The sequence below is a fragment of the Poecilia mexicana genome, unplaced genomic scaffold (genome assembly GCF_051168715.1).
Source record: "Poecilia mexicana isolate PSO_F unplaced genomic scaffold, ASM5116871v1 scaffold_4, whole genome shotgun sequence".
Lineage (NCBI taxonomy): Eukaryota > Metazoa > Chordata > Actinopteri > Cyprinodontiformes > Poeciliidae > Poecilia > Poecilia mexicana.
In genome coordinates this window covers 10,982,421-11,043,368 of record NW_028263373.1, presented here as the reverse complement: position 1 = coordinate 11,043,368, position 60,948 = coordinate 10,982,421, and the positions used below count along the sequence as shown (strand labels likewise).

At 39.2% G+C, this 60,948-nt stretch overlaps 6 protein-coding genes and 1 non-coding gene across 9 annotated transcripts; 4 read left to right on the top strand and 3 right to left on the bottom strand.

Annotated features, from left to right (window-relative positions):
• The first annotated feature begins 501 nt into the window (after positions 1 to 501).
• On the top strand, positions 502 to 14,231 carry LOC106916800 (uncharacterized). Of its 2 annotated transcripts, XM_014985336.2 has the most exons (22): positions 504 to 682; positions 1,650 to 1,787; positions 2,323 to 2,389; positions 2,895 to 3,065; positions 3,393 to 3,512; positions 3,725 to 3,865; positions 4,045 to 4,170; positions 4,478 to 4,600; positions 4,813 to 4,935; positions 5,043 to 5,165; positions 6,961 to 7,083; positions 7,425 to 7,547; positions 8,997 to 9,122; positions 9,586 to 9,714; positions 9,800 to 9,892; positions 10,639 to 10,734; positions 10,914 to 11,009; positions 11,181 to 11,276; positions 11,836 to 11,937; positions 12,362 to 12,467; positions 13,554 to 13,670; positions 13,901 to 14,231. In XM_014985336.2, exons 2-22 carry the CDS (start codon positions 1,653 to 1,655, stop codon positions 13,977 to 13,979), a joined length of 2,415 nt encoding a protein of 804 aa, XP_014840822.2. In that variant the 5' UTR covers positions 504 to 682; positions 1,650 to 1,652; the 3' UTR covers positions 13,980 to 14,231. The 2 variants fall into 2 exon arrangements, with proteins under 2 accessions (XP_087861076.1, XP_014840822.2); XM_088004950.1 differs by having other exon boundaries at positions 502 to 682; positions 13,554 to 14,231.
• Positions 14,232 to 15,986: 1,755 nt separating this feature from the next.
• Positions 15,987 to 21,802, bottom strand: LOC106904840 (ubiquitin carboxyl-terminal hydrolase 12-like). The gene is made up of 17 exons (XM_088004949.1): positions 21,628 to 21,802; positions 21,413 to 21,468; positions 21,143 to 21,203; positions 20,978 to 21,048; positions 20,749 to 20,880; positions 20,471 to 20,575; positions 18,940 to 19,027; positions 18,552 to 18,763; positions 18,287 to 18,418; positions 17,517 to 17,640; positions 17,263 to 17,414; positions 17,066 to 17,165; positions 16,906 to 16,982; positions 16,648 to 16,771; positions 16,484 to 16,544; positions 16,237 to 16,394; positions 15,987 to 16,088 (listed from the first exon to the last, which is right to left on the bottom strand). Exons 1-17 carry the CDS (start codon positions 21,655 to 21,657, stop codon positions 16,062 to 16,064), a joined length of 1,710 nt encoding a protein of 569 aa, XP_087861075.1. The 5' UTR covers positions 21,658 to 21,802; the 3' UTR covers positions 15,987 to 16,061.
• A 1,269-nt stretch (positions 21,803 to 23,071) lies between these two features.
• On the bottom strand, positions 23,072 to 27,009 carry LOC106904842 (cytochrome P450 2J6-like). The gene is made up of 9 exons (XM_014969331.2): positions 26,701 to 27,009; positions 26,462 to 26,624; positions 26,051 to 26,200; positions 25,809 to 25,969; positions 25,335 to 25,511; positions 24,965 to 25,106; positions 24,651 to 24,838; positions 24,431 to 24,572; positions 23,072 to 23,776 (listed from the first exon to the last, which is right to left on the bottom strand). Exons 1-9 carry the CDS (start codon positions 26,902 to 26,904, stop codon positions 23,601 to 23,603), a joined length of 1,503 nt encoding a protein of 500 aa, XP_014824817.1. The 5' UTR covers positions 26,905 to 27,009; the 3' UTR covers positions 23,072 to 23,600.
• A 795-nt stretch (positions 27,010 to 27,804) lies between these two features.
• On the top strand, positions 27,805 to 29,978 carry uqcrh (ubiquinol-cytochrome c reductase hinge protein). Its single transcript, XM_014969332.2, has 4 exons — positions 27,805 to 27,953; positions 28,261 to 28,281; positions 29,223 to 29,384; positions 29,752 to 29,978. Exons 1-4 carry the CDS (start codon positions 27,909 to 27,911, stop codon positions 29,782 to 29,784), a joined length of 261 nt encoding a protein of 86 aa, XP_014824818.1. The 5' UTR covers positions 27,805 to 27,908; the 3' UTR covers positions 29,785 to 29,978.
• Positions 29,979 to 31,325: 1,347 nt separating this feature from the next.
• Positions 31,326 to 42,218, top strand: faah (fatty acid amide hydrolase). Its single transcript, XM_088004948.1, has 14 exons — positions 31,326 to 31,734; positions 33,360 to 33,473; positions 34,928 to 35,068; positions 35,202 to 35,335; positions 36,349 to 36,555; positions 36,629 to 36,669; positions 36,766 to 36,890; positions 37,437 to 37,562; positions 37,674 to 37,771; positions 39,951 to 40,050; positions 40,130 to 40,173; positions 40,281 to 40,429; positions 40,792 to 40,937; positions 41,384 to 42,218. The coding sequence occupies exons 1-14, from the start codon at positions 31,519 to 31,521 to the stop codon at positions 41,504 to 41,506; spliced, it is 1,764 nt and encodes a 587-aa protein (XP_087861074.1). The 5' UTR covers positions 31,326 to 31,518; the 3' UTR covers positions 41,507 to 42,218.
• Positions 42,219 to 51,640: 9,422 nt separating this feature from the next.
• LOC106904844 (diencephalon/mesencephalon homeobox protein 1-A-like) lies at positions 51,641 to 53,669 on the bottom strand. 2 transcript variants are annotated; one of them, XM_014969335.2, is made up of 4 exons: positions 53,200 to 53,669; positions 52,839 to 53,017; positions 52,310 to 52,760; positions 51,641 to 52,211 (listed from the first exon to the last, which is right to left on the bottom strand). In XM_014969335.2, the coding sequence occupies exons 1-4, from the start codon at positions 53,351 to 53,353 to the stop codon at positions 51,793 to 51,795; spliced, it is 1,203 nt and encodes a 400-aa protein (XP_014824821.1). In that variant the 5' UTR covers positions 53,354 to 53,669; the 3' UTR covers positions 51,641 to 51,792. The 2 variants fall into 2 exon arrangements, with proteins under 2 accessions (XP_014824821.1, XP_087861381.1); XM_088005255.1 differs by having other exon boundaries at positions 52,839 to 53,034; positions 53,202 to 53,669.
• A 3,748-nt stretch (positions 53,670 to 57,417) lies between these two features.
• trnae-cuc (transfer RNA glutamic acid (anticodon CUC)) lies at positions 57,418 to 57,489 on the top strand. The gene has a single exon. It is a non-coding gene; the product is annotated as a tRNA-Glu (tRNA).
• Positions 57,490 to 60,948: the final 3,459 nt, after the last annotated feature.

The window sequence follows — 60,948 nt, the reverse complement described above, 5'->3', positions numbered from 1 at the left end:
TTCAACATGCTTGATTAAAAATGTGTTTATTTTCTGTAAATATTTAAAATATAGACATTTGTTGCTACTGGGTACTACAGATGGGTAAATATTTTACCAGATGTGAAATCTGGTAAAATAATTACTCAGCTGTGAGATGCAGCAGATAGATAGATAGATAGATAGATAGATAGATAGATAGATAGATAGATAGATAGATAGATAGATAGATAGATAGATGGTTATCCAGTCCATATCTTCCAATATGTTGTCTGACTGAAAGTAATAAGTAATGCCTTGACTTGAATCTGACCACTGGTCGTTTCCCATGGCTGTCGCTATTTCCAGTTAAATGTGATCAAAAATCATCATTGTATTATACTTTGAGAGATTGCTATCATATTCCCTAACATAAATCTGACTAGGGAACAAAATTGTGTGCTTACTGTAGGAGAAGAGCCCGCAGACCTCTTTTTGTTTCTGGCTCGTTGTTTGCGGTGTTTGGGGGATTAGTGGAATGGGAAATGCGGAGCTCCGACACAGGATGTGGAGTCACTGCTGGATTGCATCGCCTCTCCCCTCTTTTTATGATTCCGACATAGAGAGAGAAGCCTGGCTTGCAGCTGAAGAGATCGAAGTAAGCTACGGATCGCGCATTTTTCGGCGTCTTTAGTTTGGGGAAACATATAATCCGGGTATAACGGTGAGTTTGGTTGAAGATCTCTGCCTCGCATCGCATCAACACGTTTGTTTATTCCCAGTTAACATGTTTATGCTGTTTTTGTGGCGTAACTTTTCACCTAGACCGTAAAATGTAACGCACAGTTTCAACTCACAATATAAGTTGAAGAGCTTTACATTTTTTTTAAAAAGTGAAAAACAAACAAACAAACATTTAATTTGACTAATTATGTAAAGACATAAACCTCTTACAAAGCTCCAGAGTCATTTAGGAGCTATTTGTTAATTGTGTTTGTGTCCACATTAAATGCTACTGTAATTATGTTGGTTTTGCTAGGAGAGTTGCAAACTTCAAATCAAAAGTTTTAAGAATTTTGACCTTAAAATGTCAACAGTGGCATAATATAATCAATGCTTTCTATTTAAAAACTAGTCATCAGGGAACTGAGAACCTAATATCCATTGTGAAAATAACCAAGTGAAGGTGGACAAAGCATCCATGTGGTGCTTTCTTCAAGCTCTGATATTTCTGAATACATAAGTTTACATCGACTAATTGTCTCATCAAACAACCTCTAAATGTCTCAACTGTGAGGTTGACAATTCAGTTACACACAAAGATTTGACTTAAATGATCCGTATTACGGTTTGATGTTATTTGTCTCTAACTTTTTCTAAAGGTTTTTCAGTTTTGCAGAGATTAATGTGCTTCAGTGGCAACCAGGGGTGGGAAAAAAAAAACCCTGTATCAGACAGTAATCATTTCAAAGTGGCTGCAGCTCAAGCATATGTGGTACTAATAGCTTTCCTATGCTTTGTGCAGCCTCAGAAGGAGAGGTGGGGGGTAATGACAGGCTGCTTAAATCCCCCACATCATGCCTTTCGTGCCTAAACATGCATTAAACAGACTGTGTTTCTCTGTTGTCTGACTTACTGGAAACAGTCATTTGCAGCTCTATAAACGATCCGATTTCCTGATGCCGTTTCAGGCGATGACCCACGTCTGGACCCTTGTGTCAGCGTTGCTGCTGCTGCTGCTTTTGCTAGTGACTGGAGTTGTGAGCAACCATGAAGAAAATGACAACGAAGTCCTCAAACAACTGGAGACCAAACTCAACAGGAGCCAGGTCAGTCAGATGTGTGGAGCTTTTTTGTTTTGTTTGCTTGATCTATAAAAAGTGAAGGGATGGGAGGGAACATTATGTAAAATTGACTTTTTTTGAGCTTTATATCATAATCCCTTGTCAAAAACATTCTTGTACTGTTGCCTTGATTTTTTCGTTTATGTTTGAGGAATCCATTATTCTCCGATGGCAGCCATTCGGGGGTGCCTAAACGCTTGCCCCTACAAGCACCTCCTATTTCTACAAAGCTCCTCCTCAGAGCTGAAGTCTCCAAGCTGAAAGAGCTCTCCTCCTCTACGCCTTCCTCACTCAGCTCCTCCAGACTAGTGGCAGCAACAATGAGAAATTTATCTGTATTTGTTTTGTTTTTTTTTTTATCTTTATTTCACTTTTTTTGTCCTTCTTGTTTTCAACTTTTCAATCACCTTGGTCAACAATTTGTCTTGGTAGAGAAAGAAGACTTAAACAGCAAAATGGATCTCTTTTAGGCTTAAAGCTATGAATAAACCTTGTATATTTTTGCATTTTTGTGTTTCAGAATCCAGAAATTGAGAATGCAATCAGAAATATCACAGAAGTGATGGAGAGTCGTACAGCAACCACATGTAGGTTTTCTATGTCTTCAGTGGATTGTGCTGTTTTCCTTTTTTGTTTGTTTTGTAATACAATTGAAAATAAATGTAAAACCTTGAGCTTTTTCCAATTTAGTTACTGAACAACAGCAACCCTCAATATGTTTTGTCATAAAAAAAGAGAAATATGACGTTTACATTTCACTCCATCCTTCCACCTACAATTGAGCAACCTTAAGTTAACTATTTAATATGAATTCAGTTCTATTGGGCTACATTTCATTGAGATATGAGTGTAAAAGGTTGCCGAGTACAAATACACACTCCTTTCTCAGCATTTTTGAAAAAAAAAAAACATTTACTGGTTTTTGCTGCCATGTCACAGTTCTGTACTACTTGGCTTGCTTCTGATCTGTCAGATAAAATCCCGATAAAACGCATCGAAGATTCCAGTTGCAACATGACAAATTGAGGAAAAAGTTCAAGGATTATTAATACTTTTACAAGTCACTGTGTTGCTTTCTTTCTACATAAACAGCTCCAACGATTATGACGTCTCGGCCGAGCCCCACCCGTGCTCGGCGTCCAGGAAACCAGGTGACGCAGGGGGGCAGCACTGCTTGCGGCTGTCCGTCCGGGACAGTGCAGAGTGGCGACAGCTGTACTTGCCCTGTAGGATTTGCTCTGCACGGAGCAGCCGAGTGTAAAGGTGAGACTTGCAAGCACAGAGCGATGATTTAAGATGATGTTTGTGGTTCTGGAAATCCAGGGGAATCTCTGTGGATGTTGTGAAATTGTCCTCAAGTTTAGAACTGTAGGCAGGTTGGCGCAAACAATGGAGGAATTTGTCATGGAAAAAACGACAAATTCTCAAAAAGTGGAGCTATTTTAAGGAAGTAGCAGAATCAATCTTCCACCTGACTCTGTTAGACTCTATGTTTTTGTATTTTTTTTTATATAAATTTATGCTCTTAGCTCTTCCACATCATGTCACATTTGATCTTGTATCTTCCCCTCATCTGTCTCCATTCACCAGATGTTAATGAGTGTGAAGGACCCGGGCCATGTGGTCCCCATGCCAGCTGCACTAATACCCCCGGCTCATACTCATGTTCCTGTCTCCGTGGCTACCTGATGGGTTCTGGAGGGTGCCAGGGTTTGTCTGCCTCCATAAATGTGTGTGTGTGTGTGTGTGTGTGTGTGTGTGTGTGTGTGTGTGTGTGTGTGTGTGTGTGTGTGTGTGTGTGTGTGTGTGTGTGTGTGTGTGTGCACGCATGTGCGGCATAGAGAAAGATATGTATATTTTAATAAAGCTAGAGCTTGTGTGTCATGGTTATAAAGAATATCTCCTTTGGATTTTTTTTACAGACATAGATGAATGTGCTCTGGCTGCGGTCACGGGCTTGCAGGCCTGTCAGGAAGGGGCTGAATGCACAAACACCCCTGGTTCCTTCATCTGCTCGTGCCCAGTGGGATATGTAAGGGCTTTGAATGGACAAGGCTGTGTAGGTAAAGTGCATTTTGGGATGTGATACGAACACTGCCTTCGTGATGAAAAAAATAAAATAAAATAAACGTGAAAGATTCCTGCGTAGCGGGGCCCTGAATGACTGAATAATCATGAATAACCCTCTTGATCTTGGCCCTCCACCCTGACTTGGACAGCTGTTGATTTTCGTCCTGTGTAGATGTGGATGAGTGCAGCTTTGAGGAGCTGTGTCGCCGTGAACTGGGAAACGTGTGTGTGAACACTCCCGGCAGCTTTCTGTGCCAGTGCCAGCGGGGCTTTAGAGCCGAGGCCCCTGCCTGTGTTGGTAAGTCTTTTATTAAATATCACTGGAACAGACTCATATTTAGATCTGAGTCGATGCTTTCAGTATCTAGGTATAATTCTCCTGAAAGTGAGGAGTATTCTAGTGACAGATTTACAACCACTTAAGCTTAATCAGAGCCCTGACTGAGGTAAAGTGGGTTTCAACACAATTTGTAATGTGACTTTTTTTGTGTAAATAACACATATTTTAACTTAGCTGTAAAATATTTAAGAGAAAATCTGATCCGCAGTGAATAAAAAGAAGAAGAAGAAAAAAACTATTGTATGTCACTCTGCTCCTGTCCCAGATGTGGATGAGTGCATGGAGAGTCCCGAGTTGTGCGAAGGTCAGGGTGTGTGTGAGAACACGCTCGGGAGCTACAAGTGTATTTGTCGACCCGGTTACCAGGGAAACGGCACACACTGCGAAGGTAAGCAATTAGTGCTGACGTCTCTCTGTGGAAAACTCTGTTTCCCGACGACGGGGTCAGCTTCCTTGTGTGCGCGGGTTTTAATGCCTGCTGTTATGCCTTCCATTAAAATTATCCTGGGCGGCAGAATGGCTATGGAACAGAAATGAACTGAATTTTAGATACTGCTTTGCCAAAAAAAAATAAATAAATAAAATAAAATCTCTTCCTAGATGAGAACGAGTGCACATCAGGCATCCACAGGTGTGACACCAACGCTCGGTGTGGCAACATCATCGGTTCGTACTTCTGCCAGTGTTACCAGGGCTTTAATGGAGACGGGCATGCTTGCTTTGGTGGGTAAGAGTTTTTTTTTATGTGAATGCTTTACCACAAAACATGGCTGAAAATTTCCTAACCGCGGTTGAGAATGAAAGTCCGTCAAGTTTCTCCTTATTTGCAGATGTTGACGAGTGCCTTCTCAACAATGGGCACTGTGAACACAACTGCACCAATGAATTAGGAACGTACAGCTGTCAGTGTGCTGCAGGCTACCAGCTGGACCAAGGTGGACATAACTGCACAGGTAATTTATTTTGTAAGAAAAATGTTGATCGGAAAAAAAAACACACACAAATAATTTAATTGTCTTTTCCTGAGTAGCAAATGAAGATAAAAAAAAGAACAAACAAACAAAAAAAAACACTGCTTTGTCCACACTAACTCCAACAATTATGAGTCTAGGGTACTTCCACATAAGACACGTAAAACTGGTCAAAAAGAAAAAGGCGGCAAGTCATTCACATAAAAAAAAAATATGTGTTTATCTGCTGACACCTCAATGTGTTTGAAAGTTGTCCAAGCCTAACTTATGATATGTTTTTTTCAGACTAAATTATGTGGATAGACTGAAAATGTTAACTCCCTAATATTATTTTGAAGATGTACAAAGATTTCAGAAGATAACTGGTAATAATCGGAGGTTTTCTTATTTCCTGCAGAATCTAGTTTTCCTGCAGTGTTATTTCTGGCATGTGCAGGAGGAACAAGTGGAAATTTGGTTTTTGAATGTTTATTTTTATTTTTATGGCCATACACTATAACAGTGCTATGCTAGGGGCGTCACGTAGTGCAGCGGTAAGGCGGTCACCCCACATACAGGGACAATAATCCTCAACGCGACCATCGTGGGTTTGTTTCGTAACCTTGAGACCTTTGCCTCTTCCAATCTGCTCTCTCTGTTCATTTCCTGTCTGTTAAACTTTCACAAAAGGCCACTAGTACCAAAAATCTTCAAAAACCAAATTGCTATTCCAATAATATTAGTGTTAGAATACACATATTAATAACATTCTTTCCCTTTCTTGATCAAGCTGAAACTCTGGGCATCAAGTACATTTTTTCTGCATGTTTTTGTACTTTTATAAATTGATCTTTTATGTTGATGTTTTTTAACACAAGTGAAGATCCTAAGGGAAAAGCAAACTACCTCGGACATCTGAAAGCAGTTTGGAATCACGTTTTTTTTGTTTTGTTTTGTTTTTTTCTGTTCAGATGACAGTTTAACTACTTTCTGTTAAAAGTTGCAAAGAAACAGCCAACGCTTACCTCAAGCCCGTATTCACAGAAGTAATCAATATAGGTGATTGATTAATAATGAATTACCAGTCCTCTTGTGTTGCCCAAGCCTGACGTGTAAGATTCACTGCAACAACTGATCTTCAAAATCACATCGCCTTTGCAACATTTTTTCATTCACGCAGCAGAAACTGTTGAATAATGCAAATTAACTTGCAATGTTGTTTACCGCTATGTGACTTCCAAATCTTGACACCCTTTAATTCCCATACTTGGTGTCTTCAGCCTGGAAGTAAATTAATAGCCAGTGAATAATGTCTTATAAAGTGCAGTGATGCGCCTCTTTCCAAAAAACAAGAAAGATAAGGAGGTGAACACTGAATATTAACAGTAAAGCTCCAAATTCATATTCTGCTCTTTGCTTATAAAAGCTGAGGAAGAACAAATAATTGTGGCAGCCTCTTTCAGCAGTCAGTAATGTGTTGGTAAAGACAAAAGCTTACTTCAATTTGGCCAATAAAACTGAAATACCCACAAATTCCACCGTCCTCCAGCAACACTGCCAGTTGATTGAATACAATTTGCCTCTCCAGCAGGAATTAAACTGTGATTTCACCCAAATTACGTGTCGGCAAAAGGCAGCAGAGAAATCAAGCCTCCGCTGACCTTTGCGTCAATCTTAAATGACGCTGAAAAACATTACTCGCTTCATCCAAACTTGTAAAATCGCAAACATCTGCTGTTCAATCAAAGTCTAAATGTTTGTGGCGAAGGAGTTATCTAAATGTTTCTGATCCTCCCAGATGTGGACGAGTGTTCAGCTCCAAATGGGACCTGTGAGCACATTTGCGTCAACACTATAGGCTCTTTCCACTGCTCCTGTAAACCGGGCTACCAGCTGCACATTGATGGCCGCACCTGTGTAGGTCAGTAACCCGCAGGCACTCATTCACTTAATGCAGCAGTTTGCATACTCGTTTTCAGTCATTTAAAGCAGCTCAGTTTCAGCAATTTACCAGCATGTATAACGGGGGGGTGAAAAAAACTGCTATGAATATGTAATCTGTTTTTGTTTTTTTGTTTCTGTTTTTATGTGTTTACCAGACAGGATGTTTGCATGCCTGGACATAACTGAGTGTCCTGGGGACACATTTTTAAAAGATTAGTAGCTAAAGAAAAACTAAACCAGCATTCTGATGTACAGAAGAAGCAAGACTTGAATGCCTAAAAGTTAATGTTGACAATTTTCCCCTCTGTTTGCACTCAGACGTCGACGAGTGCAAGCTGCAGAATGGTGGATGCTCTCACGCCTGTACCAACTCTCCTGGGGGATTCACCTGCCACTGCCCGCGTCCTCTGTTGTTGGATACTGACAACCTCACTTGCACTAGTGGGTTCCCGAACATGTGACTAACATTAGTTGTTAATGTGTGAAGTACATTGACCTGCCAGGTTGTCTACTTGTGTTAAGGAGGACATATCATCATCCTCCTAAGACATAAAGTGGGTCTTACATAATTTTCAACATTTTTATTCTCAATTGTGTTAAAATATATGAGGGAATAGAGACCCAACAGACCGGCACCCCTACCAGAGATTTAAAAGCACTCTTAGGACTTTTCTTTTCTATAAAAAGAACTGTTTTGCCACTTCACCTCGACATTGTAGACGTACAAATATTTATACCGTGAGGTTTTTGTGGACTGAAGTGCAAAAGCCACTTAATCTGCAAAAGATAAGGTGGTAAACACCTGCAAAAATTATATTATTTTTTCTGTTATTATTACAATCAGATGTCCCAGTATCGCCACATTTATTTATTAATACTGTTTTAAACAACATGTGTGGCTATCTTTTAAGAGCTGGAATGAGAATTGAAACAAAAAGTATTTACAGAAGGATTTATTAATACCGCATGGCAAAAACAAAATGCATAAATATCAACTGTGCGGGCAGCATAGAGGATTTCTGAGGAAACAGAAAATTCCCTGACCCTTTATACATGTCCGGCGTTCTTGTATGAGGGTCTACTATTTGACATTATGTACATAAGAGCAATAAATAAATTATTTCTCTTTCCTGATGGGGTTCAAGCTTTTGAGGTTGGAAGGCCTCCTCTAATCTTTAGCTCGCTCCATCTGTTCTCTGTTTGATTCAAGACGGGACTCTCCCCGGGGCTACAAACTTATAACACTTCAAGTTAGAAGTATTATAAAAGTGAAATATTTCTTTAAACCTAAAACTGCCCGGGTTCTGAATACTTTTGTCGTTAAAGGTACCCTAATATGAGTTGCTTTTTTTTTTTTAAACTCTGACTGTTTTTCAAATAAAACTTAACCAAGAAGTCAGCAGGAGCTCAATAACATCCATCCTAATGTATGTGTGCTCTTTGGGATCCTGATTCTCTCTAATGCCAAACTTGACACAAATTTATTTTCTTTTGTTGTTGTTATTTTTTTGCATCGCAAAGCTTTTAACCTAAAATGACACATTTCTGAGTTGTGAGCCAAAACACCGAGCTAGGACTATAAAGCTCTTTTTATTCAGATAAAACACTGAAAATAGAAAATATTACATTTAGATTCTGACCTATCTCCCATTGAATTGAGATTTGCCTACAGAGAAAACTGATTCAGGACTGTCTATAAAACCTCTTTCTATCCCTCATGCTTCCTTTGTCTTTGAAAAGTAAATAACTCTGGACTTGTGTGTAAAACTACTTTGTAATGCTCCTTCAGTGAACTAGATTTAAACTGATATCTTGTCTTAAATGCATTTTTCTATCGGGCCAATAAGGCACTAGGGAATTTAAAGCTCCTGTTCTTCTTGACACAAATAGATGCTACCTCTTGTCTGCTAAGAAATGGAGGCTGCGACCACGTATGTTCCCGGAGAGCTGAGGGCGACATCCAGTGTAGCTGTCGCGCAGGTTGGAAGCTGGGAGACGACCTCAAGAGCTGCGCTGGTGAGACTTCATCCTCACTCTTCAACTTTGCCCCTGTAAAGTTTTTAGGATATTCTATTAAACCTCATTTATGCAAGAAACTCTGCTAGTCGATTTGATTTCAATCACGCCACTACAATCCTGAATTTCCTCAAATTTCACCATCTGCTGAAAGCTTCCTCCAAATGCAATCTCTTTTTAAACATTTACTGCTGTCGGCTTTCAAGCTAAAAAACATAACAGAAGTTGGACGGGTTTCACAGACCGGTATCAAACGCTCATCCTTTTTCATGCTTGCCAGTACGAAGGCGAATCAAATTACATGAGCTGGAAAGTGCCCACAATTAATGTAATCAAATCTTAGCAACTTCTGCTGTTGCCAAGTTTTACACACTATGTTTCCATCCAAATTTGTTTTGTCACTTCATCTCAAAAGTATTTTCCAGGCTTTTAAACTGTCTCCCCATCTGTCCCTCCCAATGAGACGCGAACGAGTGCGGGGACTTTACAAACGGAGGCTGTGAGCAGCTCTGTGTGAACCACCCCGGGGGGTTTAACTGCACCTGCAAGGAGGGCTACGAGGTCCGAGCTGACGACCCCACCAGGTGTCGACGTGAGTCAAACATCTCATTAATATGTTTGGCGATAGCACCTCTTTTACGCCCGAGCTGAGTTAATGCGCGTCTTATCTGCTCCAGCTGTGTGCGACCCACCGTGTCAGAACTACGGAGTGTGTGTGGGGCCAAACAGCTGCGACTGTCCTCCAGGCTACCCTGGTGTGGGATGCTCAGGTACAAACCTTAATGTAAATGGTTGTAGATAGAGGGATGCTGGTCATTTTGCCTCTTTGCTGTTTCATGGTTTTGCAGCTTTGGTTGTTTTGCACCCAGATTTATATTCAACAAGCTGCCCATTCATACCGGCTTTGACAGTTGACGAGCTAAAAGAGTTTTCAATATCTGTAAGAAAATGTGATTCCTTGATTCAAATTAATAATATGTACTGCCTTTAAATTGCTTCAAGTTATTTTGGTCATAAATCGGCGACATTTTAAAAGTCAGCTTGCCTGAAAAGGGACAAGAGCAACGACCGATAAAATGTCTTCATACAGTCAGATTAAAAGGGATTTTGATCCTATTTATGATTATTTAACTAGGAAATTCAGCAAAACAATGATCAAAAGCAATGAAATGATATTCACTGGTTTAAGCACAGGTAGACTCAAAATTATTCAGCCCCCCCCCCCCTCCCCCGGCACATTTAGGTTTAACGTGTTCCTTTAAATCGACGGAGATGTTTCCGCTGACTTTGTTGAACGTTCACAGACCTTTTGGTTAAATTTATCTGAAAAAGACACTTAAGTCAGCAAATCAGTCACATGCTGTGAAAAAAATCTGTTTTTATAACCGATGGTAAGGTATAGTTCATCCCAAAACTATTCCTACCTCTGGCAGACTAAGGTCTAAATTCAAAACTATGTTTAAAAACTGTGAAAGTATAAATTAAGGTTGTGATAAATCCTTGTTGGTTGTTTCAGCCATTTGCTCTCCACCCTGTGCCCATGGAGGAACCTGCATGCGCTGGAACATGTGTTTGTGTCCTTCTGGGTGGACAGGAGAAGGCTGCCACACAGGTACTACGTCCAACTTCATCAGCTTGTGAGAGTCAACCTATCTCTGTAACTTTGTGTCGTAGAAAACGCATGCTTGGAAACGACATGTTTTGATTTGCATTGTTCCAGTTTTGTGTACTCTATCTGTGACTGTTCAGGTTTAACTTTTTTTTTTTTTTTTTTCATCTCTCCATGATTAGCTGTGTGTGAGCTGCCGTGTGCAAACGGCGGACGCTGCGTCGGCCCTGATACCTGCCAGTGTTCCTCTGATTACACGGGCCCCCAGTGCCTGTTGCGTGAGTGAAATTGCAACAAAACATCTGAGTGACAATTTTTTTATTTTTTTTACTACTTTAGCAACTATAAAAAGTGTTGATAACATAAAGTAAAAACATGAAAACAGTTCATTTAACCAGATGTAAGCAGTCTTGTGTTTCTAAGAGGTTTTTCTTTTGTGTGTTTTGCAGCACTGTGCACCCCAGCCTGTCAGAATGGGGGAAGATGTGTGGATGTTAACAAATGCACGTGTGTTGCTGGATGGCAAGGAGCTCGATGCCAGATTGGTAAAACAACGAAAATGTTCAATCTCTATTAAGTTCATTGTAGCTTGTGTATCTGTTTTAATTTAGTAAGCTCTGTAAATCAACTATGTCATTGCAAATGCTAAACCAAGTATTTTATGCACACACGCACACATATATTTGCAAAAGAAAAAGAAAAAAAAAAGAAGTAAAAAGAATAATTAATTTTTTTAGGATATAGAGTCTGTATCATAATGATGGAGCATCAAAGCTTTTGCTGTAATCAGTTAAATTAATTAAAAGTTAATTAAACTTGCTGCTGATTTATAATGGGGATTCAGACTATAATCCATCAAGAGAACTGTTGCATTGTTTCTTAAAATAAATTAATTAATTAAGCCAGAATACAGTTCCTCATCCCTGAGGCCGTGTTACCTCACAGAAAACACACACCGGTTTACGGGCCGCTTGGAATCGCTCCGCTATTTGTTCGATGTCTTTTTCTGGTCACTGAGTCTCACTGACAGGCACAGAGATGAGCCATGTTGAACTGAATTAGTCTAGACGTCTTTGGTCCTCTGTTCTCTTCTGTCTCCATCAGAGCCCATCCAGTGTCAAAAGCCCTGCAGGAACGGAGGTGTGTGTGTGGGCCTTAACCGATGCCGCTGCGCCAAAGGATTCACCGACAGTCTCTGTGACACAGGTTTGCCAATAACTTTCAGATTTCATATGCATGTGTGGCCAAAGGTATGAGGAGAATACTAAATCAACGGTAACTTATCAGTCCCTTGGATCTGTTTCGTTTTTAAACTTTCACAGTTTTAATTTAACAATGGATTAGAAATCAAGATGTCTCACTTTATGCTATGGCTATATTGAAATAGGGTCCCATTTGCTTGATCAGTGGTCTGTAACCTGCAGTCCTGAAGCTGCAAGTGGCTCGTCAGTTCATTTAATGTGTTGAAAAATGAAATATTGCACTGTCTTGTTTGTTTCGTTCATTTACTCGGTCCAAACCATGAAAAGAAAAAAAGAAAAAAACTGGTCCAACCCTATTAAATTTTCTAAGTGGATACAAAGGAAAAACAGATGTTTCCTCTTAGTAATACTGTGGGATGTCACTGTAGCTGTAACAACACGATGTGTCCCACCTTGTCAACACGGAGCCACCTGCAACCCGCACAACACCTGCACCTGTCCAGAAGGCACCGCAGGCCTGCGCTGTGAGAGACTGTAAGTGTAAAAAGGAACATAATCTAACATGCGTAGAAAATCTAACATCAGCTTTTCTTCAAGTTCCTGTTTTTCTGGCTGGTCAGCATCAAGTACTTGATAATGACATATGAGTCTCATTGTAAACAAAATATTGACTAACTAGTTAGTTTTTTTTTACCAGGATTAAACAGCATGAGCGTGGTGATCATTTAGACTTTTATATTTTGATTAGTTTGTGTTGTAATGTCATACACGGCAACCCTTTAATTTTTCAGTTCCTTGTGCTTGACTGTAATACGTTACATATTTTTATGTATTTAGAGTCGAACTTGTGTTGCAGTCTTTGCTCTCTCTTATGAAAGAGAGAGCTTTCTTCCATAGTTCCTCTGAAGTTATTCATGTCCAAGGGTCATCTTTAGTTAGCTTTCTATTTGTGTTTCACAGAATTGTGCATTAATTCAGTTTGTTCCAGTTTCATTTCCTTGGCTTTCTCAGTGTTTATTTCTCCTGAGATGCAACAAATTTCTGACTTCTCCAACCTGATACCAGTTTCAGCTACCGGCCTATATAAATAATCCATTATCTGTTTGTTTCCTGAGTTTTCAACCAAGATGTTTTGTTTTTGATTACCTGGTCAGGACTCTTGTTTGTTTTTTTGTTTTGTTTTATTTTTATCAAATTGTTTACTTCCCCTGCATGTTTTCATTCCTTCAACACAACACAATTTGACACCTTTTTTGATGATTTCACATTTAAACAAATAGAAATTATACTTACCTAAAGCACAAAGTCAGCAGTTATTTTTCTAATTGAAAAACAAATAATTGATTATTACAGAAACAATAATGTAATATGTGTTTTTTTAACATATCAAGTCAGAGAGCAAAAGTCTTGGAAGATAAATACATATTTTAAGTAAATACATATGTTTTGCACAAAACATTGCAGATTGTTTCTGTACTAGATAATATGTTCTAAAGTTGTGAGTTTTGGCTTCTCCACATAGTCCTGCTCAATGACAAAGATTTGGTGACTTTTTGAAGTGAGGATGAATAATTGCTCTGCTTACAGTAGCAACTCTAATAAATAATGTGTGCGGTGCAGGACGTGTCCTGTAGTCACGACGGTGGTCAGCACAGCTCGTGCTGTGAGGAAAGCTGTCAGGGAGAGCTACGTTGACCGCTGTGGACCGCTGGGAGTTCAGCTTTGCACTAAATACAGGTCAGTTGCCACTCAGGTGTGCATTATGTTATTCTGGAAAGAAGGTGTTGTTTTTATAGAAATAAACATGTTGTGTAAGTCTTTTTAGAGTTCTTTTTTTTTTTTTTTAGTACAAAGCAAATCTGTGTGTGTGAGTTGGAAGGAAACATTTTGAAACAATATTAGATGCAAATCGGAATGAAATCATCCACAACGCTGTTGCCTTTTCTGCCCTGTGATTGTGTTTGCAGGATGAACCAGGCTCGTGTGTACCTGCAGGCCTACAGGGTTGGCTACAAAATCCAGTGTCCTGTGACGAAGAACACATGAGCTGTGCAGGATACAGTAAAACATGCACAACATCTGCAGCAAAAAGTATGCTGCCACATGGACTGAATTCAGACAATCTCAGAACTGGGAACAACTGTGGGAGCCGCTCAGGGTTTTAGCTTCGCTGTTGAAATAAAAGAGTCGCGTTTGATGGAAATGCTGCTCTTTGCATGTCATTTTGGTTGATTAAGAGACATATCTGTAAATCTAATAATAAAAAAAAAACAATCATGACTTTCTTCAAATTTGAAATGGGCTATCAGTTCATCATTTTTAATGATTTGCTTTCAAATGGCAGTACATTTGTAAATATTTTCAGTAAATTCCAACTGTCAGTATGCAGGTGGAAATCAATTGTCAGCTTCAAATAGAATCACCCACGCTCACTTACACTTTATATTCAGTCGCAGGTTTTAAAATAGACATATAAAGGATTTGCTCTTAGGTGTTAGTGGTTACTTAGCAACTGTGAGAAGGTTTTTTTATTTGATTTTTTTAATTTATTTTTTTTCACACACATCAACTCAAAAATTCATTCACAACTCCTGGGCAACTCAAAGAATTTACTCAAGCTTTTGTGTGGTGCCAGCCCAAGCCTCCTTATCAGGCTGTGAGGGTCCAATCTCCCCTGAATGCAGCAGGCTTGGTCTCCCACCAAGAAGCTGCCACACAGAGAGTCGCTTGATTGCACAGGATGTGGGGAAAACTGGCACTCAGCTGTTGGGAGGAATTATTGGCAGATGAGACGGCGTCAGCTCTGTAAGCATATAGTTTAAAAAAAAAAAAAACTGGAAAGCACAGCATTGCATCTTTTTTCTTATGTGATTTTATATCATGTCGCTGTGTTTGCAGCTTTAGTCCACTGCATTCTCCTCTTAGCAGACATGAAAAAGGTGAAGTGCTGCATCAAGGAGGTAAGAAAAGAAGAAATACTCCACATGGCCAGGTTTTCCCCAAGGTCCAGACACATTTTTGGCACGGAGCAATGATGGTCACCTTGAGTTGTCATCATTATGGCGGTAGAGCAATCAGCAGCTAATGTGAAAGGAATGACGACACCCCTTCCCCCCCCGATCCTCGTACTCTGACGTCTTCTGGGATTGTCTGTGATTGCAGACAGTTTTCACAGTAAGTCAGAGTGCAGATTGAAAGAAATACGTGTATTAATTATAGGGGTTACAAAGCACAACAGGGCAAAGCTTGAAAGCTGCAGTGATATAATTATGTGTCTTCCAATTACCAAAAAACATTCAAATGATACCTACAATATTTGGGGAAATACTCTGAAGACTGTTGACTTGAGACAGTTTGAACTTTTAGCAGCTGTGCAACCCATTTAATCTGCCATGAGACAATGTTTGAAATGTAAACAGAGATTATCATTGCAACAGTCAAATAAAGTGTTGATAGTGTGAAAGTCTGAGGCTGCTTTAATAATGAACTCGGTCTACTTAATAGGCTATGAAGCGAGAGAGCGATTCAAAGAACACCAACCAGTTCCTCATCTGAACAGATTCCAAAAGAAGAAAAAAACATAAATGAGGGTTTTGGAGTGGCCTACTCAAAGGCCACACTTAACGACATTGAGTTAAATTTAATTCTGGAATGAAGAGTGGCCTGCAGTGACTTGAAAGTCTGATTGTAATAAGTTATTGCCTGGTTGCTGTTGCCATCAAGGGGTTCACAACCAGCTATTAAGCTTGTAGGAAGCATAGAGTTCATTAGGGCAGCCTTTTCCCCTTAATCAGTAAAATTGTGATTTACAGCCCTGCATAAACTGACTATGAAATCATCTATGCTTAAAAAAATGCCTCTTTTTGGAAAAAGCCCCATTCAAGATTGCCTTCATTGTCACACCTTTGAAACCTATATGTTATTTATTGTCATGTGAAACCCCAGAGTGACTTAAGAGAGTCAGAAATCTTAGGTGCTGAACACAGAGTCCATTATGTGGTGTGTATCTCCACTTCCGCTTTATATTAATAAAATAGAAGGGAAAAATGCACATTGTGGGTACTTAAGATGCAGTTTAATAGCATTAAAAGAATACAGGAGTTTCTGCCAGGTCCACTGCAGCCCTGGTCACCGGCCTTTTATTTCTTCAAGGGCCTGAAAAAAGAATACAGACACATTCAGATTTCTTGCTTTTAAGTACACTGCACATCTGCATAAGCTTCTATAAATAGTGCTGGTTAATAATGAGAAGATGGCAGGAAACTGTAGCTGATAAACAGTACTCAAGGAATACGTTTCTTACTTCTTTTTCATAGAAGAGCAGGAAGGCGTTTCGCTCCCGCCACAAGCAGACCTCTTCTTCTGTTGTCTGGCTGACGTGCGCATCATCGTAAGTCAGCCAAGAGTCGTCTGTAATGTCCATATTCTGCCTCCTGTGAATGCCGTCGCAGATGTAATGGCCTGAAAGAAAAGGGCAAACTTTTCAGCCTTGGGAGAAAAAAAAACCCTGCAAATGTGGCAGAAGAACAGAGCCTCAGATCTACACTTACCGCTGTCAGCTTTGGACCCTATGTGGCTGACGACGCTCACCAAAAAATAATAAGTCGCTGTCTACAAAACATCAAAGTGCTTAAATACGCTTCAAGGACATGCGCCGGTTCATAATTTCTGCCGCCTGTTCCTTAATGTGCTTCCGCGTTTCGAATTTCCTTACATTTTTTGTGGCTGTGAACTCTTCTCTCACCACAAGTTCTCTCGACAGAGCGACGGGCTTTTTTATCTTCTTCACTGCATTTGACCTGGTGAATTTAAAGCGCTTCAGGTGCAGGATCAGCACGCTGAGAGGAAGAAGAAATAGATTAGAGATGATTAGATCTCAAACTGAAATGGAAAAGAAAAAAAAGGAAGAAAGAAATGCTCCTCCTGGAACAACTGGTTGGCACTGATTACGGCGTGGTTGTGTGTAACCTACTTTGGAAGAGTGAGGAATGAGCTCTGCACTGATGAGTCCTTCACTCCACAATGGCACATGTGTTCTAAATGGCCCTCCTATGGAAGAAAATAGGAATTGACTTAAATCGCTCATAAAATAGCCAACATTTTGACATGCAAAATGCAATATGTGCACGTGCCCTGAGGTACTCCTGTAGACACTGGTTCACTGATCCGCGTGGGACCAGATCCAGGCTGAGGCTGACGAAGTCCTCCACCGTGTGGGACTGATCACCGCATCTGAAACGGACAATGGACTTAAAAAAACAATCGTAGTTATTTTACATCCTCGAGACTTTACAAGTCAGCAGTGCAACTGGAGCGCATGCATCCGTACCCCATGCAGGTTCTGGTGCTCATCATCTGCAGTGCAATGTGCTCAGCGACAGGGCATTTGTAGGTCAAGCCCAAGTCCGACGCTCTCGCGTGCATGTCGTGCGACAGGGACCTCATTATGTCCAGAACACAGATGAGGAACTCGGAGGCGTCCTACTCCGGAAACCCAAAGAAATGGTTCAAACCGTGTCTTCTGAAGCAAAGCTTTAAAAGACTGACACTCTGCCGGCCATTATGGATCAGTGTTACACTAACTTTCTGTCCATCATCATCAAAGCTTGAATTAAACTCGGCGACGGTCTTTTTAAAGAAGGACAGAACCGCTTTTTTCTCCTCTTTTATGTCGGAGAAGCAGGAGACTTCAGTGTCTAGAATTGCTCTGGTGAGAATAGATGTAAAGAGTATTTTTTTTTAAATTGATTTAAAATAAATACACCATCCATCACCCCACTGAACAGCTTATTGTCACACTAATTAACAACCAGTTTCAATCCAACTTATACCAGTGTCTAAGTATTCATCCCCCTTGAAATTCTTCATAGTTCTGTTGTATTATAAAGCAACCTTCTATGAGTTTTAGTGCAAAGCATTGAATAATTGTAAAGCAGAAGGGAAATCAAACATGGTTTTTACATTTTTCTCAAATAAAAATTTTAAAAAGTATGTCATGCAGTTATATTGGAGCACCATGGATTAGTACTTTGTGGAACAATTTTAGTGTAAATAGAGCTGCAATTTTGGGGGAGGTATTTTTCCATCAGCTTGACACATCTCAAGTCTTATATCTTTGTTAACAGAGTAAAGAGGGTGCAAACAATGTATATATTTCCCTCAAATTCCCAATTATGTACTTGTGTTGGCTTAGCACACACAAAAAAACATACAATACACTGAACGTGGTATTTGTAGCGTGGCAAATTGTCAGAAATTTTAAGGGGTATGAATATTATTGGAAGTGTATAAAACTGCACAGTTCTTGACATTTTAGACATTTGTAATCTGTTGGTGTCTGTGATTTTCTGGACCTGAAGAGCTGGGATTTGGGGTGAGAACTCCACACGGGTAGCTGGTTGTGGAGCTCTTGAACGAAGCATCTCAGGGTGAGAAGGCTTTGTAGGATAGAGTTGATGTAGCAAGTCAGTCCCAGGTTGGGTAACCTTAAAACGCAAAACAAGACATAGAAGCAGAGTAAGGCCACGGATTTCATTTTCAGCATGTAGAATGGCAGATTTAGAGGAGAGGCTTTTATAAACTTTCATCATATTTTTTGATGCTTGCACTTATGCCTACCCAAGGCAGTCTAAATCCTCATTTGGTCCAGTTTCTCTGATCCCTAAATATAGATTCAGGTTGTTGTAGCTATTGGAGTCAGGGATAAAAATGTTGAACTCAGGTGAGACTTGTGGCTGAATTTCATTAACCTCAGTAACTGAGACATCTGTGACGGATCCAGGGGAAGGCCCAGGACATATGACTTCTACGCTCTCAGTTGAAGAGACTCTCTTTATTGATGGAGAAATACAGTAAAACAGTTAGATGCACTAAAAACCGAACAAACTGTAATGTTTTCTGTGTTAGTCACTCGATCATCAATAAGTGCAATTAACATTTGGCTTTGCTAAGTATATACTCTAATATAAAACAAACGTTCCTCAATAAAACCAGGTGGCACATTCACCTTTGTGTCATTCTCAGTTTCTCTTGCTACTCTAGAAGGATGTTTCTTTCTCCTAAGCTCCCTATTTGGTACTTCCCTGACTTTGTCTCTTCAGATTAAAAAAAAAAAAGATATCAAATTAAACATTAGAATATTAGAATGATAAAACATAGACTGTGATTCTTGAGAATAGGGACAAAATGGGTTTTCATTTTCCCATATTTTTTAAAAATTATTTCTCAACCTTATGTATGCAAATATGACAAATAATGTTGAGGAAATGTAAAGATGCTAAGGTCCAGGCTCCCAGTTGCAATTTTTTTTTTAAATTACATTTTTAATCGACCTGGCCCAGAACTTTGTCATCACCATCTGACAAAAATAAATACAAAATGATTTTTAAAATACCCCATTAGTGATATTTTTATGACGGAGTTGACACAGAACTGAAGGTGGGGACAAACTGAGTAAAATGAAAAACTTGATCATTGTGAAGTAATGCAATTTATGTAAAATACATTAAAATGAATTAATTGCACAATTAAGTAAGATTTGACAACAATTTCACTGAAAGAATCACAAAAACTCTGATGGAGTTGACATCTGACAGAGTTGACGAAATGCCAAACTACCTCAATTTATATGATGTTATTCTGAAGGAGGCCATATTGTAGCTCATCAGGTCCATGAAATCTTTACATTATACCAAAATTAAACTTTTATTTCACAAAATTTCATCAAAGTTTTGTAAATTGTCAGTTATGGAGTTGACTCATCATGGTTGTGACAAACAACTTAGGAATAAAACAGAAGAAAAAACTAAAGAATAACTTAAGCTAACCAGAGCTAACTAGCCCTCCTAGCAAAGGAAGAGAAAAGACTACGTCATGGGGTCCTCAGAAGTTCTGGTGCCCCCCAATAATGCCTGATTTTTTTTTTTTTTTTTTTACATTCTTTTCATTTCTGACGGTGTTGACAAAAACTAGGGACAAATTTCAATGGGAGTTGGGAAATATCTAAAAATTATTTTTAATTAAATTTATCGATACTTTTATAATTATTTATATGACTACTTATACTTAATTGTCATAATATATAATTTTGGTATTTCTTTAATTGTTTTAAACTATTATAATGTGTTGAGTTCTGCTCCTGGACAAGGGATTTTGCAGGCATCATCCACCAACTACAATGTTTAAAATAAAACAATATTCAGCAAACACAAGAAAAATATACAGTGTTGTGCTCACATGACCCAGGTTAGTTGAGTCAGATATTTTAAAAAAATATGTTTTGTGTATATTTTACACAAAATATACACAATTTGGTGTTTTTGGTGCTTTATCCATAGGACCTGTTTTGTCCCTATTCTCAAGAATCACTGGACTTCATATGTATATGTATATATATATATATATATATATATATATATATATATATATATATATATATATATATATATATATATATATATATATATATATATATATATATATATATAGGCTATGTAAATATATTGCAAATGAAGTATTTTTGTTAAACTAGACATCACTGGTGTCTTGGTATTGCAGTGTGGATCGCTCTTTCTGTGGAATTTGCAGGAGAACTATCCAGATCCTTGTCTTCACTACTTTCCAGTTCCTCAGTGGATTTTGTTCTGATGAAGAAAATATACAAAAAACTGAGTATGTCCAGAAACCAAGATACAAAGTTATCAATTCACTCTGAGGATGATAGAAAAATAACTCAACATCAGCTGAGCATTTTTTTTTGTCAAGTTTCCTTTTAAATTAATTGAATCTGGAGAAAATAACTTAAACAGATTCATACGTTTTTTCGGTGAAGCGTGATTGGACCGAATCTGGAGTCTCATAATCATTATAAGTAGATAGAGTACTGTCAGAAGAAGGATATACCCAGACCCCGACACTAACTTCTGCATCCTGTGACTTTGTGCTGGAGCTAGTGACAAAAGGAAACATGAGTCAGCATACACTGCAATAGCACCAATAGAATTACAAATGATTAAAATTAAAACTTGACTGAAATTGTATTTTACCTCTTTTCTGTCACTGAGGCTGACGAAATTGAAAACTCGACAACATCTTGATCGAAATGGGTCTTATTTTTCTTTTTCTTCAGAACACATGAACTTCGTCAGACAGTGGTGAGTCTCATAACTTACAACCATTTCTGTGTGATGTATGTGCTCTGGCAAACATACCTTCTTATAAGGAACACAGAGCCACCAGGAGGTTTTGGGAAATGGTGCATTTGTCTGCAAGCTGATATTAGCAATAAAAGGTTAAATAGGTGAATGTATTTGGTCTCCTAAGAACAATGGACAGTGAATTTCACATTTTAATTATAAAATTGAACAAGTCAAGATGGTCATAAAATGCTAAAAGTATTTTTTTTTATTTGCAGGAAAATGAAATAACATGAAAAATCATCAGAGAATAAGTTAGGATTGTCATAATACATTAAGTACTACCTGTTCTGCAGAGAAGAGATTTTATCATCTCCACATGCATCCGTTTGACGTTTTTTCTGTTTAAAAGTTGCGAAAACAGGTTTGTAACTAGGATAATCTTATCTTGTCACAAAAAAAAGTTGCAACAAGTACAAATGAATTCAGATCAAATCAAGTGTAAATCAGGGATTTAAGTCAAATCAGCAGATAATCAACACCTGGAATCAGGTCTATACCTTCCGTCGTTTAAAGGGGATGCAAAACATCTTCGCACTCTGTGCTGCTGAGCAACATAGCTAGTAGCTCCTGGTCGATTCAAGCAAGTACTTCTCCATTATGCAACGTCGAAAGAGAGTTTGCAGATATTTGTTTAGACATTCACCGACTGCAGAAAATTCATCCGAGTGACATCATGTGGAATCTCTCCAGGCTGTAACGACCTGCCAACGCGGTTCAAAAATAAACACATATTGTCAACAGTTTCTCCTCATTTAGTCATACAGTGGTCTTGCTTGATTTTGTAATCAATATTTTATTCATTAATGGGCATAAACCGGACAAACATAGATCTGGTATAATTCTGGGCTTCATTCGAATGACCAACAGTGCTGAATTTGTGTTATTCCATGCTTGGGTGGTTTGGATTTATAAGCACTTCATTTAGGTGAAAATTCTAGTATTTGACAGTAATTGCCTAAATAGATTACCAAGGGATAATTTCAGCTATTGCAGATTTTTTTCCAGAAAGGGCCAAAGTATGCTTTTCAATACATGCTAAAAACATCCGACTCTTATTGAGGGGGATGTAGCAGGATTAGTGAGTCAGTCTGAATCAGTTCGGGAATTTCAATAAAATCAATCTTGAAGCTGCTTCACTTACCAGGGTCAGTAACCATGGTAACGTATGCAGTTTTTTTTAAACTGCTGGGTCTAAAAAACACAATTTTAGGTCATTTTTCTAATTCAGAGCTGGGCCAAATCTATATGTATTCATCCGTTGGTGGTATTGACACAACAGGACAGAGCCAGCATGCTGAGCTAGGCTCATTGTTTCTGCACGAAAAGTTGAAGGCAAAAAAAAAAAAAAAAGAGGACTGAAAAGAAAGACCTTGCTCAAGATTTGTAAATGTGAAATTGTTTCAGTGGATTACAAAGCACTTAATGAATTTTGGCCTAAATGTATTTCAGAGGTACTGGCCAGGTATAAAAAATGTACATCACTGAGATCATCAGATACCTGTTCACTCAGTGTTTCCTGGACCATAATTAAACCTGGACCATAAGGAAGGTGCTCTTTATACCTTCCTTCCTGAAACCAACTCCGTGAAAACCTACTTGGTAGAAAATGTTGGTCTGTTGAAATCTGAACTGCAAATCTTTCTGTTTACCACAAGTAAACGGAAAGATTCCCTCCATCTGTTTCTGTTATGTACCATTTAGCATATGTTTGTATTTCCACATAATGTTACTTTTATATGGCACTTAATTTTTTATTTTCTAAAATCAAAATTTCCAAAGTATTATGTGTTTCTAATGCGTCTTATTGCCTGTTTTTTTTGAAAGCATCATGAATTACCCTGAACAAAGCTTAAGACATAAACTAAAATGAAGATTAATACAATAAATTAAAATTAAAAGAAATGGAGAACAGACATTAATGCAGTAAAGTAGTGGGTTCAGTTCAAAGTAAAGCAAATACATTTTTAATATCTTCTGGGAGGAGAACAGTAGAGCTTCAAATCACAACAAGCAAGCAATTTAAAACTGCAAAACCAAAATAAGCAAAACACACTGTATTAATATGAATACTTAATTAATGTTAAATATTGACTCCTTTAGATCTGTTGCAATGAAGCAGCTATGCAAACCTTTCTGTACTGCCATGTTCCTATTAATTTCTCTGAAAAATGCTGACGGGCTTCTCCTTCACTTGGATCTTCTCTCTCTGAAACATACGTTAATGTTTTTGTTTTTCTACCTTTACATTCATAAAACGTCTGTCTTTTTTTTTTATCTTTGAACAGAAGAGTTGCTTGTGGTCTCTGAAAGCCTAGGTGTAGTCATTGATTTGTTTTGCATTTTCAAAAAAAAATCACAGTATGCAGCAGAAATTGACTACTCTGACTTGTGTAGGGATGATTGTGGGGAGGAGGGGATGGCAGGTATGTTTTTTGCTCCTGCGTTTCTTTAAAATAATGAAAACGTGATCTTAGCGTGGTGTTATGCATATTTCATATGGTTTTGGTGCCAGAGTGACTCCTGCACGGTAATCCATCACAACCTTTACTCCAGCCGGCATTGAGAAAGTGAAGTGCTGCATGAAGGATGTGAAAAAGAGGAAAAGTTCCATCCTGGCCAGGTTTTCTCCCAGACACACACGCTTTCCTGAGACAGAAAAATTAGAGAGGCGGTGCTGGTGTCAGTACACAATCTTCTAAAATTAATAGAAAACCCAAATCACTCTACGGAACATTTATGCCCTTCTCAGTTTCCAGCAATATAAATTATAAAACATACAAACTTAGTGCATGATGAAAAGTACAATCATCGAATGATCTTTGAGGATGCTTGAGCAGCAATTAAGTATCTGAATAATGGGTTGGGCAAACATGTCTTTACAACTTTGCAGTTGTGCTGTAATTTTTCCATTTGTAGGTGATGGGCGGATAGTTTGCTATGAATTGTTGAGAGTTTAGGATAAAACCTAACCCTGCTTTAAACCTCTTCACAGCTTTAACCTGTATTCACTGTCTTCACCTTTTTTGCATATATTTTTAATAATGGTTATCCCAGTAAAAGGGGCTGAATGAAAATGCACACCACTTTTGACATTTCTACATTTAAATATGACTACACAAAATATATATATTTATTTACAATAATATGCCATATTTGTCAATCTGTCATATAGGAATTCCAATAAGAAACATTGAGGTTTGTGCTTGTAAAAAAAGATAATGCATGTTATAGGGTATAAAATGCCCTATAACATGCATTATAGGGTATGAAACACAATATGTGGCTGTTTAGACTTCTTACCAGCAGAGAAAGGGATGAAAGCTGTTTTTTTTGCAAACTTGCCCTCCTGGTTCAGGAAGTGTCCCGGGTTAAAGGTGAAAGGTGTTTCCCATTCTTTCCTATCAAACAGCACTGAAGCTAGATTCGGGATTATCAGCACTTCCTGTTGAATATGAAATGAAAGTATTTACACCATAAGGGTTGTAACATAAAATTTCACTACAGCCTTTTGGGAAGTTACCTTTGGGATGGTGTAACCTCCTAGCTGGACTTCTTTGTTGGTAGAGTGTGGCAAGGCGAGAGGGGCTATGTTGCCCATCCTGAGGATCTCGTGGATTACGGCATCTGTGTAGGGAAGGTTGGTACGATCCTCCATAGACGGCTGTCTGGACTGTCCGATTACTCTGTCTATCTCTGCTTGGACCTTCTCTGTGCAAATAAAATTCACATTCAGGTTGTTGGATGTAACTTTCAGAAACTCAGCAACATAGAAACTCAGGGACTTAGGGTGTTTGTGCGTTACTAATGGATCATTATTTGGATGAGTTTTTGCACCTTGGATTTCAGGGTATTTAGCCATGTAGAGAAATGCCCATCGCAGGGTGGTGGATGTGGTTTCCGATCCAGCCACAAACAGATCCAGGACACACATGATCAAATTTTCTTCATCAAATGTGTTGTCATTCTGCGGTTTATTCTGTGGACATATGTGGGGAAAAAAACAACAAGAGTACAGCAACATCCACCCAGATCAAACTTGTATCTTTAATTTTAGGAATGTACAAGTGAGCTGTTTGAAATCTGGAACATGATTAAATTGCAGGTTGCAGTCTGGCAATGCTCAAAGTTATGGTGACACGTTTAAAAGTAGATCTGTGCTCCTGCACTAGGACTGATTGCTACAACAAATGTATTTATCAGTCACCGTTTCAATCTCCTGCAGGTAGCAGTCGATGTAATCTTTGCTGTTTGAAGGATCCCAGTTCTTCTTGTGCTGGTTCAGCTCTTCTCCTATGAACTTCTTCACGTCGTCCCAGATCTGCTTGACGGTCTGATGTGGACCTGGCAACAATCTCATCAGCAGAGTAAAGGAATTGTAGAGCTGAACAGAAGAATAGATTGAAAGGACAGACTGAGCTAATTAATATCAGGACTAATAGGAAGTGGTAGACGTTATAGCTGACTTTTGCTGACCATCATTAAAATGTTACAACACTATTTTCTCTTTCTCGTGTTCATCCCTGCAGCTGTAGGCACACTTACAGCATGTGCAATTGCATATACGTATTAGTAACATATTACCACTCGTATGATTACTACTACTAACTAGAATGTGTTACATGTACTCAGTCTTGGTAGGTAACATTTGCATTTCATCAGCAGCTTTAAAACGAAGTACCTGTGCCCAAATGGAAGCTTCAATCTGGAGTGCCTTGTCAAACAGCAGCATCAGTTTCATGAACTTCTCATCCCCGTACTCAAAGCGGTGACCAAAGACCAGCTGGCAGATGATGTTGGAGACGGCATTGTTGATGACGAGGTGTGGATTCACAGGCTTTCCTTCAGAATTTAGCAAAAAAATGTCAAGTAAATTGAGCAGCTGACCCTTGTGAAACTGTCTCCGAACGCTAAATGGGTTACCTTTATACCCTCGGATCTCTTCTGCGCAATGTGTGAATTCATCCAGGATGACAGGCTCAAGAGACTTCTTCCCGAACCCAAAGTATTTGAGGGTTGAAAGTGCAAAGCGTCTCTGCTGTTTCCAAATGTTTCCATTGCTGAATATAACACCTGATGACAAAGAAAAAGGTAATATTACTACTACTATTACTAATAATAGTGATAATCATCATCATCATCATCATCATCATCATTATTATTATTATTATTATTATTATTATTATTATTATTATTATTATTTGTGAACCTTTGATGAATGCTTTGTATTTATTTGATCCAATTTTACAACACATAATATACACATGTTTTTGGTGAGTATTAAGAATTGCAATTGTGCTCATTCATGCCTAATTTTAAGGATCCTTATCCTACCTAATCCGCCTCCTATTTCGTCCTGCAAAGCAAGTTCGGGGCGGTCCACCATGCTGTCTCCATTTACAACCAAACCTTCCTTCAAAGCATCAAATCCATTTAACACCACTGCCCAGTTCTGACCAAATCTTAGACTGTATACATCTCCATAAGTCCTTGCCAGCTGGGTAAGAGGGAAACAAACAAATAATACTTGTTAAACTAGCACTGTTTGGTTACAGTCTAAGATTATTCCATACCTCAATCAGCTTCTCATGGGGCTTGCTTTGGTCCCATGTAAATATGTTTCCCACAATTGGTAGAGCTCTGGGTCCTGGAGGGAAGCCAAGTGGTCGGCGGTTTTTAACATAATCCGCAGTGATGATGAAAACCACTGCAAACAGCAGCAGACTCTTTAAATCCCAATCAACAAAGAAACCAAATATGGAAAAAAACAAATTCATTCTGCCAACGTGGACGGTCAGTAAGATTTTAACTTGTTTCCAAGTAAAAAAGATTATATTGTGTGAAGAAGAAAACTTTCTGCTCTGTACTGTCCGTAAAGGTACAGATCATTATGTGTTGACTCTGTGGAAATAAATGACTCATTACATCGGACTCTGATCTCTATGTGCTTTATGTAGAAAGTAAAGGTGTCACACTGTAGTAATTGATTAACTTTAATGTATGTATTGACTTAGAATAAAATTTCATTTTTTATTGTCGATCAAAAATGTAGAGTTCATAGAGAGAGTGGATTCAGATTTTTGCTGTGAAGTCAAATCTCCAGCTTCAAAGTTCCCTTGTCTAAGAAGGTTTAGTCATCATTTCTCTAGTGAGTTGTTTTTAGGTCTAAGCATGTCATGATGAAAAGGCAGAAGAACCAGGAACCCAGCTTGTGTGCAATTCAGCAGAGGTGTCTTGCAAGATGCTCAGAGATTGACAAGAAGCATTCAAAGTTTTGTAAGCGTTATAAATGCAATGAATTATGAATAAACAAACCACATTCTCTATGATTTTTCTTAATATTTACTAGATTATTATAAAAACAATACTTAGTTTAAACACTTCATAGTTTTACTTCCCTTCAAAACAATTTCACTCATAATTTCACTCCATTGTCACTCATAATATTTGCTACTGTAGTACCACTTTATAACGCACGATGGCAGCAGTAAGCTTGTTCTTGACCATGTATGCTTGCTTTTTTTTTTTTCTTTTTTTTTGCCGAAGAATAATTTTAAAAGTTGACTGTAAATAATGTGTATGTCCCTGTGAATCTATTTAGTTTATTGCTGACTGATTTCACTAAATAATAATAATAATTAAGTAAACAACCAAGAAGCACTGAAAGTTTGTTTTGAAAATACCGGAACCGGAAACGTAGTGTTTGTTTTCAACAACCGCCGGCTAGTTGATTTGACCTGAGGTGTCCTTTGACAGGCAATCAAGAATACAACATTCAAATATGGTTTTCGGGCAGAAGACAGTCGTGAAGGGAGAACCCGAGGATGTTAGTAATAATTTCTTATTAAGAACATCGCTGATGACTTTTTGTACAAATGTAGCTATCCACAGCCAAGATAGCTAGCTTCAATGCTAACATCAACGTTAGCCAATGCTAACGCTGATATTAGTGCCCTTTACTTAATATTAAGTTCGGGCTCATTGATGCGAAAACATTCTAGGCCAATACGAGTATAAACTGGACGTCTCTGAAAAATGTATTTATTATAGAGAAAGGTTTGCAGATCTGGACAAAAATGTTAGGTGATGAATGGAAGTGAATGATGCCATTGATTTGATTCTGTCTGTTTCAGGAGGAAGAGGAGGAGATGGTGGTGAGTCAGCAGCATTTATCTTTGAGTTGTTTTTATCTAAGTGCCACTTAGGATTTTCAGACCTTTTTAAAATGTATTTATTTACCATGCGCGAAGGCATAAACAAACACATAGAGATAGGATTATCTGCTTTATTGTTTATATTTTTGCTGCCTTCGTACAGAGAGACCTCCATATATTCCACCAGAAATAGCCTTGTCACTGGCATTTATTACGTTTAATTACATGGTTTTTCTGATAGCCATAACTGAAATATTTTTATATATAAATAAACTAATTGCGTCGCAAATTAACTACGCCTCATTTATTTATTTATCATAGATAGATTTTTTTTTTCGAAACCAATGATAACAGACAGCTTTATAGTTACGATACTGAAAAAGGCGCGCGGCCGGGATCGCGCTCTAATAGCATCGTCGGTGCGGATCGCGCTCTCCTCCTTTCACTCGAGCTTGACGATTTGGAAGATGTTCTTGCAGAACAGGCTCATAGTAGATACCGGCATTTACATGATTTTCGGATAATACTGCTGCACCAAGGTTATCTTGGTAAAAACCAGCCCCTTGTTCCACGCTGTTTGCTTCCTACAGGGGGTCTGGACACCTAGCTATTGAGGCGTGGTCTCGGTTGAAGCTTTAAACTTTTCACAGTCCCTAATCTTTGTCCGTGATATATTATATTCAATGCGCCAGTTCGATGCTTTGAGGCTTAATCACTAATAATTGATTATAGCTAGCATTGCATAGCTTGTTTTAACACCAAGCCAATAGTGGATTACCTAATTAGAATTTAATTGCAGTACAAAAAAAAGCATATAATTTCTATCAATTAAAATTCCAATTGATTTGATCCCGACTTCCTTGTTGCATCAAGGAAAGAAGTAAATGCTAACATCTGTACAATTATGAAATGCTCCAGATTTATATACACTGTTGTTACAGGACCCTCTTGAAACCTTGCGTCAGAAGTGTGAGGAGACAAAGCACTGCGTTCACACCCGGGAACGTTTGGAGCTGTGCGAGACCAGAGTTGGCTCTCGGTCCCAGACACAGGAGGATTGTACTGAGGAATTGTTTGACTTCCTCCATGCTCGGGACCATTGCGTAAGTACATTGACCAGCAAGATGATTAAATAAAATGAATACATTGGCTTAATCCTTAAGTTGGAATTTTAGTATGACTAATGTCAGTCTGTGGCTTTCACCAAAACAAAGCGATTCAAGTTTTGCCTTCCTTCTTCCAAGAGAAAGTAAATGAAGCAATGGTTAAAGGTTAAAATAGATTGAGGTAATTAGAGGAGATGAAAGTGTAGAGGCTGAATCATTCTGCCAGAACAAGACCCTTCTGCCTTACAGACATTCTTGTAATGGATGATTTATTTCCTTCAAATCGTTTAAGAAAGTTATGTGTTCCTTGCAATGAGTATAGCTTTATTGTTCAGACTAAATTTTCTGCCTCCTCTCTCTATAGGTGTCTCACAAACTGTTCCATTCTGTCAAATGAAGTCCGTCTTGGCTGGACCACTCACTGACAACATTCTTCAAAAATTGTATTACCAGGACGACGGGGTTTCAAACTCGTCCATGTATTGCTGCATGTTGTAATGTTAAAATGTATGTTATCTTAAGTATATGAAAAAAAATGTTCAACAGTTTATTGTGGTTCAATATGTCAATAAAGTGACTTAGAAACACAAATTCTACATGTGTACTTTTTTGCCAATGTTATGCATGTTAACATAATTTGTGTGTATGACCTTATGTATATGTCATCTCAAAATTTCTTGATTATGCAACCAACAATAGGGATTATTAGCAGGTTGCTCTTGACTTTTGAGAAAAGGTCAATGTGATTAGCGATTTCTATACAATAATGAACTCATCAAAAGTTTTCCGTAAAAGGTTTTAAATGTTTTCACCTGATGTAATACAAGCAGTATTATGTTCCTTAAGGGCTTTAGTGTTTGTCTAATATAAAACAACAGAATTATTATTGATCATAGGATGCCAAACGAAAGACCAAACGTTAAAAATATACTAGTCATACAAAAGGAAAACATTCAAAACACAAAAGACTTGGAAATAAAAAAAAACCCCACAACTCTTTTCTATCAAGGATCAAAAGTTCAAAATCCTGTAACCAAATGAATATTTTTGTATTTGAAAGTTTTGATGCAATCAGTAATAAAATATATTTTGATACAGTCAAGATTGAGTGACTCAGAAATCACCCAAAAAATAAGACCAAGAAATAAAAATAATGTGCCTGTTTTAAATTTCAATATAGCAGAAGGATCACATGTAAAAAAAAATGTATATTCTTGTCAATAATCAGTGCAAAAGCCTTTTTTAGCATTACAAGAATGAAACCCTTATAATTGCTGACCATCTTCTTCCATGGTATTTTTGATAATTCAGCTTTTGGTTTCATGTCTCTGAGGATGGAAGGGCTCCTTACCATTGCCCTAATGTTGAGCTACCTGCACAGACGATCAGTTTCAGGACTGTGCTGGGCTCTCAAACATTTAATACTACTCCCACATATTGATAAAATTAATATCTGGTAAATTTATTCTACCATGGGTATTTTACATCTAACTATGAAGATGTCAATTCATGAAGTACACAAATAATTGTCATTTTAAATTTGAATTCATTAAAAACCATTTATAATTATTTTAGTATTTAGTGAAATACTAAATTGTGAAAGAAAATAGTTTCTCAAATCCAAACATCTGATTGGTTAACCTGCTCAGCGGTTTAGGTATAGACCAATCACCTGTCGTTAATCTTATGTGACTTTTATTGTGAAAAGCTTACCTATCACAATAATCTGTTTGGGAAAATACTTAAGATTTCAAAACATTAAAATGGCATTATTATTTTTTCTGAATTTATAACGTTAATCGTCTTTCATGTAAATATATTTCTCCGACTCATCTATTTATTATTTAATTGTGCCTCCAACTCCCCATTTTCACAATCCGTTATTGAATGCAGTAGTTGCGCCCCCTGCTGGAAAGAGTTAAATCCTATATAAATACATGTGTAGAAATTGGGTAGTTTGAGCAAATCTTTCAGGGTTGTGGTTAGTCAAAAGGCAGGAAGTTCCTGGAGGATTTATGATAATAAAGAGCTAACCACGCCCCTTTAGCGCGTGAAACAAAAGGTCCAGTGGACTCACGACAGGCTATCTGCTAGCTCCGGTTAGCCTGACTCTGCACCCGAAAGGGAGAGGATGGAAACTCTGAAAGACTTGGTAAGGGGAGTGAAGGTGGACAGCCAGGCAGCGGTTCTGTTGACCTCTGCTGCCTGCGGGGTGGGTGCCCTGCTGATGGTGGTGCGCACCGTTAGCGAGCACCGGGCAGTGAAGAACAAGATCCAAAGAGCCAGGAGCAGGAGGACCGAGAGCCTGCAGCGAGCTGAGCAGGAGGTGCTCCGGTACAAACAGTCGGTAAGCGGGAAAGGAATGTATGAAACATGTGGAAGCACATTTAATTTATTAATAATTTTCTTCTGTTTCACATACTAGAAGAATATACAATTGGCACTTGTTGACATAATGCATGTGCAAACTTTGAACCCTGATGTTGCAATCTGTCATTGACAGCGGGAGACTTCTAATTTTTGAAAACACAAATCTGTGAATATCAGACATAGTGACTCCAGGTGACGCTAAAATAATTACACTGCTGTGATAAAAGAACTTTCTTCCTTACAAATTTGTTTAGGACTTTTTTTTTTTTTTGGTGTGTGGGTGTGTGTGTGTGTGTGGGGGGGGGGGGTCACACTTAAATTGTTCAGCTTATTAAGCAAACTTTTATATCAGATGAGGATAACCTGAGAAGATAAAGCTATTTTCAAATCATGATTTCACTGAGGAGGGGAAAAACTAATTAAAGCAACCTGGCCTTATGTGACAATATAACTCACACATCCTTACACACACAGATATAAATCACAGGTCTTATATGTGTGATTTATGACATTTTTCGGATTCAATTTGACCAACAACACCCAGACTGTATTACACCCAGTAATACAGTCTGGGTGTATTACTGCCAGACTGTATTTCTGGCAGTAATAATACACCCAAATAGGCCGCTACAATCTCTCAAAGGAACTTCTTTAAAATCCATGGAACAACGTCCATTAAATATTCTGAGACCTGAGAGATGTTCTGCTGCTGGAGGCACTTTAAGCTTTCAACATACTCAGGTGACCGAACCTTAATTCTGCCAACGGGCCGCTGGATGTCATTCATTCATTAATGAATGAAAGACTTGGTTTCATTAATGAATGACATCATCGATGTCATTCATTAATGAATGACATCCAGCGATGTCGTTCTCTGGATGTCATTCATTCATTAATGATGTCCAGCGACGTCGTTCTCTGGTTGTCATTCATTCATTAATAACATCCAGCGATGTCGTTCTCTGGATGTCATTCATTCATTAATGAATGACATGCAGCGATGTCGTTCTCTGGATGTCATTCATTCATTAATGACATCCAGCGATGTCGTTCTCTGGATGTCATTCATTCATTAATGACATCCAGCGATGTCGTTCTCTGGATGTCATTCATTCATTAATGATGTCCAGCGACGTTGTTCTCTGGTTGTCATTCATTCATTAATAACATCCAGCGATGTCGTCCAGCGATGTCGTTCTCTGGATGTCATTCATTCATTAATGAATGACATGCAGCGATGTCGTTCTCTGGATGTCATTCATTCATTAATGACATCCAGCGATGTCGTTCTCTGGATGTCATTCATTCATTAATGAATGATGTCTTTTGCTAGGTGTCTTTTTGAGTTAAAAACTTTTTAAAGTTGACAGGAAATTTGAAGATTTCACTTGATAATTACGTGTTATTACCTGAACAGCAACTAAAAAGTCTTAAAAAATGGAAACATTTTCACGTGGGGGCACAAGTAAAGCCTGGTGGCCCACCAGGTTTATAATACACTGGGGGAAACCCTGAACTTTAAAACCAACTTAAAAATATATGTTTAACTTTTCCAAGCTCACAGCAAATATAATCAGCCCATTTGTGCTGCTTGTCTTCTAGCATCCATCCTGTGACTCTGCCGCCATATTGTCACTGTCGTTGTCTGAGTTGACAAAGCAGCTGCGAGAAGGTTCGCTGTGCCCGGAGGATGTGTTTTACTCCTACATGCAAAAGGTCCAGTCTCCATTCTGACATTTTCACCATCCCATACTAGGCCTGTCACGATAACAAATTTTGCTGAGCGATTAATTGTCTAAAAAATTATTGCGATAAACGATAATATTGTTTCAAGACCAGTTGACACTGATTTAATGGATATAATAATAATGCATGTGATTTCCTGCCATAGATAGATACACTTTACTTTCAAAAGAACACATAACACTGGAACTGATAAACTAAAATAACAAAACAACCAAAAACAAAAATAAAATGGATTCTCAGTCTCCATTAACAAAAAACGTACTTGAATAAAAACTAAACAACATAAAGCCAAAGTGGAAATAAATACTGCATTCAACCAAAAGAGTGCAGATTATGAAGTCTGTATACTGTATTGCCCTTCAGTAATCACGAGATTTAAATAGAGAAGACGGGCACATCCTCACGCAGTAGCTAACACTACACGATTTTTTGCCCCTATTTTCCCCTTACGATAATCTTAGAACGTTGGGCGTTACAAGATTGTCGCTGGTGATTTCGTAACCGATCACCCTGCAGTGTGTGGTGTGTTACGGTAGATCGTCGGTTGTGGCCGCTCCGATCTAAATCGGGGGTTTTCCCCGACTGGGAGCTTAAAGCTGAATGTGACAGGTAGCCAATCAGAAAGCGCGGATTCTCCTCCGTGCTTTCTAAGGGGAAATTACGGAGGGGAATCCCAAACAGCTGACACGGCGCAACCCGAAGTCCAGCGGACATTGGAGATGATATGTGGAAACAACATTAATATTTATTCAACATTTCGTGCAAAGAATATAGAAATGACAAGGGGAGGAGTTGGAGCCAAATTGCTACCGCAGTTGATAAACCCGGTAACTTTTCAGCTGTTCTTCGTTAATGTGACATAAATAGGTTATAATGATTTTCTTTCAGTCAGGATTTTACGCTGACTCTAGCCACATGGATCACAGGTAGATTCTAGTAAAGCACTGATTAATGTCCGATTTTAAAATTAGTTAATTGGATTTGTAGCCATTATTTTGTGCCCATGTGGCTGGACACCACACAGCACGACAAACCCGATTGAACCGTTATACCTAGGATTTCTGTCGGCTAATCTGTGGTCTCTCAGGTTTTGAAAATGGGCTGACAATCGGCTGACAACTCTTTTAGTGTGCGCTGGACATTACACTAAGGAAATAGGAAGGGAGGGTCAGTGGAGAGCACCGGAGTTGAGCCTTTTTTCATCCAGTGTCATCAACAGAAAGAAAAAAGGCAGGAAGAGACGATAAAGCCGATAATTAAAATGAGGTCGATAGGTTTAATTTATCATGCGATTAATTTATTTATCGTTTATCGCGACAGGCCTATCCCAGACGCTTTAATAAAAACCCCTCTTGCAATGTGATCATTATATTTTCAGTATCTGAATTCAGGTTGAATTCAAACAACAGCTTCTTTTCAAACAGGCTCTGGCTGTGCACAAGGAGCTGAACTGCTGCACAGAAATTTTGCTGGAGAGTTTCGACCAGCTGAGAACAACTGGCTCCAACAAGGACGGGCTGCTGTATGGCGTTCCTATCAGCATCAAAGACAATGTTTCATATAAGGTAGACAGCTGGCAGAATTTCACTGTGGTGATCTTTCTTCATTGTCTGGATAAAGATGAGATTTATTGCCTTGATGTGCCACTATCTGACTGTGCCCTCTGTTCTTTGTACTTATTATCTCCCTACTACAAAGAACTACGACTGCACCTGCGGCATAATCATGAATCTGAGCCAGCCAGCCAAGAAGGATAGTGTGATTGTGGAAGTACTGAAGAAACAAGGAGCCATTCCTTTCACAAAAACCAACCTGCCACAAGCACTATTAAAGTAACTTAAAACTGTAGCATTGTTGTGATACACACATTGCGCAACCACATAAATATATCTTATGTCCTTAGTATTTATAGTTAAATTAGATTCATGACACAATGCATGACAAGCACATAACCTTTACTTTCTCACTGTATGCTGTTAAATTGGACGTCATGCACAATTGTTTTAAGTTCTTTATAACTATTTGCTAGATGTTGGATTGAGGGAATTTTAGAGATTTTTTTATTGTCTTTAAATTAAGATGTTGGCATGCATCTTTTTGTATGTCCTTTTTTGTAGGTTTGTTTTTTTAATCTGTGACTTAGATCAGACATTTTGGGTATTCTTCCGGAAGCTTTTCACAATATTTTGCTGCACTTTTTCTCCGTCCCTCCTGACAGAACTGGTACAACGGAGTTACGTTTGTAACGTTGCTCACGCACCTTTTAATTCTGACAACAAATTATCTCTTAAACTAAAACAGGGTTTTCATGTTGGCACTCCAAAACATTAACTTTTGGAGTTAATGTTTTAGCCAGCCAAGAAGGATAGTGTGATTAACTTTTGGAGTTAATGTTTTAGAGTGCCAAATTTGGTACTGTAATTTTTTAAGCTGCAAAGTGACTTAAGCTACACTTAGGTAATTTTGTAGCTAATTTGGTGCTATTGTTAGGGACACTGTCCTTATGGACAACACATTCCAAATTTGAACTTTCTGGCTGTTGTCTTGAGATGTTTGTTCAATATTTCTACATAATATTCTTTCCTTATGATAGCATTTATTTTGTGAAGTACACCAGTCCCTCCATCAGTCTTTCCTTTGTGTTGCTTTCAGATGCATCCACTGGTGAGCCCATAATAAATACAATTTCTTTGAACTACCTTTAAAAAGCTGAGCTTCCCAAAATTGTTTAAAAATGTTTTTTTATTCTTAATTTGAAAAAAGAAAATGGTTGTGTGTCTGTTTTTACGCATTGTATATAAATATCTGGCTTCATATGTGTCTGTCTTCTGCCTTTCGTTTGCAGTTACGATTGCAGTAACCCCATCTTTGGCCAGACGGTCAACCCCTGCAATCCCCAGAAGACCTCTGGAGGCTCCTCTGGTGGAGAGGGGGCGCTGATTGGTGGAGGGGGCTCCATTCTTGGCATTGGCAGTGACATAGGGGGGAGCATCCGCATACCTGCCTCTTTCTGCGGCATCTGTGGCTTTAAACCCACAACAGGCCGACTCAGGTGGGTACACTTCAGTCAGTTTTATGGATGCTTCTAACACAGTGACATGACCTTTACTCTTTGTCGCCGTTAGCTTACAGGGCATTGTTCCCATTTACCGAGGTCAAAAGTGCGGTAAGTGTTGATAGTCCTCACAATTTCACACAGTGACATATTACCGTTTTCCTGTTGAACATTTTGTTAACATTGCTGCGCCTCGTGTTGGCTTAGTGCTCTCATCTCCTGGACCCATGGCACGGGACGTGGACAGTTTAGCTCTGTGCATGCAGGCTCTGCTCTGTGACCACATGTTTTCCTTGGACCCCACTGTTCCACCTTTACCCTTTAATCTTCAGGTGTGTTCTCTGCTGTTTAAATTTTTTTTCCTTACGAAGGTTTTCTGAACAAAAAGGTTAAAAGAAGGTTTTGTCAAATATTAAGAAAGTGAATGAGGATTTTTTTTAAACTTAAAAATAAACATTGTGCTGGGATTCGACAAATGCAAATAATTTTGATGATTCTAACTGACCTTAAACAGGGAAAAAAAAAAATTTCGGCTGATTTAAAGTTGGGCAATGAGGAGAGAAATTGGTTATGTATTTTTTATACAGTGTATGTAATTATCTGGTTTAACAAATAAACCAATTTACGTTTAAAAACATACATTTTAAAGGTTTAGTCTGTGCTGTTTTGTTCAGCTCAACAACAATCATGTTTCAATATGGAGTTATTGTCATTAAACCTGCCAGCTGTATCAGTTTGCCTCATTGGCCAATTTGGTGGATCAGATGATTGTGAGGCCTCTAAAGTATGTAAAGTATGGAAACACATAATCTTTTAAGCTGTTGAACTACTGACAGACTGATGCAAAATCTAAATAAATGGAAATGGCTTTTCTGCAGACATACCAGAGCTCCAAGCCTCTCAGAATCGGTTACTTTGAACACGATGGGTACACGCAGCCTCCTCCGAGCATGGTCCGCGGCCTCCGAGAGGTCAAAGCTCTGTTGGAGCAGGCTGGGCACACAGTAAGGCCACAACACACCCACACACCCACACACATCTTTGCAGATAGTACTGTGAAGACCACAACTTTGTAAAACATGCAGTATTTCTGATGCGATCATCTTTGCTGTTAGGTGGTGCCTTATGAACCTCTGAGGGTGAGTCAAGCTGTCAATGAACTCATCGTCAAGGGCGTGTTTGCAGATGGAGCTGCCACCATGCTACAAAAACTGTAAGTTGTGTTTTATCATTATGTTTAAGGCATTGACTAAACCGATTATGTTTCCTTTTTGTGGAAAGTAAATCTGAGTGTACATGTCTTAAGTCCGGCAAAAGCACTAAAAGTAATATTTTGCAGGATGTGGCTAAAACATAATTAATGACTCATCCAACTTAGAGAAAGCAGGATATTCTGAACATAGCTAACACAAAGCTTGGCTAAAGATTTTCCCAGAATAAAAGTTGATGTTTTGTGAAGGACTCTTAAGATTTCCTCTCAATGATGAGCATTTTCATCACATTTTCGTCACTTTTTTTAAACAGGACAAAGTGTTTCTGTTTAAAAAAAATCTTCCAGAGTTGGATAGTGTGTCAGAAAGCAACAGGGGGCATTTGTGATTTATGTGATTGTTTCTTAAAAAAATAAATGTCAGTTTGCCACATATACGGTACATGTTTAAACTAAACATTTTTTTTAAGAAAAAAAAAAAAAAATTGGAAATTGTTTTAAAAAAATCTGCTTGGAAAGTGAGACGAAAACATCAACCACTTGTTAGTGTGTGATTCAGAAATTCTGCAATATATACAATTTGCATTGAGTTTAGCTTGTTGTAAGTAGCCATCTGATGAAATGCAAGTAATAAAAATACAAAACCTTAATTCACGTAGTGGGTTAGTGCAGCTGCAAAGAGAAAGGAAATAATCTTCAGGATGCCTGGTCTCTAAATTTGTCAATCTAGATGTGAAGTTGATGAACAGTCAGTGTCAAAAGCATTGAGATTAAGTGTCGATGGCCTAGAAACTCCAGATCTAAATCCCAATAGCTACTAGTTGTCAGTTCCTAAAAAAAACAGTCTAAAAACTTTAATGGGTCAGTAGTGGTCAAGACTGAGATGAGATCCAAATGGAGCGAATTGCAGAAGTTATGAAAACTGTAACACTGTAAATGTTGACACTTTGCATGTTGTTTTTTTTTTCTCAATTAAAACCTCTAAAACTCATGAAATGTTTAATGTTTAATTTCAGAATACCACAAAACATTTTGCAACGTTGATTCAGGAGAATGTGTGGGGGAAAGAAATGTAGTCAGTTGGGGAAAATGTTGTTTTTTTCCTCCTGGTGTTTTAGTTAAACTGAAATAAGTAATCTCTTTTTACGGCAGGCTCTTACTTATTCAACGGTTTATTGCAAAAGACATCATTAAAGTTATTGATTAACCCAGTGTTTCTCAAGCGTTTTCACAAACACTCATCGACCACACAGTTTGAAAATTCCACACAATAACACAACATTTTAATATATGCAACCTGGAATAAAAATATTAGTCTCTTAGCTAATGAGAATGGCGGTGCTGTTTTATAAATGTGTCTAGGCCACGACAAAATCACGAAAAGCCATGGTGTTTTGAGTTAGTTATACATTTTTAAAGTGTGGATTCTAAACTTTCCAGTGATGTCAAACACATGAAATAAAAAAAAAGAAGTTGTTTCACTATAAGTTTTGAGTTCATTATTAAAAAGTTTTAGGCTATTTGTAATTTAGAAGCACAATAAAAGAAAACTAGATTTGAGTTGCTTTGGTAGAAACAAAAATACTCTCCTGCACCATTAAGTGTAAAAAATGATCCACCCATTTCTGTCAATTGTAGTTACCTTTTTGTGTTTGTGATTAAGTCATTTTTAAATAAATAAAAATAACAATAGCTCTCAACGTACGAGCAGAATGTTACAAGCAAGCAAAGTCATTAAAAAACAAAGAACAGCTCTCATCATCTGAGATTTGTTCACGGCATAGAGCCGTTCAAAAGAATCAAATTGTTTGTGAATGACACAAATACTCAGCAGATATTGACTTGTTTTCTTTCCACCGGTATCTTCAGTTTTCCTTTGAGTGGCCCGGTTTTAAGCCACCTGCCCACTATTACTTTTAACTACGATCCTTTGGTAAGCTAACTCTACAAGTCACAGGACCACTAGTTGCACCCATGGACCACAGTTTGAGAGAGACTGGATTAGTCTTTACCATTCTGTCATCACTAAAAACGATACACATTACTTAGTATTTGGTTCTGTCTAACACACCAACGCTATGCCAACGTGCCCCAGATGGCTCAGCAGACATAATCTGAATCTGTTCTGAAGGTAGTGCGGCATTTCCAGCGAATCACGGCAGTCATCCTGCTTCTGTTTCAGGAAGGGAGGGCCTCTGGATCCCTGCCTCAAACCTCAGATTGTTCTATACTCCATCCCTACCTGGTTAAAGAGAATCCTCGTGTTCCTGCTGACGCCCTTTGTGAGTTCTGCCTCGCTGTTCCAGAAATGAGAATGTAATACAGATACAGATTAATTCTCATTTCATGTCATTCTCACAGTCTACTCGCGTCCCTCCCATTCTCGGCGCCCTCTGTGGAGTCAGGTGCGATGATGTCCTTTTAAATTAGCCGCTTTAGTTTTATAGTTGTCTGTCAAATTATTTGTTGAACCAAAATGCTTCCATATCCCTCCCCACCTTGATGTTCTCAGTTCCCCTGCGGAGGTTTGGGAGCAGCATGCTGCTGTGGAGGACTACATTTCTGACACGATAGCACACTGGAGGAAATGCAACATTGATGTGCTGCTCTGCCCCATGATTGGACCGGCCTTCAACTTCTTGTACTGCGGCAAACTCACGTGTACGGTTGTATGAGGAGCTCCTACTAAAACATCTGGAGATAGAAGAATAATGAATGATTTGATGAAAGAGGCTTTCTCCACACATTTGAGAGTTTTTGGATTGTCTCTTGGTGTAACAATTTAATGAATATTTGTGAAAACTTGTGCAGCTCTGCATCATCATTTTTATTAATCTCTGTATCTGGAAAACGCAGGTCCCCCAAATACTGATTTTCTTTTTAAAAATCTCTACAGTGAAAAGCATTTTTAGAATATTTTTTTTTTGTCACAATGTATTTAGAGTGAAAATACTTCAGGCTTGCAGAAATAGTCTTGTTTTCCTTTCCAAGTTCTGCAGTTTTCTTGGTCTGCTTTCTTTCAGGTCTCTCCAGCTTAACAATGATATACAATCTCCTTAATTTTCCGGCCGGTGCTGTCCCCGTATCCACGGTGACGGCTCAAGACGAGGAGGATCTTAAGCATCTGAAGGGCCTTTATCAGGACACCTGGGAGAAGATGCATAAAGAGGTGAGACTGTTTTGTGTAGGCCATAAAAAACCGCCAAATGCAACAAAATACATTATAGTAATTATTCTTTGAAGCTTTGTTGGACCACTAGTTTTATTTTTTGCTTTATACGTTTTTTAAGGATGTTTTACTGGATAAAAGCACCTCAAGAATTACAGAGAAATTAACTAATTAGCCAAAGATAATGAATGTTTCCCAAGCTAAAGCTGTTTATCTTTTTTTTTTCTGTATCTCTTTTGAAGCTTTAATCTTTTTGGTTGTTTCACATCTGCAGTTTCATTGCCACAGGTAAACTCTCCTCACTGATAGTTTACCCGTGGTAATGAAGTTTCCACGATAATCTCTTAGCGCATCTCGCTTATGGAAGTACCGCGTTTGTCCAGCAGGTGGCAGCAGAGACCACATGAGCAGTTTGCTTGGCGTCACGTTGGACCTTTGTGTTTCAGGCTGTGAGCGGCGCTGAGGGTCTGCCCGTGGCGGTGCAGTGCGTGGCCCTGCCGTGGCAGGATGAGCTCTGCCTGCGGTTCATGAAGGAGGTGGAACAGCTTGTCAAACACAAGAAAAACTAGACCAGCGCGTGGATGTTCCAGATCCAAAAGCTGGATGGCACATCTTAATCACACCACAGTGTTTGGTAAAGAGTCTGGTTTTTACATATGGTTTGTAAGGCAACATCTGTTGAGCAGGTTTAGAAAGTTTAAACAAATAAATCTATAATTAAAGCGATTAACATTTGCTTTAGAGTAGCTCAATACTCTAGCTCGAACGGCATGGTCATTCTCCTTTAGAGTAATGAATGAACTGTCACTTTTTTATTTTTGGAGCTATAAAAGTCTACTCAGTCTGTTAATAAATCATGTGCAAGCACTGTTAAACACTATTCACCCCCCTTTAAATAAAGTGTTACCGCTAATTTTGATCAATTTTTCTCAAATGTAAAATTTTCTTCATGAGTTTTTCACCATAGATATTTCTGTCCATAAATATGCTGATTATTATAAACAGAACATGGATTTTAGATTCACAATTTAGTGTTAATTAGGCTTGGAAAAATTAGGTTTTTGTTCTGTTTTTCCATCTCAGAGTGCGTTTGATGGCTCACACTTGGGCATAACCAAAAGATAATTGAAAACTTGCGCCAATGCGTAAGTAAACACAGCAAATAACGTGTAACGCATTGTAAAAATGAGTACAGATTTGAAAATAATATGAGTGTTTTTGTAATTTAAATATTTTATGTAATCAAATGAATGAGAATAAAGTTGAATTTTTCTTTGAAAATGCTGTTTTACAGTAAAGCCTGCAGCTCAGTTAATGTTACAGTCATTTAAAATGAAGTTATGCATTTTCAAGACACCTGTGTGCTTTCAAAGACACGAAACCTCTTTCTTTTTCCTCTCCACGTCCTCATCACTGAGCGGCACACGAGTGAAGATCGTTTTTATTCATATTCAAGATGGTTTATGCAGTGATGCCATAGCAGACAACGGAAAAGAGATAAAGGAGACTAATGACACATGGCGCCTCCATCTCCAAGGCCAGTGCGCCGTGTCCTCATATAGTGATTACCCTGTGCTATTGTAAATATGTGTTTCTGTGTTGGGTTTACATAAATTTACATATGTGTGAAAACACCCCTGGAATGGGAAACCATTAGAGTCGATGTCAGCATTTTCCATTACGGTCCCTCTTTCTTTTTCTTCTTTTATTTCCCAGCCGTCTGCCCCAAATGGAAATGGGCCCGTCGTGCACATAGTGGAGGACGGAGGGCACATTAGGTGTGGAGGAGAGCAGGAATTGAGAGGTTGTTCTTAGTATTATCTGCAGCACATAGAGAGAAAGTGTGCCTCTCGCTGTGCCACTCAGTCAGGGTGCATTAAGCCTTAAGAGGCAGTGAAGAGACTCAGTTCTTCAGAGGGAACTTGACATTGTTCATAAATCCCTCTGGATCTGAAACTGAATTAATGGCACACACTCATATATGCACTATCTCAACCCGTCCCATTTTATACGTCGGCAATTTAATCATTGTGTGTATTTTATTGAAGTAAACGGTGTGATTATTTATGTAGCGCAGTACAAAAAAAAAAATACCATGCATTATCACAGAGGGCATTGTTCAGAAGATCATTTATTATTTTATCAATTATTGAACTGTGAGCTTTTAGAAAATGTCACAACACAAATATATTTGGAAACTGTAACTTTTATTTTATTATGTTTAAGAATAGCCAATTAAAATGTTTACTTTTACATCATAATAGTAGAATTGGATAGTCACAGTGGATTAATTGAACGATTGATTAACTGTTGTTTATGTCATGTAAGTGAGCACTATACCTCTCCTTGAGATTACATAATAACCAGTGGCAGTCATACTATGTTAAGAAATTGATGCCTTTTAAAATAGAATATGAATATTAAAAACACAACTTGCAAATAAATAATTGGGTAGTCATTAAATAAATGCCAATGAGACTCTTTTCAGATCAGAAGAAAAACCTTTAAGCAGGTAGTAAACATATTTTTTTAATAACTAAGTGGAAAATAATCTTTAACAGAAATGGAAGTTGTTAAAGAATGTGTAAAAACATCTACACTATGTGTTTCACTTAGCAAATTTACTTAATGACAAATAAACCTTTGAAGAACATTCTAATTAACTGAGCATGAATATAGACAGAAATATTTCTGTCATATCAGCACCATCCACACCACTGATGGGAAAGACTTTGTTCAGTATGATAGTTTTCGGCTGCTCATATTTTTTTTTTATGAAGGCCAACGAATTTAAAGATGGTCTCATGTGACAAAAACCCAGCTTGATTTGCAAATCCAAAACTACCTAACAAGTAACATGGGGTAAATTCTTTCACTTGGTGTCAGTGTCTATTCTTGTGACAGGGCGTAAAGGTGTTAAAAATGTTGTCGCTGTCCAGGCTTCTTGTTCTTAGAAGGTTACAAGCAAGAAGTGCCAGGTCACCGATTCAGCTTTTCCCATCATCGATCCACATAGTCTTTTTTTTCCACAAAATATACTGTACATACAGCTCAATAACATAACATGAAATATTAAAGGTATTTTTATATGGGTTGCACGGTGTTGGCAGCATTGTTGCCTGACAGCAAGAAAGTCCTGGGTTTGAATTCTGGCCTGGGGTCTTTCTGCATGGAGCGCTTAGTCTTCCTCCTGCAGGCCAAAATCATGACTGTTACAATAACTGGTCACTCTAAACTGTCCTGCATATCAGCAAGTAGTTCAATGCTGGCGTTGTGTCAATTCATTATTTTCTGAAATGTGGGGTTTAACAAATGGTTACATTTTCCCACCAGCTCTTTCACTCGCTTGTTACCTGAGGTTAGGCCATAGGCTAAGATTGGATCCAATTGTTCTACGCTTTTTACTTAATTCATTACTCAGTTTACTGTTACTGACATTTTAGATGGTTTCTAGGTTTAATATAATAACAGACTAAAACAGTATATCAAGTAAAAAAATAAATAACACCTGGAAAATGTATCCATGCAGGATATGAGTATTCCAGTGCAAAGTTTCCAGTTTAACAAGTTTTGCCTGAAAAGTTCCAAAAGGAAAAAGTGACGGAGTTTGGAAAGTTAGCTTTCTGGCCAAGCCGAACCTGTTGTAATCAAACAGCAGAAGCATCCAGCGGTCCCAGGAGGACAAAGTGTTCTTTCATGTAACGTCTCATTGATAAGAGCAGCAAACACCTCATTTACAGCAACCTTAGGCTATAAGATCAGGTACTTTAAAAGCCATCCCGACACATTCAGACCTTGCCTGCGTGCAAGCAAACAAAACACCTTTATATCAACACAACTAAACTAGGATGATTCTGTCTTAATGTCCCATTTCAGGGACCGAGGAGCCCAATAGTCTTTATGACTCTGTAGAATTGCAGCTCGTGATGTTGGACGCAGCGGGGGGTGCTTCCTGCCTTTTCAGATGATCAAAGAGACAAGTTCACCCTGCAACCAGAGCCACTTACAGGCGACATCAAGAAGCTGCGAGATTGGCAGCTTTTTCGTCTTTGGTCCATTTCGTCAGCCATTACTACCAGCAGAGGCAATGTGCTGTGGCGGAGCAGACAGGGGAGGGGAAGGCAGATTAACAGAGAGCTGATACAGGTGTACAGGCGGTATCAAACGGCAGCCCTGTCAATACAGCAGGCTCCAGATTTCTTCAGACGGGGCTGGGCTCCTAGAAGTGTAGCCACTTGATTTAACTATGACAGGATTAACTGGAGCTCCGTATGATTTCCTCAGATTCTGTGACTCAACAATTCAGTGATCCACGCTCTATCGGCTTTGAAGGCCCCTATCCCAAGTTTCAAAGGCTTACCTTCGGACAAGGTGCATTCTTTTCTCCCTTGCGGTTCCGCTTTCCAGCTTTTCTGCTGCATTCAGTTGTTCGCCAGCCCCCCGCGTTTCGCGCCGACTGCGGCGTCCTCCCTTCTCTGCACATCTGCTAGGTTTGGGGTTTCCTTTCTTCCCTCCAGCTCCTTGCTTGGCCCGAGGCCCTTATAGCCAAATTGGTTTACATTGCAGAGATAAATGCTCTGCAAATGCGCTTAAACACGTACAGTAAAAAATGCAGACAGTGCGTGTCAGGATTATCACCCTAGTTGGAGGTGGTGGGGGGGTGGGTGGGTGAGAGAAAGGAGAGCATCTCTGGCACAAAGCTGAGGGAGCCGAAGTGGAGCCTGCAGATACAGTCCATCTCATCCACTTCTCAGGAGGAAAAAAAAAAGAGGAGGATTTAGCATTTGCATGCCAGTCTGTAATTCCTGGCATTATATAACTTGTCGACAACAATCAAACTCCTGTGACATTGTGGAAGTATTGTTTCGCAGGGGTGAGCAATGTGTGGAGTTGCACTTTGCTGGGCTGGTGGTGCGCGGACCAAGATGATTGGCAGAGACCACCAGGTCTGTCAACCAAAACAGCGTCAGCTTGAGCTGAAAAACACGGATTTTGATTTTTACCATTATTAGTTTTGAGGTGAGACGTTGCTGCCTCGAGAAGAGGTGGATAACCTCAAAATACCTCAAATCTTTGCAGAGATCAGGTTTTGTTGATTCACCGTGCAGCGTGCGACGACACACAGACAATCCCTTCGTTGAAATGGGTGCATACTGTCAACAGCGGTTAAAGTGTGCAGGAGGAGGCATTGCTTCCAAACATTGTGCTATGGTGCATTTCCATTCGTCAGAATCTTTATTCTGACCCTTTAGGAGTATATTTCTGGAATTTAAAAATGCAATCCCGGTCCGATAACATGCATCATGCAGCTGAAGCTTGCGCCTCATATGAAAATTATCGACAAACAGGATTGTTGCAAAATAAAATCATATTGTGTAATATAAAGTATGTGGCTTCGTATGAAGTACATAAAAAAATGGCGGGATTGCATAATAATTCAAACTATTTTAAATTAGATAAGAAACTAAGATTGAGGTGAGATAAGAAAGATAAGAAACTAAATTACATATTAAAAGATATTATTTTGACTTCTACAATTCCAGACAACCACAAACAGCGTATTTTACTGCGCTATAATGTGATAGACCAACACAACGTAGTGCATAATGTGTAAAGAGATTGAAAAATGGTTTTCATAAAACTTTAATACCTCTAAAGTTTGATGTACTTTGTGCCAACTCATTCATTCAACAGCCACTTCTCCATTATTCTTTGCAAACTAGTTCACGCTAAAGTTAGACCGCATGGTTGGTCTGTGAGCAGTTTTAAAGCCTTGTCAAATTTTATCAGTCGGAATAAGACTATACTTTTACTAGGCCATGTTAAAACCTGGGCATGTTTTCTCTGAACCATTCCACTGCCTCTGCTTGAATGTTTGGGTTCACTGCTAAACGTTTCTACAGTCATCTTCCAAGACTCAAAGCATATCCCCATAGCATGATTACGCCACCTCCATGTTTAATGGAAGGAATGGTGAGTAAGGGCTTTCTTTTTGCCTGCATTCCTTAAATTTGCAGAATTCAGGTCAGGGTGAATTCACTTGAGAATCTGAGGCAGGACTGAAGAACTGATGTTCGGACTTTCCGCTGAATCTGACAGAACTTGGGCAATTTTGCTAAAAAATGATGTGCAAAAATAATTCAATCTCAGCGTGCAAAGCTGGCATTCTGAACATCGAAACGAATATCTTTAACATGGGCCTCTCACTACTGATAGCAGCTAAACCGCAGTTAAAAATAAAATAAAAAATAAGCATTTGTTGTGGAAGGATGTTCTGAGGCATGAACTGATGATAAACTATGACACAAGAAAAATGCAGTAGAAAATGAACTTTCAATAGTATTTTACACCAGGTTTTAGCTCCCCCTTCCCTTCAAACTAAAGAATAGGTCATTGACCTTTCTGACTTCTTAATTAATATTTACACAATTTAGGCCTCAACAATCCAACCTATAATTATCAGTGAAAGTAAAGGCAAGTTAGACAAGTCTACAAGTGTGTACGAAACCTTCCCACAAATCTGTGCAGACAGCCAGAGCTTATCCAGAGTGGATTCAGAAGAAACAGCTTTCTTCCTTCCCACCTGCTGCTGCTGCTGTCGTCCCCGTTTGGCTGTCTCTGTCCGCCGGCTTTAGTGTAAAAATTAAAAAAAAAAAAAATCTCCACATGCTCTTCTTTTTAGATTTGGATGTTTAACTTCCAAAAAAAAAAAAAAAAAGACTAGTCACCCCCCACCCTCCACCACCCCGCCTCCAGAAGGCCCCCCGTCTTTTTCTTCTTGTTCCCTTCGACCAACCCCTCTCTGTGTATCGGCACAGTCCCCTCTCAGACCTCCCCACACAAAGCTGCACAGAAATCATAGCACACCATTCAATCATTGTTTTTTCCCCTCTCTCACCCCTTTTTTATGGTCCCACTAAAGGTTTTAACCGGGCAGAGAAGGAGGGCTGTCACTGAGGAAACCTTAGCCCATTGATGAAGTGACAGGAGCTGCCAGAATATGATCCTAATCCTGTTTCCAGCATTCTTTTAGCCTGCTGGCATCGCAATTCCTCCACACATTCTCTGAGCTGTCAACTAGGAAAATCCCTCTAATAGTGCATTGCCCAGATACACATCAAAGGGCTCCTGGAAACCTTCAGCAGCTTAGCTGCCATAGACACACTCACACACCATTCCCGTTACCTCACAGCCGCATGAGTTCTCGAAGGCACGCAGAAAACCCACATAATCACGACAAATTGACCACACATTTAAGTAGCATGTTTCAGAGAACCCAACCGGACATGGATAAGCGTTATCAGTGCACTTTAATGTAAAGTTTTGTGCTCCACGTTTTACGCTTATATCATCTTCTCTATTCGACAAGCGTTTTTTTGTTTTTTTTTTGGGAGGTGGGGGTTGGACATGAAGCGAGTTGGAGAGGAAAAGAAAACAGGTGTCTGAACTTTGCTGACTCCAGAACCCCTTTCAGTCCTATTTTATCTCATTCTATTCTTACTTAATCCATCGATATCCCAACCAAAGGTAATCTTCTTATGGCAAGGCATTCTGTTTCGGTGCAGCCAAACCTCGGCTGACAGGGTGGGGGAGGACGGCAGGGCGGCGTGTGAGGAGTGGGCGGGTGGATTGGAGACTCTTTAGAGCCTGACACTTTGCTTCAGTCATTTCATGTAGGATTAGTTCTTCTGCTCTGGGTGAACAAGTGGCAGCTTCTCCCCTATGTGGTGTGTAAACCCTATTGCTGAGGATGGTAGACCCCCTGTGTCCAAATTATTTATGGATCATCAAGGTGTCTTCAGTGGAACGTCTGTACCTGAATTAGATTTGCACCACAAAAGGTCTGGAATCACAACTGTTTAGTGTCATTTCGGATGACTTGCGAAGTATAAGTCGATTCTGTTGAATCTCATCGAATATTTGAATCATTTTGTTCTCATTTTTGAGGGTAATCTAAAACACCTAAGGTTCTAGAGCTTTGAAAGAAGATACATTATCTGAATTTTTTTGGCTGATTTTCAATCTAGTTTAGTCTAAAGCCGATACAGATTTAAGCTAATTCTGTTTTTGTTTTGTTTTTTTCTGTAAAAGTTTGTTTAATAATAAAAATATTCTACTTATGTCTAGCCTTCCTGCTGTGAATGGTCCTGGAATATTTTTACTCTGAACAGAGCAATATCACGGTTTGCCTGCCAACCAAAATTTTGCCATTTTAAAATGAAGTTCATTATGAACTTGACATTTAAAAATTGGCCTTAGCATCTTACATTAACAATTAGTATGATTAGCTTAAAGCAGTGGGTTATATATATATTTTTAAGCGAGGTTATGTGAAGTCGTCTATAGTTTTTTACTGTTAGTAGAAATATGTCAAATAACCATGAGCTTATTGGAAGGGCTAAAAGATCCTGAGAGAGGTAGACACTACCAAGCACGCATGTGATCTAGTCCACCTCATCGGCTGATTTGGAGGATCAGCTGATCATGACTCTGCTGGCATCATTTTCAAAATAAACTACAACTAAAACCAAATTCAAAAGTTTCTCCTGTGTTTGGAGAGACGGAAGAAAGTGACAGGTTTGCGACTGACTTGTTCGGCAAAGCAAAACAGCACGAAACATGACGACAACTTTTTGGGGGAATTGTGTAACCTACTGTTAATATCTACTAACATAGCTACTTGTATGAACATTTTAATGTGACTTATTTTAAACTGCAAAAGTCAACTAAAAGAGTTGACTTTTGACATGTGGTTCAAGAACTTATTACAACTTTTTCAAAAAGCTGTGATAAGACTTCTTTCGTCTGCAAGTAAGGGACATGTTACTGATAATTAACCTCACAGAACCTCACTTACAAAATATTCAAACTAGTCTTGTAATGAACTGTTAAAAAAAACTGACTCCCTGAGTATTGCCTGTAGAGAACGTAAGGCCTTACCTTAACAGTGAGACATGCAAAAGTGTTGCTCTCTCTTGCTTACTTCCAGCCTTAACTAATTAGAAACACGCCTCAAACTATTGTAGAAAACACAATATGTGTTTTGCATCTCGGTTTGTTCTTTTATTTTTTTACGCCAATCACACAGAAAATTAACTTCTTTACTTTGTAAAAACATCTACCCCAAAGAGTGTTGTTGTCAGCACAACTCAGCAACACTTAGGTATGATAAGGTTAATTTATCAGAAAAAGATTGGATTTTTGAGTTTCCAACCAGCTGGGATGAAAGCAGCTCATTCCAGTTCCCTGCTGGTTTTTTTCATCCATCCATCTATCCATCATCTGAACCTACTTGTTCCTGATAAGCGCTGCAGGGGACTGGTGCCTAATTCCAGTGGTCAGGTCAGTCCATCACAGGACAACAGGAAGTACAGGACAAACCATTGAGCACTTACTAGTATTAAGAGAAGTCAATTGAACTAATGTTCTTGTTTTGGACTTTGGGGAAAACAGTGTCCAGAGACGACCCACAGACTCACTGCAGAAACATTCTGGCTGAGATTCAAACTAGAAACTTCTTGCTGCAAGAGAACAGTACAACTGTCTCCTGTTGGTACTTGTCCATGATAACTTCTTCTTGTACATAGTATTTTTTTCAACAAACAGGGTAAAAAGAGTCAGAAGTAATTTAAGACTTGTTTATCTTCAAAGAAAATGCTTGTATTGTTCACTTTTTCTCTTTCTGGTGATGCCTCAACTATTTATTTATTTAAAAAAAAAAAAGATCTGACTGAGTTAGAAAACTAAAATCCATCCAAACACAAAGTTCCAAGCAACGACACGGAGAACACTTCATTTACAATTTATTCTCTTGCATTGAACAGATAAATTACTCATATTTTAACCAACTGACAAATACATGTCTTTCATCTACAGTGATATATAATACAGAGATGTACCATGTGCTTCTTTCTGCTGAAAGCACAAAAAGGTTGGCAACTTTTCCCCCGTGTTTTATTTATGTGGATGCTCGAGGCTATAATTGAGAAAAGAATTTATTTTTTTTATTTTTCTCTCCAAAACCCTTTGCGCGAAAGCTGATTTGGGGTTTGCTTTGAAACCAGTCAGATGGTGGTAAGGATTGGGGGTTATTTACAACACTCCATTTAGTCCAAGCTGAGAAGGATACCTTCGAACAAGAAGGTCTCCGAGAATGGCTCAAGCTTTGTTTTGTGGTGTCAGGTCTTTTTCTGTTCCCGTGATAGCTGTGTTGGGTGGCTGTACAAGCCAAGCTTAAGAGGATCTCATGCATGCACATGTTATGTTCAAAGGATCTTGCAGAGTTGCAAGACATTTTAGAATCTCAGATGAACAGTGGGAGGATGTTTTTGTCCTGACTCGATCATGGTGTGCACCAGCTGATGCCGTTGCCCTTTCACAGTTGATTAAAGTAACATCCTCTTCAGTCTCATCTACCGTCAAGACGGAATGGTTATGGTTGTCATCTCTTACGTCCAACCAGATGATGTATTCCTCTTGTCTTTGAGGTGAATGTCTGTGATGACGATGATAATGAGGCAATAGGAAATTGTGTGTTGACAATCCATATTGAGGTAGGTCCTCCAAAGTGTTTACTTTAGCTCAGCATGTTTTGCGAACGCTTTCTTTTCTCCTGTTAACCACTGAACTCTGGTTTTCGCAATGCAAATTAAACATTATCAGCAGTTCACCTGACTTTTACTTGAAAATTAGTACGGACATTAAACATTTGATCAGCAAAACATCTCGCGATCATATTGGAGGTGACACTGATACGTTCTTGGGCTTCTGCGGAAAATCTTCTTGGGTGTACGAAATTACTTTGAGAGGTCAAAAGAAAAAGTTGGATTGTTGGCCTGAAATGCAGCCAGGTTCTTCAGTTGGGAAGCGTGTCCAGTCCCAGAGACGCTGCGTGCTGCTTGGCCCTTAGCCGGAGGTTCTCGATGCTTGTAGTCTTGCTGTTGAGGGTTCCCGGGAGGCTGCCTGGAGCCGCCTGCAGCAGCGGGCTGTTCCACACCTGTTGGGCTTGTGATAGGGTCTGGTAGTAGGACTGGCAGGGCAGTGAGCCCAGTGGGGAAGGCATGTTGACATTCATGCCCAGGTAGGGCAGGGAAGACGGTGCGCTCATGTCAAAGGATGGGTAGTGCACCAGATTGTTTGTGGCTGCCATGTGCTGCCGAAACTGCTCCTGCAGTCGAAAGAGGCTGAGGGGAGATGAGGCGTAGGAGTTACTCTGAACCAGCCCGCTGGTTACACTGCTGGAGGTCGGCAGGGCGGGGGAGCTCAATGGAGAGTCTGAAAGATAGAAAGGGAACAGGAACTTGTAGTTTGTGGCTTAAATTAAAACCAATCAATCTCAAAAGTAATTGCATTAGTTCAATCGATGTTTGTACCTGATGTGGGACTGAGTCTCTTGCAGAACGGAGAGCTCCTTCCTGCCTGGATAGACCCGTCTCCTTGCACCTCCTCCCTGAGTTTCACCCTCGACTCCCCGCTAATTTCCTCCTCCTCTCGCTCAGCATTATCTTCTGTTGCTGACTCGCTGTCTGATGGCTCTGGGGACGTGACGTTGACTTCCACGCTCATCTCTCCCGGCTGAGGCCGTGCTGCGGCCAGCCGCTCTGACTCTGAGTGACAGGATGAAGAGGACGAAGGAGGAGGAGGAGGACTGCGGACCTCAGGAACCACGGTGGTGGTGGTGTTAGGAGCATTTGTGAGGTCTGTTTTAGAGTCTTCTGGTGAGTCGTCAGCAGCTCCTGACGCTTCCTTCTGCTTCTGTAGCTGCTCCTTTTGGAGACTGCGCTGCTTCTTGCGAAATTTGGCTCGGCGATTCTTGAACCAGACCTGGCAGGTGGATGAATAAATTAGACTACCAAAACTAAATTATATTTTTATGCCTTAACGTGGACGTCCTGTTCTTACCTGCACACGAGCCTCGGGCAGGTTGGTGCACATGGCCAGGCGCTCCCGCATCACCACATCAGGGTAGTGGGTCTTCTGGAAGGTTTTTTCCAGAGCCTCCAGCTGTTGCGCGGTAAAGGCCGTGCGACTACGCCTCTGCTTTCTGTGCTGGGAGCCATAGCGGGCCTCAAGGATAATGTCTTGAAATGTACAACCGTTGAGAAAGAAGAAACATGACCAGTTTAATTCAAGGGACTGATAAGTGGAGGGAGTTAGGTGAGCTCCTGGTGTAGGTAAATATTCTGCTTAAACAAGTGAAGCCTGTGATAAAGATGCTGGGAGTGAGAAATATAAAATGAGAAAATGTGCAACTGATTCTTACCTGCTAGTCTCTCTGCAAGGGTTAACGCATGCACTGAGGGCCTGTAGTCAGGTGCATGCTGCGCTTGCTGCGCCGCCTGTTGGTGAAGGTTGTACATGGCACTCAGGGAATTCATGGCGTGCAGAGAGTAGCCGTTCACCCCGTAGTGCTGCATGGCTGACAACACTTCTGCAGAGAGGACAAGCTGCTGTTGGTCCTTTTCACTCAACAGATATTCAATTAAAACATTTTACTATTAAAATACAGATTTTGGGATTTTTATTTTTATTTTTTTGTAAAACACGTGGAGCTGAACAAATTCAACTGTCAACAAGTTAAATGGAGGCGCTTCTTAGTTTGTGCCTGGTCAGACAGTAAATAAGGATGATCTCTGATGAGTTTAAATAGATCTAGGTTAAAAAGAAGAATATTCTTAATAAGGAACGTTTTAAGGATGTACTCTATAAAATGCACGAAATATTGACTAGTTACCAAAAAATGATCATTTTTAATGACCTGAAATAACACATCTATGTGGTTTAAAACTGGGATAGACGGTGTGTTTCTTTAAAAAAAGATTTGTGATTTTAGATCAAATATAAAATAAATTGAGTAAAATGTGTCCTTAATTAAATAGCTTATTTGCACATTCAAAATAAGAATTATTATTATTATTATTATTATTATTATTATTATTATTATTATTATTATTATTATTATTATTATTATACTATCAATTTTCTAAAATAGTTTATTGGCCTACTTAAAATTTAATTTAACAGTAAAAATAAAATATTTTCGTGTGTTTTCCTCCGACATAAACAAGTTTAAGTGACGGGGGTAAAAAAGGGAAACTTGTTCAGAGTGGAACGGTTTTAATAAAAACTATTTTTGCTTTGTGAACTCACTGACTATCAGATCTGCAGTCTGTAATTGATATAAAGTGCAAGAAAAAAAAATATATAGATTATTTTTTCCTTCTTAGCTCCCGGATAGTTTTGACCAGACTGGGACACGGCGTTTATCACAATCTGTGGCGGGTTTCAGGTCAGTTTTAGACGCCTGCAGGCTGACGGGGCAAACCGTGACGGGTCGACAGAGAATTATGCACATGGATTCCCTATTGAGCTCCCTTTTCTAATGCGTCTGCAAATAGGTTTCAACTTTACAAGGCTATTAATTTATCATCAGCCTGACGCGTGAAAGGTGGTCCACGTGGGTGCGCTTCGTGGGACTGTGTGATTTAAAAGAAATATTGGACTAATGCAATACAACTTCTTGTATTTATTTATTTTATTCGATTCTATTTTATTTTATACAATTGCTCTAGAGGGGGGGAAAAACACACCTGCCCTGAATTATTTATTCTGTTCAATTTTCTTCCAATCTGCGTGTAAAATGTAACACAATGCTCTTCTTTCAGGACAATGTCACGAAGCCCCGGGCTCTGATTACAGCCTAATTATGCTTATTGCCGTGGATTTATGAGTTATGCTGCATTTAGTAAAGAACCGCCTCGGGGCCGGAGCTCAGCGTGCAGTCGTCAGTTGAGCATTATTATTTATTTCAAAAGGGTTGGGATGTAAGGCAAACATTATTGGGGGCGTTAACAAAACAAAACAAAACAAAACAAAAAAACAGGCAATAAATCAACCTAAAACCGTGCGAGATTATTTTAATTTACAGCTATTGAAAGTTTTACTAACATCTGTAAACTAACGTCACTTTTTTTTTTTTTTTTTTTTTTTTGGGGGGGGGGGCAGATTTATTTTCTCCCTGAAATAAAATTGCTTGATAAGAGCGACATAAAATAATAATAAATAACCCACTTTGTTTGCACAAATTCTGCAAATGAAAAATACCAACATAGCATCAACTCTGATTCAGCAAAACACCTTACCTCTTTTTCTCCGCGCAATTTGTAGGTTTCTCCGCCGGAATAAATATTCACTTATCAAACTACTTCTTCCCAAGGTTCAGCAGCCGCCCTCTCATTTTCTTCGCTCCCGGTTTTCCTTCGGTTTGATGTCTTGAGGATAGTCCGCTGCTTGCGTTTCGCTCCGCTGTCCGCTCTCTCTTTGCGGTGGCTGTGGGGAGGATGCAGGGCTGCCATCTACGGGCTTTTAAAGCGCTCCGGGTGGGGTCACCGGGGACGCACGGAAGCTCCGACTGGTGCGCCAATCACGTCGCTTTCCTCCTCTTTTATCCTACCGAGGCGTGCACCTCCCTGTCTGTGGACCCCCAGTTTAACATCACTACATCTGAGCTGATTATACAAAACAGATAAATAGACAGAAGACATAAATCTCTGTTTTTTCCTCTCTTTTTCTTTTTTTTTTTGCATATTTTTTAAATGATCCTGTTTTGATTTATAAATGCAACTACTACAACTTTTACCGAGAATTTATAAATCAGTCAATAGATGCAGGTCTAAATAAATTAATGGCTTGCCTGTCTTTATGATGTTTGTTGTTTTCTTTTTCAGTAAAGCAATTGTCGAACTGATGTTTTCCAACTTGTTACCTTTTATCCTTTTATCAAAATGTTATTTATAACAACTATATAGTAGCTCCCGCATTTGAATTTACAGTAAAAATGTTATATTAAACTACAGTAGAACATATGTAAGACATCTGACAACAACAAAAAGTTATAATATAAAAACAATCCAATATAAAACTGCTGTAGATGCTCGCTTTAATTCGTTACATTTCTTGTACAGGTACAACTTGCTTTATTAGTCTTTTTTTTAAAAAATATATCTATATATAAATAATTGCCAATCAGCACAAATTATGCATTAAGTATTAGATTCATTTTATGGTCATGAGTTAAATAAATCTTAAGTTCCGACATCAAGCAGTTCCGTCTAATTTTGAGTTAGTGTAAATCTAATGAGACGTTTGCGTTCAGTGGAAAAAGACCCGTCACACTCGTGGTAATTAAATGATATGCAAATATTCGGCTCAGGTTCGGCCTTTATGCGCTCTCGCGGTGCGCACAGATCGGCCACTTTCGGGTTAATGCCGTGCTTTTAATTTTCCCTCGCAGCTTCCGCGCAGTTTTGTGGGAAAGCAGCTGAGATGGAGAGATTCAGCCCGGGCTGCTGCTGTGCCTCCAGCAGCTCCCCGGGCCCCGGAGGGATTTGGGTTAGGATTGGGTAGACAAGACGCCATTTCACCCCTCTAAAAAATGTCTTAAAATGACTGCTGGTAAGAGGATTAAAACAATAATACACCCCTCCACCCTCCCTTCTTCTTCGAGGTTTTTTAGAAAAGATTCCTTCTTGCGAGGAAAAACCGTTTAGGCTGGAATTAAGGGCAGCGAAAGTAGCCTTTTAATGTAAAGCCTGCATATTTTTGCTGAATTTAGAGAGATGGAAGCAGGTGGAGAGAGAAGAGAAGGGAGGCTGAGGTTAGACATTCAATCCCGATATCTCAGACTCCCGAAAGTCATGTGTGTGTGAAAATAATTTATTGAGCTGCAACTCAGCTCAGTTAAAGTTATGTGGTATTTTCCTTTTTATTGTTTGTTTTATCAGCCTAATGAAAGACTTCACGACGTGTTGGGAACCTACAGTCTAAAAATGCCTGCTGCAACAAGTGGTTAGCAATCCCAAAACTCTGTTTTATTTTTAACGTAAAATCAAACAAGTATTTATTTATTTACACATATTTTCTCTCTCAATTTTCCTTATTTTTTATTTATTTATTTTTACTTAATGTTTTCTTCTCCCTTTTTGTTGTCTGTAGCTGCTTCGCATTTGGGCCTAAAGAGGGAAAAATTGGATTAACTTGTGAACCGATGGACATAAGAACTTAAACTGGAGGTAAATCTGAGCAGTGTCTCTTTGTGGGAACCGTCTCTAAAGCAAAATAAAGCGAGAAGGAATTCCTCTCAGCTGCTCTTCCTTAAATCAGCTTTCCTACGCGACCTAATGCGGCCTAATGTCCAGCGTGGCTCAAGGCTTTCAATGAAGGAGTCAAGAGGCCCAGTTTAGAAGGATTTTGTAGGCCAGAAGCAGCAGTCCGTCCTGACCAAGAAATAGGGAACAATCTTCTTATTCTTCTTCTCACATTTAAACGTAAAAAAAACGTACAGAGGTGAACGGGATTAAGCGCTTAAAATCATATAGCTTCAGAAAAAAAAAAAATAATTCAGAACAATACATGTAGAAAGTTTGTCGCCACACATCAGTTTGACGGGCCTTTGACGATGCCTGAGAAAACCTTTCAGCCCTCCCTGGTGGTCTAGTGGTCAGGATTCGGCGCTCTCACCGCCGCGGCCCGGGTTCGATTCCCGGTCAGGGAAATTTTTCCTGCAGTCATGGGTGTTGAGCTGGACAGCTGCTCTAATTATCTCTTCAGTTTGTGAAAGTTCTGCAGAAAACATCTGATTCAGCTGTGATGAGGGAAAACATTCATTACACAAGTCCTTAGGGACTGACACAACCTTAAGCTTCTTCCTGGATAACTTCAGCAAGTGTTCTCTATGGGAACAGATTAAATTACTCCGTATAGCTACCAAATGCACCATATTGACACCGCTTGAAGTTATATATATATATATATATATGCTCATTTTATAATTTAAAATGAGCAAACTGTAAAAACCTTTCAGTAAAAAAATAAAAATGGTGGAGTGTGATATTTTACATGTAATCTCAGTAGAGTAAGATGTTTACCTAAGTATTATTTAAGTATTTTTAAGTTTCCAGTGTGAGCTTGTAGCAGTACTATTTCTATGCCACTAAAACACCTGATCCCATTTTCTTAAACCTCTAGGTTCTTTATTCAATTCAATTCATTTTTTTTCAATTGCAAAGGAAAATTAAATTGTTGTTAATCTTATTAATGCCATCAAACTTTCACAATAACATAACTAAAAACAGTTTATTAAGTACCTGCATTTTTATGTGTAATGCTTACTTTTTTTCACCCAATTCAAAAACAAATGATAGAATTTCATGTTCTAGACATAACTTGATAGTTTTGTTGTTAATTATACAAATTACTCTGGCAGTGTTGTTTTTGTTTGTTTGTTTGTTTGTTTGTTTTGTCTTTCTTTGTTTGATACTTCCGATGCCTCCGATCCTCAGTGCTGCTCATAACTCTCGGATTTTGGTGGATTTCCCTGGGATGCTCATTGTTCTCCTCACTCCGGCTGCATTGAAAGCTTTATCTTGTTAAAGCCTCTGCTTAGATCTGAGTTAGCGTCTTCAGTCATCCCCTTGCCTCCAAACTTCTATCCCTGCATCAGGACTTTGGCAGCATAAATCAACGCTCAGACGCGGAAGCTGCTGGGATTTATAAGTCATCTGCGGTTTTAATCAGGTTTATAATGCGTGCTTAGTTTGTAATTTTACCCCTCAAAAGGCTCGGAGAGAAACTCTCCGACTTCAGAAGAAAGTTGATGCATCCTGCCTTCTGAGCTCATTAACTTTTATCATTAACTTTTTTCTTTAACTTTCTGCATACATTAGGTTTTATTCCAGCAGCTGTGGCCAGCTCATGCTCTCAGCCAAGGTTAGCTTGTGCTCATTTGGGTGAAATTAATCATTTTGATGCATGGTTCAGAATTGACTGCTTCGGTGGGACCTGTGTGACTGGAGTAACAAAGCAGCTTGCCACTAGCAGTCCTCTGGCTGTGTATTAGTGGGCCATTCACCTTTAAGTCTGTCCTCACACGAGCTCGACGCCTGCTTTTAAATGAACAAGCCGTTTTCGTTTATTCATAAACACTTAAAACGTGCATTCTGTCCAGCTCCCGGCCAGCTGCTCCTAATGTGGGCTACGTGGTTTATATGCATAGTAAAGTGGGGACGTCAACTGGAAACTGCGCTACATAAGATCAAATTCTATTTGCTGTGATGATGAGTCACAACTTAAACATGAATATGCTGTTGTACAGCCGTGGCAGCGCTCAACGAGAGCATCGTGATGTTTCAATTGTATTTGTTTTGTTCCAGCGCAGTGAACTGTAAAAGCAGAGAGAAAACAACACATTCAGACAGCAGAGAGCTACAGATGCAGTAACTTTGCTATGAAGAGCCAGTTGTACATAGTAATATTTCAATCTTCAGGAGGATCGCTCTCTCCAGAACGATGCACCTCGACTTTGGAACAACTTTCTTTTGCGCTGTCTTGAGAATCTTGGAACATTCAAAGAAGTTGTTTAAAACATTCAAACTTCCTTCTCTTATTTTTTTTAAGCATAATTGTGTTTTTGTTTTTGATAATGTCTTTGACTTTATCAGTTTTTGACTGATCGATCGTGCTTTAACTTTCATGTACTGTCTTTTATGACGCATTTGTGAGTCTTATCTGTGAAAGACGCTTCGGGAACGCAGTTTCCTTAAAGTTTGCAACCTGGATCAATGAGCTGAGTTCCTGTCCAGATGTGATGTAAGCCATGAGTTGTTCACTGTATTCTCTTCCCTTGCGTGATTGAGCAGTCTCTGCTGCAACTCCTCTGAACGCTTTCTCCGGCAGACTTGATGTATTGGAGTTGGCAGGTTTGCTTCCTCCCTCTTTCTCAGAGCAGAACTTCGGTTGTGCCCCTCAGGCTGCGGCCCAGCACAAGGGTTTCTATTGTCAGGGCCTAATCCAGGGGCTACACAGCTTTAGCAACATGGTGGGATAAAAGCCCATCAAACCACAGCTTTATGGGGGCAAATCTATCCTAATCCCTCGCTTTATCTAAACAAAAGGAGAGAAACAAGGGGATAGAAAGAAACTGTGCAGACATAGGGCAGGACTGGGAGCTACGATCCAAAGAAGTAGTTTCACTGGAGAAGCTAACCATTTTTGACAGGCTTTCACTAAATGGCTGACAAAAAAACCCCCAAAACAAAACAAAACAAAACAAAACAAAAAATGAACACTAGGATTCCAGAAAATGGTGTTTAGAGATTTTCTCTTCCCCTTTTCTAAAGTTAAGCTTTAAGATCCTCAAGGGATATGTAGAAATTAGTGAGATTAAATTCAAAAACATGTTAAGAAATGTTTGTAAGGGTCACCTGTCAGTTAAGACACTTAAAAGAAATTGTTCTTGGTTTACATGGTTGATCTAAACAGGCAACAACAACAACAACAACAGGCAAACGTATTATTTGGCACTTTATCAGAGAAAAAAAGAGTATGGGAATTTCACACAAATGATGACCCTCAACTTGTATCTAAGGCGTAAAGCCTTTAATTTGAATAAACCTCAAATCAATTAGACTCTACTTAATGTCTTGTGTGAAGACTCTTCAAAAGATACTGAATGACAGCAGCAAAGCACCAAGTCTCTTTAGGACGCTCTGTAAAAGACAGTTTATCTCTGCCACCTTTTGTCTGAACAGACCACCCTTGGTAATCAGGAGACCTTCAAATTCACATGCTTCGTGTAGATGCATGTGTCGACGGAGTGTGTGTGTGTGTGTGTATGTGTGTATGACGGGGGGCAAATCCCATGACCCCATTTCATGTTTGCTGCCAGTTCCAATTTCTATCTTTGCGCTGCCGCAACTCGCTTCGAATCCCAAGAGTGGCGTCGGCAAATGACTCTGTGAGTTAGAGGCTCCATTTTCCAACCGCGGCGCAGTTGCTCCACAAGAGGGCCGTTTGCAGCCCGGCGGTCAGAAAGGCCAAGCAGAGATTGAGAGCGAAGCAGTTCTGGCTGTATGTACATAAACCACCACAGCTGGAGGGTCCTCTAAGGTGTACAGACTTGGTGACACACATAACTCACCGAGTGGCGGTAAATACACTGCCCTCGTTCCCACAC

What these genes read in the sequence shown, in the direction of transcription:
- LOC106904840 (XM_088004949.1), bottom strand. Translation starts at nt 21,657, where the DNA reads ATGTTTTGCATCCCCTTTAAACGACGGAAG. An exon ending in AGCACCAGAACCTGCATGGG is followed by an intron (nt 17,166 to 17,262) that starts GTACGGATGCAT and finishes TGTCCGTTTCAG; the next exon opens with ATGCGGTGATCAGTCCCACA. An exon ending in GTCTACAGGAGTACCTCAGG is followed by an intron (nt 16,983 to 17,065) that starts GCACGTGCACAT and finishes TTTCTTCCATAG; the next exon opens with GAGGGCCATTTAGAACACAT.
- uqcrh (XM_014969332.2), top strand. Translation starts at nt 27,909, where the DNA reads ATGGTTTTCGGGCAGAAGACAGTCGTGAAGGGAGAACCCGAGGAT. An exon ending in TGAAGGGAGAACCCGAGGAT is followed by an intron (nt 27,954 to 28,260) that starts GTTAGTAATAAT and finishes TGTCTGTTTCAG; the next exon opens with GAGGAAGAGGAGGAGATGGT. An exon ending in TCCATGCTCGGGACCATTGC is followed by an intron (nt 29,385 to 29,751) that starts GTAAGTACATTG and finishes CTCTCTCTATAG; the next exon opens with GTGTCTCACAAACTGTTCCA.
- LOC106916800 (XM_088004950.1), top strand. Translation starts at nt 1,653, where the DNA reads ATGACCCACGTCTGGACCCTTGTGTCAGCGTTGCTGCTGCTGCTGCTT. An exon ending in AGACGGGCATGCTTGCTTTG is followed by an intron (nt 4,936 to 5,042) that starts GTGGGTAAGAGT and finishes CCTTATTTGCAG; the next exon opens with ATGTTGACGAGTGCCTTCTC. An exon ending in CGACAGTCTCTGTGACACAG is followed by an intron (nt 11,938 to 12,361) that starts GTTTGCCAATAA and finishes ATGTCACTGTAG; the next exon opens with CTGTAACAACACGATGTGTC.
- LOC106904844 (XM_088005255.1), bottom strand. Translation starts at nt 53,353, where the DNA reads ATGCAGCACTACGGGGTGAACGGCTACTCTCTGCACGCCATGAATTCC. An exon ending in TGCCCGAGGCTCGTGTGCAG is followed by an intron (nt 52,761 to 52,838) that starts GTAAGAACAGGA and finishes TCCACCTGCCAG; the next exon opens with GTCTGGTTCAAGAATCGCCG. An exon ending in GAGACTCAGTCCCACATCAG is followed by an intron (nt 52,212 to 52,309) that starts GTACAAACATCG and finishes TCTATCTTTCAG; the next exon opens with ACTCTCCATTGAGCTCCCCC.
- LOC106904842 (XM_014969331.2), bottom strand. Translation starts at nt 26,904, where the DNA reads ATGAATTTGTTTTTTTCCATATTTGGTTTCTTTGTTGATTGGGATTTA. An exon ending in CCCATGAGAAGCTGATTGAG is followed by an intron (nt 26,625 to 26,700) that starts GTATGGAATAAT and finishes CCTCTTACCCAG; the next exon opens with CTGGCAAGGACTTATGGAGA. An exon ending in ACCTGCAGGAGATTGAAACG is followed by an intron (nt 25,107 to 25,334) that starts GTGACTGATAAA and finishes ATATGTCCACAG; the next exon opens with AATAAACCGCAGAATGACAA.
- faah (XM_088004948.1), top strand. Translation starts at nt 31,519, where the DNA reads ATGGAAACTCTGAAAGACTTGGTAAGGGGAGTGAAGGTGGACAGCCAG. An exon ending in TGTTCCTGCTGACGCCCTTT is followed by an intron (nt 40,051 to 40,129) that starts GTGAGTTCTGCC and finishes TCATTCTCACAG; the next exon opens with TCTACTCGCGTCCCTCCCAT. An exon ending in GGCGCCCTCTGTGGAGTCAG is followed by an intron (nt 40,174 to 40,280) that starts GTGCGATGATGT and finishes TGATGTTCTCAG; the next exon opens with TTCCCCTGCGGAGGTTTGGG.